The sequence below is a fragment of the Melanotaenia boesemani genome, chromosome 18, assembly GCF_017639745.1.
Source record: "Melanotaenia boesemani isolate fMelBoe1 chromosome 18, fMelBoe1.pri, whole genome shotgun sequence".
NCBI lineage: Eukaryota > Metazoa > Chordata > Actinopteri > Atheriniformes > Melanotaeniidae > Melanotaenia > Melanotaenia boesemani.
In genome coordinates, this window is record NC_055699.1 from 30568543 (window position 1) to 30629490 (window position 60948).

At 42.3% G+C, this 60948-nt stretch overlaps 3 protein-coding genes across 6 annotated transcripts; 2 read left to right on the top strand and 1 right to left on the bottom strand.

The window, feature by feature from the left end:
- Positions 1-3186: 3186 nt before the first annotated feature.
- On the bottom strand, positions 3187-31384 carry sycp2l (synaptonemal complex protein 2-like). Of its 4 annotated transcripts, none has more exons than XM_041968183.1 (25): positions 31322-31384; positions 30321-30440; positions 29442-29555; positions 28530-28634; positions 19964-19988; positions 19486-19565; positions 19044-19132; positions 18901-18935; positions 16713-16852; positions 16585-16637; positions 16462-16507; positions 16306-16398; positions 12235-12307; positions 10923-11050; positions 10650-10773; positions 10360-10409; positions 10228-10294; positions 8177-8295; positions 8068-8101; positions 5222-5296; positions 4952-5130; positions 4752-4848; positions 4438-4537; positions 4186-4244; positions 3187-3553 (listed from the first exon to the last, which is right to left on the bottom strand). In XM_041968183.1, the coding sequence occupies exons 1-23, from the start codon at positions 31349-31351 to the stop codon at positions 4491-4493; spliced, it is 1923 nt and encodes a 640-aa protein (XP_041824117.1). In that variant the 5' UTR covers positions 31352-31384; the 3' UTR covers positions 3187-3553; positions 4186-4244; positions 4438-4490. The 4 variants fall into 4 exon arrangements, with proteins under 4 accessions (XP_041824117.1, XP_041824116.1, XP_041824118.1 ...); XM_041968182.1 differs by having other exon boundaries at positions 3188-3553; positions 16710-16852; XM_041968184.1 differs by lacking the exon at positions 31322-31384 and adding an exon at positions 31207-31245 and having other exon boundaries at positions 3188-3553; positions 16710-16852.
- Positions 23348-26496, top strand: LOC121628819 (tripartite motif-containing protein 16-like). The gene has a single exon (XM_041968181.1). It carries the CDS (start codon positions 23401-23403, stop codon positions 25534-25536), a length of 2136 nt encoding a protein of 711 aa, XP_041824115.1. The 5' UTR covers positions 23348-23400; the 3' UTR covers positions 25537-26496.
- Positions 31385-36936: 5552 nt separating the features above from the next.
- gcm2 (glial cells missing transcription factor 2) lies at positions 36937-52669 on the top strand. The gene is made up of 8 exons (XM_041968200.1): positions 36937-37350; positions 44162-44225; positions 47443-47631; positions 47708-47820; positions 49121-49246; positions 49332-49585; positions 49921-50158; positions 51383-52669. Exons 1-8 carry the CDS (start codon positions 37258-37260, stop codon positions 51695-51697), a joined length of 1392 nt encoding a protein of 463 aa, XP_041824134.1. The 5' UTR covers positions 36937-37257; the 3' UTR covers positions 51698-52669.
- Positions 52670-60948: the final 8279 nt, after the last annotated feature.

Genomic DNA, 60948 nt, shown 5'->3' on the forward strand with positions numbered 1-60948 from the left:
AGGGCTGTGGTCCTGCAGGTTTTCAATGTTTCCTGCTCCAACACACCTGACTTAAATTAACGAGTCATTGTGCAGAACTTCATAGGCTGTTGAATCCATTTAATTTGAGTCAGGTGTGATCAAGATCAGGATCAGTGGAGCTGTTGTCAGCTTCACTGGAAAGTTCACATTTGAAACTCTCCCAGTTTTTTTTTGGTTGATGGAAAACCAGAGATACAGCATGATGTTTGAATTTGATCATATAAAATATTTATCTGAGTATAAAACTAGGACAGACAGGTGTAGGCCTGTTGTCATTTTACTAAACAGAAAAAAGTGGTGTTTAATAGTTTTATCATGATAGTATTTTTTTCTGTTCAGATATGATCACTTGTGTGTTTATGGGCCCAGGATGTTTATACAAAAGGATAAAGGGACAGAATAATTATCAGATCATATATATTTGAGGTTGTTTTGGGGGATAAAAAGTTATCAAATGCAGCTATTTTTAATATGGTGTATAAGGGCAAAATAAAAGTATTCAAACAGCCAAACTAGTCTCAGCGCCTCGGGGTCACAGGACTTAACTGAGGTGCTGAAAAAGTCTAAACATCAATTCTGGCAATCAATTCCTTCTACGATGATAGCTACTCCACTATAAATACTTTATCTGGACCTAACCTGCTGAGGGAAAGGGATAGATATTTGATGGTGGTATTTGGAGAACTTGATATTTATTTTAAGGTGGCACTTAATGAAGCATTTTTGAACCTCTGCTTTAGGTAATAACATTAGACAGCATGTTGTAATGTTCATTTCTACACAGATGATACTCAGATATACTTTGAAGCCTGATAAAACTAATCAGTTGTTCAGATTACAAAGATGTCTTAAAGACATAAAGACCTGGATTATTCTGAATTTACTCCTTCTAAACTGAGACAGACTGAGGTTGTTGTGTTTGCATTCGAGAACCTCAGACTGTCTAGCTATGGAATTACTCTGGATGGTATTAATTTGGCTTTCAGTACTACAATGAGGAAACTGGGAGTTATTCTGGACCAGGGTCTTTCCCTTGACTCACATATATAACCAGGTTTCTGGACCTCCTTCTTCCACCCTACGTAATATTTCCAGAATGAGGAGCATCCTGTCTCGGAGTGATGCAGAAAAACTGGTCCATGGATGTGTTACTTCCAGATTAGACAACGTAATTCCTTATTACTGTTATAAAAAGTCTCCATCTGATCCAAAATACTAAAGCAAGGGTTCTGATGAGAATTATTATCAGAGATCCCATTTCTCCAGTTTTATCTTCTCTTCATTAGCTCCCTGTTAAATCCAGAATGGAATAAAAAATTTCCTCTTACACAGAAATCTCTTTATGACCAAGATCCATTGGATCTTAAAGATCTCAGAGTTTCAGAATTTTCCAACAGGAATTTACTCTCAGACTGCAGGTTTACAGGTGGTTCCCTAGAGGCTCTAACAGTGGAATGGGAGGCAGAATCTTCAGTTATCAGACCCCTGTGGAGCTGGTTCCCAGTTCAGTGTCAGGAAGCAGAATCCTCTTTACCTTTCAGATCAGGCTTCAACCTTCCTTTCTGATAAATGTTAGTTAGGTCTGGCTTGGTGACCCTTTTCCATCCCTTGTGCTGGCGAACAACACAGGACTGCCAGGGTGATACCCCTCTAGAGACACGACATCCTTATATTTCTATTCAGTCAAATGATAGTTATTTAACCACCAACAAACAAAAAACCTTGGTAGTGTGGACTGGGATTAGTTTTTGATGAACATTGGCAGGAATCCGCTCTGACGGTCATTCACAAAACCTCTATCTGTTTGACCTCGATTCAACGTCAAGGCTAGCGCAGATTTCCCCAAATTCAGTAGATGTTTCTGACAGATGTGAAGGTTTATCCTGCAATCTTATGCATAATTATCTCTAGAGAAGTTCTTGGAAAATTTATTTCAACACCATGTCCAAGGTCCTCTTAAAAACTAGTGACATTTCACCACACACTGTATAAATTTATATATACAATGTGTATATATATACACACACACACACACAAACACGTTGCCTGGTGCAGCTCAGGATGGAAAATTGACTCAAAGATATGATTGTTATAATTTAACTGATTACGTCTGAAGTGACTTGAGATGAATTTGTTGTGAAGCTGATAAAGCTGAAATTAGACAAAAAAAAGTTAACTGAGGAGTTAAGGGATCTTTTTAACATCTCTGCTCTGGTTCTTTTCTTTTCTTTTTCTCATGAAATGACTGAATCCAATCCAGTTCTGTCCCAGTTAACTGACCTGCAGCTGCTGGTGATAACTGTCCTGTCACGTCTCTGCCGGTCCAGATCAGTCCACCTTCCTGATGTCCAACATCCACCAAAATAAAATAAGAGTTTTAGCTGCTCCTCGATCCGCCAGTCAGCATTCCCTTCTGTGTTTTAATCCAGTCCAGGTCTGGTTCAGGAACAGAGCCAGAGCTCCAGCTCACAGGCTTCTGTTGTTGAGGAGTGAAACACCTGAGCAGATCCATCTCCCCTACCTGTCCGCCCCTCCCTCGGCCCCTAACAGCTCATTAGCCGTCTTCCTCTCCTCGTTCTTTGGGGGATTTTGTGTTTTTTCCTCTTGTCGTCACTTTGCTGCCTGACAACCAGCAATCGGATTCACAAACAAACTGGTTTCCTCTTGGTTTCAGCCCAGACGCTGCTGGGCCAGAACTGGTTTAGTACCAGCATTTGAAACCAACAGAAACAGGTTTATTTCCCATGAAGATGTTTCAGAGACATGGATCTGTCCCGTCTCCACACTCAGTGCAGGCGTTTCTTTAGTGAGGGAAATTTGACCTGTCATAGATGGCTGTGGATCTGCAGCAGGTCAGCTATAAGAACGTCAGAACATCAGTGGAAATGTCCCACAGTTCCGAACCTCACCAATGTGACCCTGTTCTGGAAAGTTTGGTCCTTAATACTGAATGTTCGCCATGATTCTGGATGAAGCAGGTGTGTAAAACAGATGACAAACGAATCAGAACTGAATGGACAGATTGCCTGTTGATAAAGATCATTTCTCTTTTCATCATCATCTCTCAATGTTACAATTTATTATGTACTGCTGTGATAACCAGGATCAATAAAGAAATAATGTTTTTCTGCATTAAAATGCAGAAAACAAACATGGACTGATTTTAAATCCCTATTCACCAATAATAATAATAATAATAATAATAATAATCCATTCTGGTTCAAGTTTCTGACTTTCTTTTCGTCACAGCTCTTTACTGCTGGATGGCTTTGTCTCCATCTAGTGGCTACCTCAACTTACTGCATCCTGTCGCATTGTCACCATGGTAACCAGATGAGGCAGTTACAACAAAAGATGGAGTCACTTTCTGTCTTTAATATTTTGGGTTCTGAAACTTTTCTGGTGAGACAAAGAACTGAAAACAGAAATCAGTGAAATCTATCATGGTCCTGGTACAGATAGTCCACTCCTGCAGGTTTGGACCAGTTCTTCACCTCTTCATTGGCTGGGTGGATGTCTCAAAGACTTTAGCCTGTAGGGAGAAAAAGAAAAACAAATCTTAAAGGTCTGCACAAGTACAGCCTGGATCCTGAAGGTCTAAACATATTAGACTGGATCCTGAAGGTCTAAACATATCAGACTGGATCCTGAAGGTCTAAACATATCAGACCGGATCCTGAAGGTCTAAACATATCAGACTGGATCCTGAAGGTCTAAACATATCAGACCGGATCCTGAAGGTCTAAACATATCAGACCGGATCCTGAAGGTCTAAACATATCAGACCGGATCCTGAAGGTCTAAACATATCAGACCGGATCCTGAAGGTCTAAACATATCAGACCGGATCCTGAAGGTCCTAAACATATCAGACCGGATCCTGAAGGTCTAAACATATCAGACCGGATCCTGAAGGTCTAAACATATCAGACCGGATCCTGAAGGTCTAAACATATCAGACCGGATCCTGAAGGTCTAAACATATCAGACCGGATCCTGAAGGTCTAAACATATCAGACCGGATCCTGAAGGTCTAAACATATCAGACCGGATCCTGAAGGTCTAAACATATCAGACCGGATCCTGAAGGTCTAAACATATCAGACTGGATCCTGAAGGTCTAAACATGGGAGAATTAACAGGTGTTAGGCAGATCAGACTGACTTCTGCAGATGTTCTTCACAGAAGGAGCCAAATCTCTGCATCTCGGACTGGAAGAAGTTCTGTAAAACAAACGGGGACACAGTCAGTCCTGGTTTAGATCTGAAATCCAAACCTGGTTTTGTAGACTCAGAATGTTCTAAATAAATATTCTACAGATGTTTTCTTAAGCATCCTGCAGATGTTCTCTTTCATCACACAGATAAGAGGTTCTCCTGCTTCTGTTCTATGATACTGACTAGAAGATGTCGGTACCAGAATCTGAGTGTTTATGGTGTTCAGGTTCGCTGAGTTTTCTTCCAGCTGCTTCAGCTGATCAGTGACGCTGTTTTCAAACTGCTGCAGCAAAAACAACCTGCGAACAAACAAACAATTTCACCCTTTCTGGTTATTCTGCTCTGCAGCAGCATTATGTCTATGTATACGAAGGAGGTACCTGTGTGTGGACAGGTGTATGAAGGTGGGTGGTACCTGTGTGTGGACAGGTGGGTGGTACCTGTGTTTATGGAAGGTGTGTGAGGGTGGGTGGTACCTGTGTGTGTGGACAGGTGTGTGAATTTGGAGGGTACCTGTGTTGATGGACAGCTGTGAAACAGTGAGGAGACGTGTTGCCAACATTTTTTTTACAGACAGAAGAACCTCAGCTTCGACTTCCTTCCAACAACTCTGAAATCATGATTATTTTTTTATTTTGAGATGTTAGAAACAACTATAAGCCAATAAGCCCCGCCCCTGTTCGCCACGTCTTTGACCATGAGTGGTTACAAACCGTGAAGTGCTCCTCCAGCTGTCCTTTGAAGGCTTTCAAGGAGGCTGTAATGTCAGATGTCAAGTGTGATTCCGGGTCCGCCCCCTGCTCCGTCATAGGCTGCACCTTTTTAACTGACCACACCTCCTCAGTGAACAGACCCTCCACCGGAATTGGCCCCGCCCCTTCAGGTGAGTGTTCTACGACCAGATGAGCATGAGTAAAATAAATAAATAAAAAAGAGCACACACATGTACACAAACATTAAATCTGACCAGGTTACAGAAATACTTGTCAGTGCTGAGGTAGACTCCTCCATCTTCCTCTTCTGGGGCGGTTCACTCCTGGTCTGGTCTGACAGATATCCTGGTCACAATTCAGAAACAAATGTTCAGTTCATCCGGGACCATTTTTGATTAGACTGCTTCTTTAATCCAACATGTAAATGCTCATACAGTTTACAGTGTATTGCATAGTGGATTTTAGGAAGTCTACAGAAGGCTTTGAGCCTGAACAAGGTTGTCCGTCTCTACTGCCAGCTTTCAAAATCCTGTTACAGTAACTTATAAAACGTCTGAGAACTCATTGGTGTACTCCAAATAACACATTTTTTTTTAAGTTTTTGCCAGAGAGAGAGAGAAAAAAAACTTCTTGTACTTTTAAAAGCTCTCAGAACATGACCCTTTCTGGTTGACTGAATGGAAACCTACTTTAGCCCAACCATACGTCTACTGAACCGACCACAGAACCGACCAACAAAATGCTGCTGGTTGACCTTCAACAACCACTGATTGGGGCCAGACTGGTGACCAGCATAAGGAAGAGGTACCAGGCGGTCGTAGCTGAGTATGGATCAAACATTCATGTTCAGTGAAACATTATAGTAGGTGGAGGTCAGACGAGGTCATTGGTGCAGATTGGCTGTTTCCATCATTCAGCCAAAATGGGCGACTACACATCAACCTCCATCACCCGAGCTCCATGGCTGTGTCTGCGTTTGCTGCACTCTGTTCTCTTATGACTGTACACCTGTCCACTCATTTAATACCATAATCAAGTTTGTTGATGACATCACCATTATTGGACAACTCTGTACTGTCCCAACATGTTCTATATGGTTCCACATGGCTCTATACTCCCATTTACTGCTATATACTGCCTTCATGAATCCATACAGTTCTATTCTGCTCCAAACTACCCCTAAGCTGCTCTAAACTTTTCTATACTCTCCCTATTCTGCCCTATTTTCCCTATACTGCTGTATACACTGTCCTAGACTTTATTTTGTTTGTACTCTTATCCTGCTCTATACTGTACTATAGTTACATAGTACAGTACTATACTATATAATGTACTATACTGTTAAAATTAGAATATCATGAAAAAGTTGATTTATTTCAGTAATTCCATTGAAAAAGTGAAACTTGTATAATGTAGACACTCATTCCTCACAGACTGACATATTTCAAATATTTATTTCTTTTAATTATTTATTTCAGTTATTTTAAATTTCTTTTAAAAAACACATTTATGTGTTTTGAGTTAATTATCTGGTTAGAGTGTGGCACCAGAGTGTGAACCTTTCCACAATATTCACATTTTCTGAGATACTCAGTTTGGGGTTTTCATTGGTTGTCAGTTACAATCATCAAAATGAAAAGAAATAAGTATTTGAAATATGTTAGTATGTAAGAAATGAATGTCTACATTATACAAGTTTCACTTTTTGAATGTAATTACTGAAATAAATCAACTTTTTCATGATATTCTAATTTTATGACGAGCACCTGTATATAGTTATACTGCTGTATAAGTCCCTTATCTGGTATTTACTGTACTATACATGTATATTGTTCTTTATACTATTTACTGCCCAAAGTTTCTATACTGCCTTATTTTCTCCTGATGGGAAAATCTCGTATTGATGATATTGTGACTCTCTGTAAGGGAAACAGATGAATTGTTGGTATAAGTTTCTGTCTTCCTTTAAAGTGAGAACAGCTGCAAAAGCCCATTAAAAGACCTTTTTACACTCCAGCTGGATCCGTCATCATAAAACCTCACTCTAGGGGTCCTACACCAGGGGCTGAGATAACAGTGATCCTAGATGGGAACAGGGTTTTTATAAGGAATTGTTCTCAGCTAAATGGCAGTTTAACGTTTGTCCGTCGTCCAGTGTCTTCAAACGCTTTGTGTTGACTGTGTGTGAGCTCCTGCAATTGTTGTAAACAGCTGTTCTATACTGTTTTATACTCCTCTAAATGGATTTATTCTGTTGTATACTGTTCCATACTACCCTAATCTATTCTATACTCTTCTATACTATATCAAAACGCTGTATGCTGTTCTTTACTTTCCTGTACTTTTTAATACTCATTTACTGCCTAAACTGTGTTATACTGACCTATACTATCTCATACTGCCTGTTCCACACCAATCTATGCAGCTCTGTACTTTGAAACGTACTATAGTCACTTATTCTGTCTCACACTGTATAACACGAGATGAGTTTAGATGAAATCACAAAAAATTTATTTATCATTTGGGTGTTTTATTCTCATGGAACCAGTGTTTTAGGAGCCTGAAAACACACAGTACCATTTCATTAATAAGACATGTCTGAAAAATGCCACCGTGCAGATGATTAGTCCTTATTTTGGTTTAAAATATTAAGGCGATATGTCAGTAATTACCTTCACTTTGGTTTTATCAAAGGAAAGAAGTCAGCCAGAATAGAAGCAGCTAATGAAAGCTTCCCTTCGGGGATTCCCTCGTTCTGGTGGGCAATGACAGTGAGACCTGGATGGGCGTGATTGGGAGGAACGGCCCCCCTGATCTGAAGCTGAGTGGTGTTTTGTTTTTAGACTTCATACGCTATATACTTTTCCATACTGTCCTATGTTGACCTACACTTTCCCATACTCATTTATATATTGTATTACATCGTTTTATAATATTCTATACTGCTGCTACTCACTGTACTTTGTCTTTAGAGTCAATCATTGTGAGTGTCAGTATGTATATGTGTAGACAGAAATGTTTTTAGAATTTCTTCAGTGTTTTCTTGTATAATGTTTCACTCGTACAGTGTAATCGTCAACACAGAGAGGAATAATCGATGAAGGAACAGGTGAAACCTGAATCTGATGCTTTCCTCTTCATCTGCACTTCCTGGAAACACAAACAGAGAACAGATTTTAAAAAAAAGGAAACAGTTTGTGTTGATGAAGTGAGGGGGAAATGTACCTGTTTTGAAGCAGAGCCGGTTCCTCCACCAGTCTCCACTGTCTCCTCCTCTGAGACTTGTGGCTCCACCCCCTTTAGAACACCTAACACAGGTTGGACTCCCTCTGATAGGTGGCTATCTGAGATGTTTACATCATCCATTAAATCAGACGGTAGCTCTAAACCAGCTAAATCCAAACAGACAGGACTTAGGTTCTGATTTGTAAACAGGGAACATCAACATTAAGCCTGTTTGTTTAAGAACTGTTTATGGTCAGTTTACAGCCTGTTGTTTACAGCCCATAGTTTAAACTGTATGGTCTACAGCCTGTTGTTTACAGCCCATAGTTTAAACTGTATGGTCTACAGCCTGTTGTTTACAGCCCATAGTTTAAACTGTATGGTCTACAGCCTGTTGTTTACAGCCCATAGTTTAAACTGTATGGTCTACAGCCTGTTGTTTACAGCCCATAGTTTAAACTGTATGGTCTACAGCCTGTTGTTTACAGCCCATAGTTTAAACTGTATGGTCTACAGCCTGTTGTTGACAGCAGTGTTTCTCAATCCTGGGGCTTATTGCACAAAAGTAGGATTTAGACATCCAGGAAGAATAACTACGCTGAGCTCATCCAATCCAAAACAATGCCATCCAGAAATAACTGGTTACACAAAGCGCAAGCCAGGATGAGCAGAAACGGATTTACCAAGTCCGGTGAAACTTATCTTGGATAAGTGTGGTTTCACAGCTTCCTCAATAGACCCTCGCATCTATTACAGAATCACTGATCTACCATGGCAACGACAGCGGCCATCTTAGATCACGCTGCCGCCATGGCTATCAAACCGAGAGAAAGCATAGCAAAGTGTTGCAGACCACCTAAATAAGTAAGCAGTGGACAAATACACACTCACTACTACACATTTACTACTCAGCTGAAACCATGAACTACAATCCACACAGTAACAAACCTTTCTGAAACCGCAGCTGTCCTCTGATTACGAATCCTTTGAAACTGCAGGTGAAACTGATCTGATCTGAGTGAAATGATGTAAATGTGTGTCTGCCTATTAAAGCCATATCAGATTTATCTCCTCTGGGGGTGCAACTTTAACAAGTTATTTACTATTAACTGATTACAAACAAACTACTTGTTTACGGTTGGGTGCACTGTGAGCTGGGTGTTGGTCGAAGGGACCGTGGGGGTCTGATCTATGGCTGCAGATGCTAGCTCTGGAACCACCGTCCTCGAGAAGGGCTGGACCCGCTTCCATTCTGGAGTTGCTGCCAGTGAGAGGCGCTGAGCAGGTGTGGGCATGCTCATTGCCCCTTGACTTGGTGACTGTATGCTGGGGTTTAGCCCAGTGAACGAAAGGGTAGCCTCCCTCCGCCCTTCAGGTTGGGGGACGGGTCCTGACTGTTGTTTGTGCTTATACACCAAACAGCAGTTCAGAGTACCCACCCTTTTTGGAGTCCTTGGAAGGGGTGTTGGAGAGCACTCCTTCCGGGGACTCCCTCGTTCTGCTGGGGGACTTCAATGCTCGCGTGGGCAATGACAGTGAGACATGGAGGGACGTGATTGGGAGGAACGGCCCCCCTAACCTAAATCCGAGTGGTTGAACGCGATACAGTGTAGCCGCCAGTAGAAGAAATATTGGTTTCCATTTGTGGTGACTGCTGAATAAATCCTGGATCTAAGCCTGGTCTGGAGCAGGCTGGCTCCACGGAATAAATCTCTATGGTAACTTATGTCATAACACATCCCACTGTCCCCTCCTGCTTTTGTGCAATTGGATCACAAATAAGTTGATCCAGGATTACCAACATATCCTGACTTAATCCCTCATCCTGGTCCTCCGGATCCACTGCCCTGCCTATTATAGATGTCTCCAGCCCACCTGACTCAGATCAATCGCTTACTGCTCATTAAAGTTCACTAGAAGCTTCTTAATGAGCCATTCTTTTCAGTGAGGTGTGTTAAAGTACAGAAACATCGAAACCATGCAGGGGCAATGGACCAGGGTTGACAAACACTGGTTTACTTCTTGTGCATGTAAACAACCTGGTGACTCACAGTTATACGTGGGGGTCGAGGTTCTGATCTGGTCAAATAGGATCTCTGCTCTGTTTCTGGCTGCAGGCTGAAAGAACAAATCATCAGAATATGTAAACGTAAACATCGTGTTTTACTTGTTTGCATCCTCACCTCGGACAGACAGGAGTCTTCTTCACTGCTTGGAGACGACAGAGGTAAAACTAGAGACACATGAGATGCTGATGAAAATACCCGAGATGATGCTACTGTGCAGCTCAGAAACCCTCAGATCAACCCCAAGTCAGCTCTAAACGTTCTATAGTTTCTTCACTATTCACTTGTCATCATTTCATCTCCTTCCAGCCATGTTACGTTGAACATGTCAGAAGAAATAAAGTTCATGGTTGAGTTTCAGACATGACAGGTGTGTGTTAGATGATGATGCTAAACAGCTGACTCACTCTTTAGCTGATTCTTGCTTGGTGGTTTCTTGCGGCTGTAAAATCGAATGCTGCGTTGGGCTGTGGACGTGGACGCCTGGACTGTACCATCCGTGTCTGCTGGATGGGTGGAGCTCTGCACTTTCTACAAACAGTCAGTTCTCCACATTAACCAACCTCTAAACCAGTAGCGCCCACAGAACCAGCAGCAGGTCTGAGCAACGTTTTCACTCTGAGCCTCAAACATGTTGAAAAACAAACAGCAGACAGGTGTGTGTGGACTTGGACAAGTACCTTGAAGACCCTCCCAACAGCCTCCTCCAGCTCTTTGTATTGTTCACAGGTGAAGCTCAGCTGGACCGTCTGTCCTCTGTGGTTGTGGTGTATGACGGGATTGTTCAGCCTGACAGTAAAGACCACCTCTGGTGCAATGCATCATGGGAAAACACAAAGATAAACAGGACCGCTGTGGTGGAGCCAGGTAGTCAAACAGTAACCACACTGCCCCCATCAGGCCGCACTGTGAATTGCAATGCTGCCACCAGTCATTACAGACAGTAGGAGGTATCTGATACCTCCTACTGTCTGTAATGAGCTGAAACATGAGCTGGAAATTAAATAATTCTTTTATGGGTTTTCCTTTTGTATAATCTTCAATTTACCACCCTCTGGTGAGCTTCGTGGCCAAACGTCCACACACAGAAAACTGCTGTAAGATCACTAAACATTTATATGTTTCTGTTTTTCATAATTAAACAACTTCAAACCTGCTAAAAATGTCCAAACATTCAACCTTTTTTAGCTTTTCAACCCTTTAAATACCAGTCTAAACATTTGAATTATTGCATTACTTTTGTTTTGTCTCACTCATTCTTGAGAACTGGGACAAAACATGTTCTACAAAATAAACCCAAGTTTATATAATAAAATCAATAAATCAATCATGACTGACATGCTTAAAAGTGGTTTTACTTTTTCTTGAGTTTGTGTTGTTTATATAATGAAGGGACTTCTACTCTACACGTGTTTGTTGTTTATTACATGAAATTATTTTTAAGATATCAAAATTAAAATCAGAATTTAGAAATGAAAATATTTGAAAACTTGAGTTTTCAGAACGCTGTGAGATCAAAATATAATTTTGCATATTGTGTTTTATTATATATCAGAATTAAAAAACCCCAATTATAACACACGTCAGAACTTCAGGCTCTTGATGGGCTAGAAAAATTTAAATTTGTCTGACGGAGCTGACACAAATCAGGTTCAAATGGGATAAAGGTACATTAAAAAAAGTAAATATCTGGAACCTGTTCCTTTACATGGTGAAGTAGCAAAGACTTTTCTCCATGAATATATAACTCTAAAGGAGAAAGTGATAATTTTGGTAAAATGATTTTTCAAACGTCTTTTGTCCCAGTTCTCAGGAATGAGTGCTCTGTTGATGAGCTGTGCTGCAATTAGAAATGTACACAACTCCAAACAGTATCTCAGATTTTATTTTTCTCTACTTGACTGTAAATCCCCTAAACCCCTTCCTGCAGGAGAACCCAGCTCTGCTTTGTTCCATAGTGATGATGATGATGGTTAAAGTGGCTGTTCCTACCGTCATGTTTAAGCTGTAGAGAATAATGAGCCACTTCTTCTTTCAGTATGTGGACTGACCCCCAGAGAAACCCCTGAAACCAACATGAACATTACTGGGGGTAAATACTGGTTGGAAGAAAGCCTGAATATTTCCTCACTTTTCTTCCACATGAATCTGAACTTGAAGTATTGTTAATACAAATATTTGGTGTGAATATTTGCTTCTGATGAAGGTTTTTCTTCCTGGTTCTGTTTCTGGTGGAGGTTTTCCTCTCCTCTCTTAGGTTTCAGGGCTCCAGACTTACTATTTTTTACGAGGAGCACAGCAGCCCCTAACCTAAATTTTTAGGAGCACAAGCAGAAAATTTAGGGGCGCACACTGAACGCCTTGCACAGCAAAAATGGACATTTCCTCTCATTTTCGCTGTATTAGTGATAAATACTTATAAAATAAAATAAAAAATAAAATAAAATTCAGAAATAACAATACTTACAATTCACATTTTTTTTGCAGTTGACATAAATAAAAAAACACAAAACCCATCTTACTGGCCGCACGAATACAAAACAAGTAGACATAGAAGTTGTCAGATCAAATCAGATTTGATGATTTGATTTTATTTTCACTTTGTAGTGGAAGCAGAACGACAACTATGTCCCCATCATCCCCCACAGGACCTGGTACGACTGGTCCATGTAGTTCCTGGTAATAAACAGCTTCAGGGACTGATGCTCCTCCAGCCGCTGTTCCCACTCCTCAGTAAGAACAGCAGCTATTGGCTGTCCTAAAAGTCGCTAATTAGCATCATCAGCCTGGTACATACATTTAATGGATGCTGCCATAAAGAGGGATGTCATGGGAAAGACAATAATTGATAAAAATGACAACCTAAAATGTTCAGAACAGCAAATAAATAAAATAAATTAAAATATATAAAATAAAATACATAAATAAAATAAAATAAAAATTCTATCAATATTTTCTTTATTTTTTAGTTCTGTTTTTTAAGTGTATTTTGTTTTTTAATTGTGAGTCTGGAACATGTCACAACACCTAACTTTTTAAATATTTCCTCCACACTCTTCATTAACAGACGTTACTGTGACGGTAAACCAGCAGCAGCTTCTACGTTTCATTTCCAGCCTGGTCATGAAACAGAGCTGAACATCGTCTGAATGCAGCTGCTGCTGCTCCGAGAAGACCAAGCCTCGTATGCTGGGGCGCCGAAAAGGGGGGGGTAAAGGGGAAGGATTCATGGGGCCCATGAGTGACAGGGGGCCCAGAAGGGCCCTCAATGCAATTGTAATACTGACAAAATTATCTGATACTTAATGATAAACTTACAATCATGCAAACAATTGAGTCACAATGCAACGGTATCACTAAGTTTTTTTTGTTTTGGAAACATTTCTGAACATTCTCTATATTTCCCTTAAATGGTTCAGTCCACCTGCTCCTTCAGCTGCGAAGCAGCAACAGACAGACAGCGAGTGGATGCGAAGACGGCAACATGCTTCAAAAGTCAGGAAGCTTAAAACGAAAAGACAAAAAATCTGAGGCTGGAGAGAGAACAGAGGGATGGACAGTACGTCACCCACTTCTTCCAGAGGCGAGGTGGTCGGTTAGCTCGTCTGATGGAAAGTTGTGGAACAGCTTGTTGTCTCTTCTAAACTTTGTCCATATAAGCTAGCTCACTTTACTCCATATTAGCTCATATTTCTGAATAAAACTCTGGATTTTATTTAATTTCACTGTTGTTTTAATCAAATAAGCAAGGCAGGCAAACGATTAGCAAGCTGCTCTGCTAAAACATCAAGCATGTCTGAACAGACACGAGAGCAGCCGAAGCAGATGCTGCCTGACCCCTCCTCCCCTCCCTGCCCACCTGAACATGTCCAGGTGACCCCTGAGGAAGGAGGTGAGCAGCTAAGTGTTGAATTAATTGATTATTGTGGAGAAAAAACATATAATAGAAAAAAAGTTCGGAATTATTAATATTAAATAAAAATAGTTTGCATTTATTTTCTAGGTTTTCTAGGTCAGGTCAGTAGTTTGGACTCATCCTCCTGCTTTGCAGTAGGAACAGAGACATTTCTAGTGCAGCAGACTGGGTGACTGCTTTCAGTCCAATCAGAGAAATATTTACATTTTCTAGATATCAGAAGATTAACTAGCAACAACCATATACCATCATATATGTTTCCCCACTAATCTAAAGCTTCACCTGTGCGTCTACAGATCTGGAGATAAGTTAGACTTCATGGGTTGCTACATGAGGAGACGATGACGTGGAGGATTAGTAGTCAGATCAGTTTCCCTTCACGTTGTTGGTGAAATCACTGAAAGCACCTTTAAGTAAAACAAATAGTGGGAGGCCACCAGAAATAATGATTGTGATTTTGTTACACATGACATTACATGATTGGAGATACTATATGATAGAACAGCTGATAGAACAGAAAGCTGGACTTCAGGACTTGATAAGTGGTTTTCCAGGGAGAAAACTCCACGTTGGGCTCTTGGTTAAAAAGGCTGAGCAATGAGATTGCAAGAGCTTGACTCAGCAATAGTGCACCTTTACCTCTCCTTGATATCTTATTACACAAAGTTCTACCTTTTAAAATATAATTATTTAATTTTAAAGATGCTTCCAGCTGTTGTTCGGCTGTAAATCTCCACAGAGGTTTGCTTGTGACCGTTTTACATTCAGTTCATATAAAACAATAAATCATGTGAGGTCCTGCTAGTTTTTGTTTATGAGCCTACCTAATTTATTTTACCATTGGCTTCTGATTTAATGATGATAATTTCGCCAATACAATAAATCATAAAAAACGAGCGGTCATTTTGTTTTTGATGGTGTTTTAGCTGAGATTTGATTTGTTTCTCCACAGATGATTAATGCATTTCATTTTCATGGAAAAGGTTATTTTGTATTTAAGTTTTGTATTTGTAATTTGTTTTGTAATTATCATGAGATAATTAATTAAGTATTTAAAAAAAGAGAGATGGGTTTTTAAATATAAAGTATCCGTCTTGCAGCAAATAGTTGAATCTAAATTAACTTCATTGTATTTTTAGTGCTTCCTCTACCAACTAGCCTGTCATGTTTTTCTTTTAATTTCTTTTAATTTAATTTATTTTAATGCTATTTTGATGGTCAAAATAGCATTAAAATTGCCAATTGGATGTAGGGGGGGGCCCACTGAGTTTCTTTTCATGGGGCCCAAAATCTCTAGCAGTGCCCCTGCTCGTATGAGAGGGTCTACACAGCACCGCTCCTCGTTGGGAAGATAAACTCCCTTCATTCACCTCCGTCTCCAAAAGTCTCCAATAACACCAGAAAAACTCGCTAGAGGGTCTGAAAACTCGCTAAATACAGCCACAAAGTCGCTACGCTGAGGAATAATAAATTCCCCCAAGACCCGCCTCTTTTCACACATTAGCCAATCACAGTGCTCGTTCATTCCTGCTCGCATGCAGATTGGCTGTCGTCTTCTTCGTTGGTGTTCGCCTCCTTTTCTCGTATTGAAGTAAGTTTGAGTCGGCAAACCAGCAGCTAATTTGCGCATTGCTGTGGACTACTGGGCTGAAGAGGGGAGCAGAAGTTTGTTATTAACTAAATAAATTAAATTATAACTACTACAAGAAAAAGACCGGCTAATGTATCGTCCCGGTTGTAGAATAGATGAAAAATTCACTCGCACTATCTCACATTTTAGTCACAAAATGCGACCATTTGGTCGCAGTCTGGAGCCCTGGGTTATAATTTTCTGAATTGGTTTATATGAATGGATGTATTTTAAGTTGGACTAATGTGAATTTCACTGAACTGGACTGAACTGGATTTTGTCATTGAAGAGCTCAGGGATGACTATGATGTGAACTGGAACAATATATTTAAAACTGAATTGAAGGCTCCACCATGCAATTGTGTGGTTACATTTTTGTGTTTAAATCAGATTTAGATGGATACATGGAACATGCTTTTTATTTGGTTCAGTAAGTAGAACTTAAAGTGTGACAGTGAAATCTGTGTGTAGGACAATGGTACTGCTAGTCCTACAGTAGTACTACAGTGGTACACACCTGAGGATCATCAATGAAGAAGCTCACACATTCGGAGCCCACGTTAAAATCAACCCAGAATTCGTCCAGCTTGTCGTCTTGTGGCCGAAACAGCTGCACAAAGAACATGACGTTAACAGTTCTGGATTTTAAATAAAGCAACAAGTTGTGCTGTACCTGAGTGGAGTTAAGAAAGGCTCGCATGCAGGGGAAGGTGTAGACCCTGCCAGACAAAACACGGGAAATAATGAACCCGTATAATGGTACCTGTCAGATTTGCTCTGGTTTAAGGCTGTTTACCTCTTGTGGTCTCCATGGTAACGGTTAACAAAGTTTAGGAAACGCCTGCAGTCCTGGAGGAAGAGACAGATGGTAAGGGCAGACCAGGTAAGACAAGAGTTCAGAGAAACAGGTGAGTCACTCACCACCTCAAAGTCTGCGTCTCTGATGTCACAGAAGGCATTGCTGATGTCATGGCTGGAGAACCACTGATTGGCTCTCTGCTTGCGGTCTCTGCGTGGAGTCAGACGACACAGAGCCTCTGATAGGCTGACCTGCAGCTCGTAGTCTGAAACAGAGAACCACAGACATGACCGGTCTGGTCCACGTCTGTTTACTGTCATCTTGGAAAATGGCTGTTCCATCAGGGAAGAAGGAATAACCTGCTCATTCAGTATATTCAGATGTCAGCTGACCTCATTCTGGACTAAATCTGGACTCTTCAGACCACATGACCTTGCATTGCTCCAGAGTCCAGTCTTTATGGTCTCTAGTAAACTGAAGCCTTTTTCTCCAGTTAGCCTCACTGATTAGTGGTTTTCTTGTGGATCACAGATCACATCAAACCATGTCGGATCAGACTGAACCAGGCCAGGCCAGACTGAACAAAGTCAGACCATGTTGGACCAGACCGAATAAGGTCAGACCAGATCCGACCATGTTGGACCAAATCGAACCGGGTCAGACCAGAATGAACAAAGTCAGACCAGGTTGGATCAGATCAGACCGGCTTGGACCAGACTGAACCAGATCAGACCATGTTGGACCAGATCGAATAAGGTCAGACCAGATCGGACCAGATCAGACCAGGTCAAACTCGACTGAACTAGGTCAGACCAGATTGAACCAAGTCAGACCACATTGAACCAGGTCGGACCAGACTGAACCAGGTCGGACCAGACTGAACTAGGTCGGACCAGACTGAACCAGGTTGTCCAGAATTAACAAAGTCAGACCAGGTTGGATCAGATTGGACCAGCTTGGACCAAATTGAACCAGATCAGACCATGTTGGACCAGACCGAATAAGGTCAGACCAGATTGGACCAGGTTGAACCAGATCAGACCAGGTCAAACTCGAATGAACTAGGTCAGACCACATTGAACCAGGTCGGACCAGACTGAACCAGGGCGGACCAGGTCAGACTAGATTGAACCAGGGTCTATGGGTCCTCCTCAATGTTTCCCAATCAATGAACACCAATGGAGACATTGGATGGAGGCGCTGGTTCCTCTCCCTCATCATCTCTTTAAAGCTGAGTACAAAAATAAAGATTATCGGGTTGTTTTTGTCCCAGTTTTTCCTCTTCCCGACTGAGGACGCTAAACACTCAATTATCTTAAGTCTTATAAGATCTTCCTATGAAAGGATCATTTGGTCTGTGGTGCGTTAAGAGTGAATTTGTTCTGACAATCGACTCCGAATTATTGAATTACTTTTGTTTAGTCTCACCCATTCTTGAGAACTGGGACAAAACATGTCCTACATAATAACCCAAGTTTATATAATCAATAAATCAATCATGATTGACATACTTTAAAAGTAAAATTGGAAGGAACTGTGTATACCTTTGTTTTTCTTTCAAGTTCCAAGTATTGACCACTTTTAAAAAATCTTTAATAACTCAAAAATTGTACATACATACAGACACATCAAATTAAAAAGAAAAGTTGTAGTTATATAAATTGATTAATAAAGTGAGCATGAAACAATATTTTGAATTAAATTCTGCCTATCAAAGTCTTGTCCTCAGTTTATATCAACTCCGTCAGATTTTTTCGTAAACTTTATTAAATGAGACAAGAGCATGAGAAGCTATATCACTGAGGACCACTTTTATTTCCCTGGCTGTACTGAATGCAACACTACCACATACACTTTGGTGAATTTAAAACTTTTTTAAATTTTAGACAAGCAGTGTCAAAATTCCCACGGTCACAGCTGGATTATGTCAACACCTTTTTAAACAACTTTTTTTTAAAACAACAATCGGCTCCGAAATGGGTCGTGGCCAACTGGAATTATTGAACATGTTCAATATTTACGAGCAAAAATCTTCACGCGTGAGGAAAGCCGACGACTCCTGAGTCGTGACTGTGTGGATTGTGATGGGGAACAAAATGCAGCCAATCAGAGAGCGAGCTGACTGGGAAAGGAAACTAAAAGACAGCACAGCAACAGTCCCAAAGCTTAATGGGATCACTGGTCACACAGCTGAGAGGAGGTCCTCCCTCCAACAAAAATAATCTTTTAAACAAATATGAACAATAACATTAATCCCCAACAGCAGTATGGTCATAAGCAGACTGAGGCAGAGAAACATTCAGATGAACTCACCTCCAACTGTGAGAACGGCTGCTGCCACCTGATACCTGTTAAGACAGGTAAAAACACAGGACTCAGTTCTGATCCATCCCAGTGTGTACCAGAGCACATTAAGGTGTTACAGTCCCAGGGTCTAGAGTATTATGGTGTCTTACAGTATCTGGATCTGGTTCTGGTTGTTCTGGATCAGTCTCCTCTGGTCCCGGCTCAGAGACTCCAGGATGCTGTTGAAGGTTCGGATCGCCTGAAACAAGAAAAATGGCTTCAGATTCACAGAAAGTTACAGGATACGAAGGATAGCACACCAGAGACCAGTGCAGACCACAAGAAACCAGTGTATACTACCAGAGACCAGTGCAGACCACAAGAAACCAGTGTATACTACCAGAGACCAGTGCAGACCACCAGAGAATATCAGACCACCAGAGACCAGTGCAGACCACCAGAGAATATCAGACCACCAGAGACCAGTGCAGACCACCAGAGAATATCAGACCACCAGAGACCAGTGTTGATCTGTACCAGAGACCAGGGATCAGTACAGACCACCTGAGACCAGTGAAACTCAGGAAATGATTCAGTGTCGTGGTTTCTTACCTCCAGTCTCAGAGAGAAGTAAATGTTAGTCTGTAGAGTGAACTGAGCCAACTGAAGCAGGACCACAGACAGCTGACTGACTGAGGGACAAATGGAACAAACAGGACAGATGGGACAAACGGGTCATATGGGACAAACGGGTCAGATGAGACAAACGGGGAAAAATGGAACAAACAGGACAGATGGGACAAACAGGTCAGATGGGACAAACGGGTCAGATGAGACAAACGGGGAAAAATGGAACAAACAGGACAGATGGGACAAACAGGTCAGATGGGACAAACGGGTCAGATGAGACAAACGGGTCGGATGGGACAAACGGGGAAAAATGGAACAAACAGGACAGATGGGACAAACGGGTCAGATGGGACAAACGGGTCGGATGGGACAAACAGGTCAGATGGACAGATGGGACAAATGAAAATGAGAAAGAGAGAGCAAACAGTCTGACAATGAAAAACACAAAGAAGAAACCAACCTGGAAGAGAAGCTTGACCCAGGATCTGAAAACACAGAGACTGAATCAGATTCACATGAAACACAGATATCAGTCATCAGTCAGTTATCAGTTATCAATCAGTTATCTGTCAGGTATCAGTGATGGATGAGTGAAGCAGCAGATGATCCAAAGTGATCCAATCTGTAGTTTAAACTCATTGTTCTGCCTGCTCATGTTTTTGTTGTTGTGATTCATGTTTTTTCCAGCTTGTCTGTCTCTTTGTGGAGCATTCTCAGTGACATCAAACTGTTTGTTTATGTCGCCATGTTGGGTGGCAACAAGCGAGCTGGGACCCGCTCCCATTGACTATTAACTGTTCCTCATCATGGATGGCACTAGTGGACTTTACAATTTCCAAACCAGTCAAACAGGGATATTTAGAAAAACATGCGCTTCTTGGTGCTGAAAATCCGTCTGACTTCTGGTTTAAAAAAAACTCCAAAACATCCAGCTGATGGAGACATTGCTACTCGATTTACCTTACCTTGACATTTACAGCTACCTGGTCAATGAACAGTCACACTTCACAGGCATAATTAAAAGCATACAAGTCAGATTAGAGGCTTATAAATATTTCATGGCAGGATGGGAATCAGACCTTCAGCTAAGGAAAGTTCCCCAGCAGATAGTAGAAACCAGCAGATGCAGATAACGTTAACGCAATGTGAAGATTAGAGATGTCCCGGTGAGATATTTAGGAGTTAACATTTCTAACAATTACTGGAGGGAAACATTGCTGTTTAAAGACTGTGTGGTTTATTGAGACCAAAAAGGAAGATCCATGCCCAGCTTTTCATCAACACTTTAAATCTGCCGTCACCGTGGTGATCCGTGGTGGAGGTTGGATTAGTGGAACATCCACCTGTCACCTTGGTGATCCATATTGGAAGTTGGATAGTGGAACATCCACCAGTCACCGTGGTGATCCGTGGTGATCCGTGGTGGAGGTTGGATTAGTGGAACATCCAACCGTCACCTTGGTGATCCATATTGGAGGTTGGATTAGTGGAACATCCACCTGTCACCTTGGTGATCCATATTGGAGGTTGGATTAGTGGAACATCCACCCGTCACCTTGGTGATCCATATTGGAAGTTGGATAGTGGAACATCCACCAGTCACCGTGGTGATCCGTGGTGGAGGTTGGGTTAGTGGAACATCCACCCGTCACCTTGGTGATCCATATTGGAGGTTGGATTAGTGGAACATCCACCCGTCACCTTGGTGATCCATATTGGAGGTTGGATTAGTGGAACATCCACCCGTCACCTTGGTGATCCATATTGGAGGTTGGATTAGTGGAACATCCACCCGTCACCGTGGTGATCCATGGTGGAGGTTGGATTAGTGGAACATCCACCCGTTACCTTGGGGATCCATATTGGAGGTTGGATTAGTGGAACATCCACCCGTCACCGTGGTGATCCATACTGGAGGTTGGATTAGTGGAACATCCACCCGTCACCGTGGTGATCCATACTGGAGGTTGGATTAGTGGAACATCCACCCGTCACCGTGGTGATCCATACTGGAGGTTGGATTAGTGGAACATCCACCAGTCACCGTGGTGATCCATGGTGGAGGTTGGATTATTGGAACATCCACCCGTCACAGTGGTGATCCACATTGGAGGTTGGATTAGTGGAACATCCACCCGTCACCGTGGTGATCCACATTGGAGGTTGGATTAGTGGAACATCCACCCGTCACCGTGGTGATCCACATTGGAGGTTGGATTAGTGGAACATCCACCCGTCACCGTGGTGATCCACATTGGAGGTTGGATTAGTGGAATACCTATCCAGTTTCACCGCAGTTGCATTTCCATTGGGAGAAACTGGAGATTTTGTTCACTTGCTGTTTCACATAAAACATGACTTACCCATGAACTTTTTATCTGACCATCCTCACAGTTACACATTTTTGTATTTCTTGTTGCATGAAATAGAATCTGTTCAAGAATTAAACGAATGAACGAGACCGTTTTTACAAACTTTAATGCAATTTACTTCTTTTTTTGTTTGCTGTCATCATTCAAATGCTTCCAGATCATCCTTTTTCCTTCTTTACTCAGGCAAACACAAAGATGGATGGGACTGATGCTGGGTGAGGGCCGAGGCTCTTGTGAGTACTTTTGGATGGGAAAGGGGCCTGCAGCAGCACCAGCCACTCATTGAGAAGAGTAAAGAATACCTGTTTTAATTTCAGTTTCTAAAACCTCCAATAAGTCCAGAAAAAGTTCAATCAATCAAACTTGATTTGAATAGCACTTTACAACAGCAACAGCTGAACCAAAGTGCTTTTTAACGTGAAATAATAAGAGAATAAAAACAACTAAAAACAGGTTAACAATAACAGTTGCTAGATTTGTTACTTGATTACTCTGTGCTGGGGATAAGTCTGGAACCTCTGGAGCTGATTGTCCAGGAAAGAATGCTACAGAAGCTGCTGAACATGGACAATTTTTCACATCCTCTACACAACACAGTGAAGAAACAACAAAGTGTGTTTAGTGTGAGGATGTGTGTTTAGAAGATCGATGCAAGACCGAAAGAGATTTTTTTATATATATATATATATATATATATATATATATATATATATATAAATTTTTCTGTTTCAACTTAAAAAGGCAAATTAATATATTATATAGAAATTTGTTATATATATATATATATATATATATATATATCTATGTACTTATTATGATCTTCTGGAACTTAGCTCCAAAGGTTTTTCTCTAAATGGACCTCTTTAGATTTTAGTTGAATACCCCTGCTGTAGACGGTTGGAGCTTCCAACTCATCACCAGACCAGGAAGTGTCTGGTCCTGTGGGTCAGCAGCTCAGACATGTTCAGGATGATGACTGGATGCTGCCCAGCTCTCATGACTGGTCACCTCCTCCGTCAGCAGGATCTCTGCTCAGGCTTCCACAGATCTCTCACGGTTTAAATGTGAAACTAAACTATACCATTCTTTAAAAACATCTCTTTATCATAAGTCTAAGGACTTCCTGATGGACCACATTCCAATCTTCATGTTGAATCTTTTTAAATAGGATTCTGAGAGAAGGAATGAAGATAAACTCATCGCTCTGCCAACTCCTTTCTGTTAACACATGGTTGTGTTTACAGATCTCACTCGAGCATGAAAGCATCTCTGTACGTATCAGATATGAAGGCGAGGTGTTGGTCAAGGTAAACAGGCCAGGAATCAGACACGAAGGCAAGGTTTGAGTCGGGGTTAAACAGACTGCAACGCTCCTCTCTGAGGAATGAAGTTTAACCTGACTACTCCTCCTCCTGCTGACGTCTCAGTCCTCAGATTTCCTGCCGTCTCTCTCAGATCTGACACAAAGAAGCTGCCGCTGTTGCAGGCCAACACGCTTACTGAAGCTCAGATTAAATCTCCTGAAATGGCTCATCTGGGACTTAGTCTGGATGAAGACAAGCTGAGTTGCTCCATCTGTCTGGACCTGCTGAAGGATCCGGTCACCATTCCCTGTGGACACAGCTACTGCATGGGCTGCATTAAAAATCACTGGAATGCGGAGGATCCAAAGAGCATTTACAGCTGCCCTCAGTGCAGAAAGGCCTTCATACCGAAGCCGATCCTGGGGAAAAACACCATGTTGTCAGAGCTGGTGGAGGAGATGAAAAAGAGTGGTCTTCAAACTGCTCCTCAGCCTCAGAGCTTTGCTAGACCTGGAGATGTGGCCTGTGATTTCTGCACAGGAGTAAAGCTGAAAGCCACCAAGTCCTGTCTCCAGTGTCTGGCCTCCTACTGCCAGCTCCACCTGCAGCCTCACTACGACTCGCCCACTTTCCAGACACACAAGCTGGTCGAAGTCTCGGCAAAAATCCAGGAGAACATTTGCCCCCGTCACAACAAGGTGAAGGAAATTTTCTGCCGCAGTGACCAGCAGTCCATCTGCTATCTTTGCTCCATGGAGGCACATAAAGGCCACGACACCGTCTCTGCAGCAGCAGAACGGGCCAACAGGCAGAGGGAGCTTGGCCCGAGTCGGCTAAAGATCCAGCAGAGAATCCAGGACAGAGAGAAGGATGTGAAGCTGCTGCAGACAGAGGTGGAGAACATTAACAGCTCTGTTGATGAAGCAGCGAGGGAAAGCCAGACCACTTTCAGTCATCTCATCCAGCTCCTGGAGAAAAGAAGCTCTGAGGTTCAGCAGCAGATCCAGTCCCAGCAGGAGACTGAAATGGGTCGGGTCCAAGAGCTTCAGGACAAGCTGCAGCAGGAGATCACCGAGCTGAGGAAGAAAGATGCAGAGCTGGAGCAGCTCTCACGCTCAGAGGACCACTGCCAGTTTCTGCTGAGGTTCCCCTCGCTGTCGGCCCTCAGCCCGACCACAGACACAGTCAGCAACAAGGTCCGACCTCTGAGATACTTCGAGGAGCTGATGACGGCTGTGTCAGAACTCACAGAAAACCTGCAGGACATCCTGAGCCAGGACTGGACCCAAGTCTCAGAGGCTGAACTGGATGCTTTACTCTCACCAACAGAACCAGAGCCCAGACCATCACTACTGGCAGAACCAGAGCCCAGACCATCACTACGGGCAGAACCAGAGCCCAGACCATCACTACAGGCAGAACCAGAGCCCAGATCCTCACCACATCCTTCACTGACACGGGCAGAATCAGAGCACAAACCATTACCCCGTCCGTCACTGACACGGGCTGAATCAGAGCACAAACCATTACCCCGTCCGTCACTGACACGGGCTGAATCAGAGCACAAACCATTACCCCGTCCGTCACTGACACGGGCTGAATCAGAGCCCATAACATCGCCGCGGGCTTTGCTAACACGGGCTGAATCCAAGGTACCAGAAGAACCAGTTTACCTGACACCAGATGAAGCTGAGACTTTACAACCACAACCAATTTACATGACAGTGGAGGAGTCCGGGGTTCTTCCATCACAACCAGTTTATCATAACTCACAACAATCTGGGAGTGCGTCTCCACCAGTTTCCCTGACCCCTGATGAGTGCAAGGCCCGAGTAGCTTTCCTGCAGTATTCCTGTCAAATCACGCTGGATCCAAACACGGTGAACAGGCTGCTGGTCTTGTCCGGAGACAACCGGAGAGTGAGCCGGGCCAAGAGGAGGCAGTGGTACTTCAACCATCCTGACAGATTCAGCGACCGCCTTCAGGTTCTGAGCAGAGAAAGTCTGACGGGGCGCTGCTACTGGGAAGTGGAGTGGACCGGGATCGTCTCCATTGCCGTCACTTACAAGAATATCAGCAGAACGGGAATGATCAGTGGATTTGGAGACAACAACAAGTCGTGGGCGTTATATTGTCACAACAATAAATTCATCCACAACGGCGTGAGCACGGTTCTATCGGGTCCTCAGTCCTCCAGGGTAGGGGTGTACCTGGACCACCGGGGAGGTGTTCTGTCCTTCTACAGTGTCTCTGAAACCATGACGCTCCTCCAAATGATCCAGACCACATTCACTCAGCCCTTACACGTTGGACTGTGTGTTGGTTCAGGATCAGCAGAGTTACTTCAGCTTCTGTAGACACAAGAGTCCACCTGAGTCCAGACCTGCTCCAGAGACTCTGGTATTTGACGTCAACATGAACGTCTAAACTCTATGAAGTTTTAGGACCCCATCTTCATGGATTTTGACTTTTGTTCCCCTATTGGACCGAGTTCTGAGTAGTCTGGAGACCGGACCAACTCCGAGTCTTTGTCAACAAACTGGTCCTGAGCCGATCTCAGTGGTGGACATCCCACGAGTATCACTCTGTTTCCATGAAGGAATCCAAAGTTTCTGTCACTTCGCACAACATCCTGCCAGCATCTTTTCTCCAGATAGAGTCTGGAGTCAGACTGCTGTGTAGATCTAAACCTTCTAGATTGAGATCTGGAGTCTTTAGATCTAAATTTTCTTCTTTTAGTGGATAAATCCGGTTTAACCGTCTGTGGTTGGTCCTGCTGACCAACTTCCTGTTTGTAAAAACCCGAATCATGATGTAAACCTTGATTATTAATACTGACAAGGGTAGTAGGGTTGAAATGATTATTTACACTTACTGAAACGTAGAAATAGCTGGTGATTGTTAACATGTGAAAAACATGTAGATTGTTTTACTGCTACTAATAATAAAAAATGATCGTTCTGCATCAGTCACTGCTCAGTCAGAAAGTTGTTCATTAATGGGATTGTTAGTGTGGTGTTGAGGGTTCTGGTGGAAAACACGTCTTGTCTAAAAGACACAAAGTTGATGTTCTGACAGGTTGGGACCAAAACCAGGCAAAATCGGTGGACGGGCATTACCCATCAAGAATCAGAAGCAAAGGTTGGTGCTGCTCTCTCAGATCAACTAAGAGATCAAGCCTGAGGATGCTACAAGTCAGAGATCCAGCACTGATCCAGAAAAGATCTAAATGATCAATATTGTTGCTTGAGTTACTCCTCTGTGTAAAAAAAAACTGTTTCCATTCAATGTGGATGTTTCCGTCTAGAAGAACTGAATAAAAATATTGTTAAAATTCAAATGTTGTGATTTTTTTGATTCAGGTCTGGAAGGTTCTCTCTTAAAGGTTCTGCTGGTTCTGTGGTCCGAACAGTTCTACACAGGCAGTTTTTCGTTTCAGGTCTGGAAGGCTCTCTGTTAAAGGTTCTGCTGGTTCTGTGGTCCGAACAGTTCTACACAGGTAGTTTTTCGTTTCAGGTCTGGGAGGCTCTCTGTTAAAGGTTCTGCTGGTTCTGTGGTCCGAACAGTTCTACACAGGTAGTTTTTCGTTTCAGGTCTGGGAGGCTCTCTGTTAAAGGTTCTGCTGGTTCTGTGGTCCGAACAGTTCTACACAGGTAATTTTTCGTTTCAGGTCTGGAAGGCTCTCTGTTAAAGGTTCTGCTGGTTCTGCTGGTTCTGTGGTCTGAACAGTTCTACACAGGTAGTTTTTCGTTTCAGGTCTGGGAGGCTCTCTGTTAAAGGTTCTGCTGGTTCTGTGGTCCGAACAGTTGTACACAGGCAGTTTTTCGTTTCAGGTCTAGAAGGCTCTCTGTTAAAGGTTCTGCTGGTTCTGTGGTCCGAACAGTTCTACACAGGTAATTTTTCGTTTCAGGTCTGGAAGGCTCTCTGTTAAAGGTTCTGCTGGTTCTGTGGTCTGAACAGTTCTACACAGGTAATTTTTCGTTTCAGGTCTGGGAGGCTCTCTGTTAAAGGTTCTGCTGGTTCTGTGGTCCGAACAGTTCTACACAGGCAGTTTTTCGTTTCAGGTCTGGAAGGCTCTCTGTTAAAGGTTCTGCTGGTTCTGTGGTCCGAACAGTTCTACACTGGCAGTTTTTCGTTTCAGGTCTGGAAGGCTCTCTGTTAAAGGTTCTGCTGGTTCTGTGGTCCGAACAGTTCTACACAGGTAATTTTTCGTTACAGGTCTGGGAGGCTCTCTGTTAAAGGTTCTGCTGGTTTTGTGGTCCGAACAGTTCTACACTGGCAGTTTTTCGTTTCAGGCCTGGAAGGCTCTCTGTTAAAGGTTCTGTGAACTGCTGCAGATCAATTTATTTCAACCAGAAACCATCTTCCAAGATCCGGTGACGTTATTGATCTTCATTCTATTTTCTGCTATTAAAAAATCTCACATCAAATAATTCTCAGAAATGTTTTTGACATTTGAAGTTTACCTTTAATATTTAGCATATACAGCATGCACATGTGGCGTAGCCGTGGTGTTCTCCGTGATTTTGGGGGAACCTGGCTTCTGTTCCTATCCACACTTTCAGGTTTCTCACCAGTAAACACGTTTAAAACACGACAGGAAATGAGTCGTCGTTGCGTCAATTTATAAACTACTGATCATTAAATGTTCATGCAGACATTTTCCAGCGGAGGGATTCAAACCTGCGAGTCTGCAAACTGTCGGCTGCAACTTCACCATTTTACTGAAAATCTGTTAAACATTTATTCTGACATTTCCAGCGGGGACCACATTCTCTCAGTTTATCTGTTGGATCAACATGAAGAGAAGAACTAGAAAATAATCTACCAACACACATCAAGTTAAATCTTTCTTCACTCCGGAGAGAAACAGATGATCTGATAACTGAGACCAACATGGAAAACAACAATATTCCAATCGATAAGGTTTAAAGTAATCTCCAGCATCTGGTGGGCTTTTCTTTATTTATTAAATAATTAATTAAAAATAATAATTCAACAATAGCTCACATCTTTGCAGGAATTTGAACTGAACAACTTGTTTCCAGGGCAACTGGTGTGGACAGATCCAGCTTTCTAAAAGGGACAAACTCCAGATTTTCTCCACCCATCTGTGGAAAAATCTGGATTTCTAAAAAAATTCCTCTTAGTCAGGAAGCAGCTATCCATCCACGATGGGAGGAGTTCATCTACTCACAGCCAGGCCAACATGTCTGAAGCTCATTGGCCCGCTGAGTCACATGACCACACCTTACCTGGAGTCACCAGATGATGGCTCCTGATTGGCTGAGCACACCTGTGAGAGTAAAATGTGTCAGCTGCAGACTTCAGTTCCCAGCAACCTGCTCACCAGGAAGTAGTCAAAGAACTCCTCAGAAAGGCTGAGCAGGGGGGCGGAGCCTCTGTGAAGGTCAGAGGTCAGCAGGTCACGAACGGCTTCGAACCACGCCACCACCTGAAAAATAAACAAAACCACTCCACATAAACAATAAACAACCTGACAAACAAAAACATTATATCTCAACACAGAACACACACATAACGATGCTGTACCGCAACCGATCTAGAATCTAGTCCTCCGAGCCGGAAATTTCACGTGATCGAACAAAAACGAACCATGTCAACAACCGGAAAACATCTCCGAGCATGGCAGAGGACATACATGATGAAGTAATGCTGGTGGGCTTGCAACCACAATTAATAGAGAAAAAAAAAACAACAGACTCTAGGCAGCGTGAACACAGACTTTATATCCTTCCTTGCTCCCCAGTCAGCTCGCTCTCTGATTGGCTACGATCCGTTCCCACCATCCACACTGTCACAACTCGTCGGCTTTCCAGACATATGAAGATTTTTGGTCGTAAATATTGAACTCGTTCAATACTTCTTATTGTCGGCCCCCATGATGGTTTTATAGGAAAATCTCATAAAACTCAAGATAATCGGGCGTTTGCTGTCTTTGGTCGGGAAGAGGCAAAATCGAGACAAAAACAGCCCGATAATCTTTACGTGTACGCAGCTTCATGTTATGATGGAACCGGAGAGACTGCAGCAGCGTGTTCTGATGGAACCTGATAATCCACTCCAATGACGTAACACGGAACTGGACGGACCCCTCTGATGAGTTCTCATGGAACTGGACGAAGACCAGACCATGATGACAGTTTCCATCTTTCTTTATCACCATAGGGGTGTTTAAACATTTCACTGAACATCAGATCAAACAATCACACTGATAGATTTCTGATAGATTTCTGATTACTTTAGCTGTCAGTCCGTTGCTGATGAGCATCTGAAGGTCTGCTCTGTTCTCCGACACAATCCCCAAAGACTTCAGCACAACTAGAACAGTGCTGGGACCGGATCCACACAGGTTCTGAAACAACAAAGCAGATCTGCACAGGTTCGAGGCTCTCCATCACCATGGTAACTGGTGCAGCTCTGGAAGAGGTTCTGGTTCTGATAAAATCCATATGGGAAGTTGTAAATGTGTTCAGACCAGAACCAAGACCATGAATCTCTCTGGAACTCTGGAACAGAAGTCAGACCTGAGTGCACTCGGACAGAGAAGGAGGTTCTGACTGAGGGAGCTGGGTCTGGAAGAGACCTGGATGGTGGTGATGAGGGCTGGGTGTCACGTTACCGTGGAAATATACTAGAGATCGGTCCAGCAGGACTCCACTTCACCTGGATCTCTTCAGAACCAGTCCAGAACCAGTCAAGTCCCAGAGTTGTATGACCGAACCACCTCAGAACCAGTCCAGAACTGGTCCAGTCACAGGGCTGTATGATCAGATTACCTGAGAACCAGTCCAGAACTGGACCCGTCACAGAGTTGTGTGACCAGACCACCTCAAAACCAGTCCAGAACTGGTCCAGTCCCAGAGTTCTGTGACCAGACTACCTCAGAACCAGTCCAGAACTGGTTCAGTCCCATAGCTGTGTGACCAGACAACCTCAAAACCAGTCCAAAACTGGTCCAGTCCCAGAGTTCTGTGACCAGACCACCTCAGAACCAGTCCAGACCTGGTCCAGTCCCATAGCTCTGTGACCAGACCACCTCAGAACCAGGCCAGAAGCAGTTCTTTCATGTTATCTGCTGTGTAACACCTGCAGAAATGTGGTGGTTCTGTCCCGTTACCGTGGTAACCAACTGGTCCAGTCTGGTGAGGGTGAAGCTGCTCAGTCCTTCATAACGAAGCAGAGAAACCAGGCGAGGAGCATCTCCATGAAGAAGACAGTCGTTCACCTGAACCTCAAACTGGAACACAAGAAGAAGAAACAGCTTGACTGCAGCACAGTTCACCTGACTCTGATGTCATCCACACCCATCCGATCGGTGCGACACGTCAATGCTTCCACCATCTTGGTCCTGGATTAAATATTAAACATTTGCAAAACTATTTAAGCTGATCATATTTTTATATTTCTGCTGAAAAGAGTTATAAACTGTAATGTAATCAATAATCACTGATAGATGTTTATTGGGATTAAAGTAAGTTAAATACATAATGGGGGTGGGGGGGACTGTCAAAGGGAAAGGTAAGACCAGGTGTTAAAAGTACATGTGGTACTGGTTTAAAAGGTGCCCGTATAAAGTAGTAAAACCTAATTTGCATTGATAGCAGAAGAAAAATGGCTCAGAATGTAGATTTTACACATATATGAAACATCATAAACTAACATAAAATGACCACTTATTAAAAGGTTTTTAAGACATGCATCACACCAGAGAAATGTTTTTAACAGACTTGATCACGCAGATGATGACCTTCCTTCAAATCCATCTGCTGGAGATGTGTTGGGCAGGCTGAACAGAACCTACCAGGCTGCACATGTTTAGTATTAATAGATGAGCCAGGAACAGAAAATCATAGATTACTGTTTAGTCTAGGTTAACATAGCCAGCCAAACTAGTAAACCAGCCTCTTGGATTACCTCTGGAGTCCAGAGGATGTAAAGTTAATTATACTGGAGCTCAGGCACGTTAAAATATAAAACAACTGATTATTGATCATTCTACTGACGTCATGATAACTGATCAATTCCATGTGTCCGCTTCAGTTCCGTCTGATCCACAAATAGATCAGTCAGTAACTGACGCCCTGGTCCACGTTGTTTAAATGTAAACATCTTATTTACCATGGCGCGTGTCTCCTCTTCGCACAGCATTCCTCAGCGTGTCGGGAGTGCGCACAGCTGCAGCTCATTAACTCATTAGCCTCGTGGCCGCGCAGCAGGGAAGAGACAAAATAGTTCCGGCCACGCGGAGGAATATACCTTTTATAGTGACGTCATGGCCACACGTGAACTTCAGATAGACTCCGGACCACCAGTAAAATAAATAAGTTCCTTCACCGAGTTGTAAAACATATCAAGGAAGGATGGAGACGTTGTTCCGGAGAACCGGACTTCACTGACTGCAATAAATACCACAGAGTCATCAGTCTGATCAGTTCCACTAAAAATATTGATCATATCAATTTCTGATAGAAAATCTGACTTTATCATCGATGCTGGGGATTAAACAAGGAAACACGACAGATCGGGACCCTTGTTTATAAACCTGCTTCCTCCCAGATCAGTTTTCCCTCAGGTCTTTCTCCCTGATGCACCACACCTGAGAGCAGCATGCAGCAGCAGAGGTCTTTGTGTGGTGGAATCTAACACTCAAAACGCTGCATAGTGGCTTCAACAAAGCAGTGAGGATGCAAGGTATGCTTAAGCAGCAGCAGTATGTCCTTTATGAATTGGCATGTTGCTGTTTATTGGGTTCTTATAATAAATTGTTTTAAACAGTTTCAGTCACCTCCTGTGGGGACCTGTGCTTTGACCAGGTATATTTCCCTTTTCTTTAACATGTCTGGACAATTTAAGTTTTATTTTATGTTAATTGTTTTTTCTTTGCGACTCTGTTATTAGGATCAGCATCAGGATGCTAACTACTGTTTTTCCCACTTATTCTCTGTATTCATTCAATTGATCCATTGGATGGACCACTTTTGGTTGTTGTTTCGACATTGAACTGATGTAAAGGGAGGGGGTCTCTTTGTGTTTTGTTGTGTTTTAAGGATTATTTGTTTTAATTTCATGCATGCGAATATGGTTTGTAACTCTGCCCTGACCGAGCCTCTCCAAACATAGTATTGTCTTATTTTGGTTGTTTTGTTTGGTCCATTTCTTTGGTCTAGAATTTCAGTACAGAAATGCTGTTCACCCTTTTGTTTAATATGTCTCCACCATCCAGACATTACAGTGTTTTAAAGGATTTTATTTTGTTTTATAAATTGTTCTTTTATATGTCTCTCCTATAGAAAGGAACCAGATGAGGTGGCTCGGGCATCTGGTTAGGATGCCTCCTGGACGCCTCCCTGGTGAGGTGTTCCGGGCACGTCCCACCAGAAAGAGGCCCTGGGGAAGACCCAGGACACGCTGGAGGGACTACATCTCTCGGCTGGCCTGGGAACGCTTCGGGATCCCTCCGGATGAGCTGGTGAATGTGGCCGGGGAGAGGGAAGTCTGGGTTTCGCTTAGGCAGCTGCCCCTGCGACCTGACTCCGGATAGGCGCAGAAAATGGATGGATGGATGGAATTGTTCTTTTAAATATAGTGGTCTCTTGTTCCAGTTTATTCTGGTGTTTTCCTGGAAAAATAGCACTTGGTCACATGTAGTTATTTTATCAATTTGTGTTTGTCTCATAATTTTGTCCTATTCAATATATGTTATGCATCTTTTAAACTTCTGGTTTTATCTTTATTGTGTTTAGGTTTAGGTTAAGTTGATCTTTCTAATAACTTTTAAAGATTGTAACTCCAGCGTTTTCTTCAAGGGAATTCCCCACAGGAGGCTTTGCCTGCAGAGTGGCTGTTGCAGGGTTTCCCCTTTTCGAATGGCTGGAGGTCCTGCACTGCAGCCCTATAGCTGTGGTGGGGACCATAGCCAAACGTGATCAGGGAGGTTCCCGTGATGGTGCTTGCAGTGGTCATGGGTGGGTGGGCTCTGGGTGTGGATGGATCCCCAAAATTTTTTTAAATAAAAACATCTGATTAAGAGACAAAAAGAAATAGGGTTATAGAGTTCTCGTTGGGTTGGAACAGAGAGTAAGGGAAGGGGGGTGAGGGGTGGGTTGGGGGGGTTACTTGTGTTCTCGTGTGTGACTATAAAAGAGAAACTAGAATTTCAATTTCATTATCCATATATTTTTATTATGTAAAACTTTGTGTTGCTTTTTGGCATGAAAAACCTCTAAATTTGATTTTGATGTCCCTGAACGCAGCAGAAAGTTGGTGTGGACGTGGGATGAATTGGTGTCCCTGAATGCAGCAGAAAGTCGGTGTGGACGTGGGATGAACTGGTGTCCCTGAATGCAGCAGAAAGTCGGTGTGGACTCGGGATGAATTGGTGTCCCTGAATGCAGCAGAAAGTCGGTGTGGACGTGGGACGAACTGGTGTCCCTGAACGCAGCAGAAAGTTGGTTTGGACGTGGGACGAACTGGTGTCCCTGAACGCAGCACAAAGTTGGTTTGGACGTGGGACGAACTGGTGTCCCTGAATGCAGCACAAAGTTGGTTTGGACGTGGGACGAACTGGTGTCCCTGAACGCAGCACAAAGTTGGTTTGGACGTGGGACGAACTGGTGTCCCTGAACGCAGCAGAAAGTTGGTTTGGATGTGGGACGAACTGGTGTCCCTGAACGCAGTACAAAGGGGGTTTGGACGTGGGACGAACTGGTGTCCCTGAACGCAGCACAAAGTTGGTTTGGACGTGGGACGAACTGGTGTCCATGAACGCAGCACAAAGTTGGTTTGGACGTGGGACGAACTGGTGTCCATGAACGCAGCACAAAGTTGGTTTGGACGTGGGACGAACTGGTGTCCTTGAACGCAGCACAAAGTTGGTTTGGACGTGGTTTTAGCTTAAATAAAGTCAGACCACCGATCGATCTGTTGCGCTGCAGCAGCTGCCTGGATAACTGGTTTCAAACAGGGTTGAGCAAGAACTGGTGAGCAGTTACATGACACCAACGTAAATTACAAATCCTTCATCTTCATCATTCTAACAGCTAAACTGGATGTTTATGTCTAGAACATGTCGTCTGGAGAGTGAAACTCTGGTGGAAGGTGGATTATTGCTAATGAGGTCATAAGGAGACCAGAAGATGTTTTTCTGAGAACTGGTTTCCTCCCAGCTAGAGATCTGGAGCCAGAGATCATGAAGGGGACATGAGATGATGGTTTCCGATATTTTAGTTATGATTGGAAAATAGCCATGACATTAGTTTAATTTCCCACCTCTTACCGAAATGATTAGAAACTTTTGTGTCATTTGAATTATGATCAAAAAAATAAAAAATACCTTCAAAATGTAATTAAACTTTAACTTAGCTCCCAAAGTAAAAGTGTAAAGATTCATGTGATGAATTCCCTCTAATTTGCTGTTAATAGAAGTAAACATCATTGTAGGAAATGCTCCTTATTTACACTGATTCAACTGAATTAATTTTATTCAACATTTTGCCCTCAGACATTAATCAGATGAATTTAAGACTGGTATGAACAACTAGATTAAAGTGAAATGCGATTCAGTTAATCTGGTCTATTAAAACCAAAGTTCTGTTTTATAAAGATGCTGTTTGATTCGGATTCATGTAAACAGGAGGCTAGCAAGGTTTAAAAGTAGCTACAGTATGAAAACTAGATCCTGAAACCAGTCTGATTTCTGCAGCTCCACCACTGGATCCAGACCAGTTCCTCCTGAAGTCCACCTTCTGGTGTGATTCCATGGTAGTTACCAGTGAGCAGCCAGCAGATGGCGTCCTGGATCCCTGATCCAGCTCAGACCTGGATGTTTACCTGTAGGTCACATCTGGACCTCCCATCACTGGACCAAAGCAGCTTGGGTTTGGTTTTTATTATTAAGTCTACACACCAAAAAACCACCAACCAGGCCAGAAATCTGGGTCTAGTGATGGACTCTGACCTAAACTTTGGAAAAAAAAACATGAAGGGAACCACAAAATCAGCCTACTATCAGCTTAAGATCATATCAAGGGTAAAAGATGTGATGTCTCAGCAGGACCTGGAAAAACTAGTCCAGCTTCCATCTTTAGTTGGTTTGATTATTGTAACAGTGTTTTTACAGGTTCTACCTAAAACATCAGTCAGACACCTGCAGCTGATCCAGAACTCTGCTGCTCCAGTCCTCACTAAGACCAAGAAAGTGGACCACATCAGTCCAGCTCTGAGGTCTTTACACTGGCTGCTGGTCCGTCAGAGAATAGACTTTAAAGTTCTGCTGCTGGTCTAGAAAGATCTGAATGGTTTAGGACCAAAATACATCAGAGACCTCTTGACCCAGAACCTTCCAGAACCCTTAAATCATCTGGATCCAGTTTCAGAGTCAGAACCAGACATGGAGAAGCTGCATGCAGCTTCTATGCTCCACATGTCTGGAACAAACTCCCAGAAAGCCTCAGATCAGCTGAAACACTCAGTTTATTTAAATCCAGGTTAAAGACCCACCTGTTCTCTGCTGCATTTCACTAGTTTTTATTTAGAAGTCAAAATCTACATCTGGTTCTTTTACGATGAAATCTTAACTTTACTTCTTTATCTGAGCTTTTTCTTTCTGTTTTTATCAATTATCAATCAATTTAATCTTTGTCTAATGACTTGTATTTTTTTCTGCACCCTGCTTTGATGTTTTTGTTTTATGTAAAGAACTTTGAATTGTCTGAAATGAGCTATACAAATTTGCCTTATTAATAATAATAGAAATTAAAGAAAATAAAAGTAGAAAAAGCTCAAATAAGATAAAATGCAATAAGAAAAGTTCCAGTTTGAGGAATTAACAGCTGTTTTGAAAAACATAAAAATAAGTAAATATTCTTTTTCCAAAAGTATTTTCATATTTTCTTTGTCAGCCAGCAGGAAACAGAAATAAAATGTCCAGTCGTGGTCGAGAACTTCTTTCTGAAAGATGTTTAGTTCTTCATCTTCACTTTCCCCCGTTTTTAATCTTTAACCAAGATGCTCCACTTTGAATCGGGTTAATGGATTCCAGCTTCCACATGGACTCAGGCAGCAGTTTTCTCCCATGATGCATCTCTCTCCTCAGCAGCAGGTTTCTCTGGGTAAGTGGACCTGGGGTCTGGAACAGGACCAGGGTGTACGGTGATACCAGGGTCTCTGGATAAGTCCAGGTGGGTTCTAGCTGTGAAACCTCAACAGAAGGCTGGACCAATGGGAGCTCAGAGAGGTCATGACACGTGACATTAAACATGGCCCCACATTCAGGGCCGGGCCAGAACCAGAACACAGACTGGAACTAAACCTGGTTCTTGACCTCCAATCAGACACGTGGACCGGTCCAACAGCATCTCTGATTGATGACCTATGAGTTTGTTTGTTTAGGGACAAACACTAGGTGTTTACACAACACACACACACACACACACACACACACACACACACACACACACACACACACACACACACACACACACACACACATCTGACTACTAGGTGAGTTTCTGTAAATCAGCAGGTTCTAACTCGTTCTGACTTTTTTAATTTAATGTTTTTATTTACTCATATTTATAAATGTATTTTTGCATTTTTAATTTAATTGTAAACATGTTTAATATTGAATTCTATTTTAAGTATTTTAAAACTATATTTATTTTGTTTTTATATTATTGTAAATGACTTAGAATTCCCCTCCTCACCGCCCTCTTCCTCTTCCTCCTCCTCCTCGCGAGCCTGTGACGGTCTCACCTGTTCTCTCAGTCCTACTTGAGTCCCAGCGGAGCTGCACGCGCCGTTCGCAGGAGCCGCGCGCGGATTTTAATGTTTGATTGAAGAAATTATGAAAGTTTGTTTCTAAAAAGTTTCACAGACAAAATTTACTTCTGGTTCCTGTTCAGTCTGAGCCGAACCAGGACCCGGAGGAGCGAGATCAGAGCCAGCAGGAGGACTGAAGACGGGCCAGAAACAGGACCAGGACCAGCACCAAGACCAGGAGCAAACACAGGATCAGGATCAGGATCAGAACCAGGACCAGGACTAGGATCAGGAGCATGTCCCGGGCGGAGGAGCGCGAGGAGTCGGACTGTGTGTGTTCGGTTGGGATGAAGTTAACGTGGGACATCAACGACCCCAAACTGCCGCAGGTAACACCGATCAGAACCGATCAGACTGAGCGAGGCCGCGGACTGGGTCACCGGACCGTTAGATCCGGATCTTTGCTGACCTGAGATCTGAGCAATAAATCTCTGACGTCATATATTCAATCTTAATAGTTCCGTTTCACTTTCTTAATTAAAAGAAAGCTGAGGAGATCCAGATCTTTTCACCTGATTTATTTCATGTTGATCACTCGGACAAACTGCCGCCGCTCGCGAGCTCGTTTTGGAATAAAACCATCAGTTTTCATCCGAATGTAAAATGAAAGAAAATCCCATTTTTTTAAATATTAAAAAAGAAGTGAGAGGACAGAAGAATAAAAATGTAGAATTATTAAATTTATTCTGAATAATTAGTTGAAAATAATTCTAAACATTTTGGTGGAAAGTGATTTAAACATCTGGGGAAAAAACAAAAATGAAAGAAAATGGACCATGAAAGATTCAAGTAGGACAACTTTACTCATAATGAATTAATAAATTTCAGAAAATATTTTTAAAAATTCCTGATTCACCGTTTAGTGAGCAGATCTTTCATACTGGAGTTAATTTGATGATAAGTGTTTAAAAATAACCTTCCTGAGCTGTTTGTCTCATCACTGTTTGAGGTTGTGACCATTATTATTATTATTATTATTATTATTATTACTACTACTACTACAGGGAAAATGAATTTAAAGAAACATTTTCTGTCTTTTTCTGAGGACTGAACTCGTTCAACTGGGTGAAAGTTTAACGGAGTTCCGGTTCTTTTATTTCTATCCATTTATTCTGTTTCATTTTATTTTTAAACAACTAAACAAAAAGGCAGAAATGATGTATATTAATATTATTTATAATTTCTAATATTAAAATAATCCTTAAACAAACGTGAGCGCGCCTGTTGGAGGCAGAAACCTTCCGCCTGTTGCGATCAGGTCTCCGCGTGTAAACATCTCTGGATTTGCTAGAGAGCAGCGGTCGCGTGTCGTTGCGCGAGGAGCAGTTTGGGGGTTAAGTGCCTTGCTCAGGGGTTCGCAGCCAGTCCGGGGACCTGGGCCCCCCAAGTCCACCTCTCTGCTAGTCCTCAATGAGTGCGAGGATGAGGAGGAGATGCAGGAAAAAAAACAGTCTGCAGATTAAAATCAATCATTCTGATTGAATAAAAAAATTCCCCTGATCGATGAACTGATCGGTGATCGATCAGGTGGAGCTCCGATGTCTTTCAGTGACTCACTTTGTTTGTTTGTTTACAATAAATGAAGATTAAGTCATTTGCTTTGATGTCATTTTGTGTGACACCTGAAAACCCGTCCGGACCAACAGAACTGCGCCTCGCGGCGGCTCCACATTCTAGACAGCGGCTCGTTCTAATGGCGCGTGCACACACACACACACACACACACACACACACACACACACACACACACACACACACACACACACACACACACACACGTGGACCGGTTCAGCCGGTTGCCAACAGAGAACCCGTCCGGCTCCAGAACGGAACCGTCGGACGGGTTCTCAGCTGGCAACCGGCTTTTCAAACTGGGTCCCAGTCCAGGATTTAGAAAATGCTTTAATAAATAGAACACCTGAATAGAATAAAATAATAAATATAAAATTAAAATGACTGTCTGCAGCTCTGCTCGGAGGCCCACACTGTGTCACCTCTGCTACCACTGGGACCTGGAACCCGGTTCCTCCAGGTCCAAGTCTGCTAGCACTGGGACCTGGTCTATTAAAACCAAAGTTACGTTTTATAAACTTTAAAGAGAACCTGACTAAGCTGGTGTTTGATACACCTCCACAACAACAACAACAACAACAACAACAATAAATCTGCTTCATTAACTGAGAAATTAGTTTTATCACATTTAAATTAGGATTTGGGGAAATTAAATTATATGTGAAATACTAATAATTCTGTGAAGTTTAATATGTATTATTTTTCACTAAAATATAAAATCTGAATCTTTTGTGTTTCGTTATTCATTCTTTTATTGTCATTCAGGTAAATTCCATCAGAGACGCGGAGTGAAATGATGGCGCACCTGATTAAAAACACCTGAGATAAAATAATGATAAAATTCTGCAGCGAAATGATGCGTGTGCGCGCATATTCCCAGTCTTCTGTTTAAAAGACGAAAGAAACTGTTCCTGAACCTCGCAGACCAGGGGGTCCCTAGAGACCTTCACTGTTCTCTCCAGTCCCTCACAGGAGGCAGCGAGACCCCAAAGATGCTTCGAGCCGCGGTCCTTCCAGTCAGAGCAGCTGTGTGAGGACCGATGCTGGAAGATCAGGCGCTCGTGAGCCTTCTTGGTGATGGAGGAGGTGTGTAGAGACCAGATGAGGTTTTCTGTCACCGCCCAGGAATTAGTTTTTTTCGATTTTTTTCGACCCGTGGGTCCCGCATAATCCCGCAAAATATGCAGCTGAAGGCTAATTTTATTTGGCCCTAAAATGTAGAACTGGCAATTGGCAGCAACACACGACGTACACACCCTGCACCCGCGCGCTGCACTATTTCTACAGCAAAGCCTGATGCAAAGCACATGTAGTCGATCTGCGGCTGTTCACAGTCCAAACCACCTTATTTACATAAATCCCACTAAACTGCTACAAGTGGAAAAAAATTAAAACTGACTGGATTGTAAAAACTATTTACAGAAGGTATTTATTTTTTAAACTTGTCATAAAACATAAAAATAAATAAATGATGCACCTCTGAGGTTTTAATGCAAAGTTCTAAATAAAAGAAAGTATGCCAATAAATAATGCTGATCATGTTTTTATAATAATTATAGTTTAAAAAGAACTAAAGAACTCCTGTATATTCCCGAAATAAGCATGAAAACACACTTAAATAAAGCCCATAAACTCCTAATAGGCTAATTCTGAAATGGTACGTAGCCAATTTTCGGTAGAAAAACAGAAGTGGAACGTGCCATGCACGTAGCAGCGTCCATAGCAACCACTGTAATAATAATAAAAAAAGTCATCATTGTCACCGTTTAACTGTTTGACATTCGTAATACGGAGAATCTGAGGTGTGCCGGTGGACAGGTATCCAGTCAGAGTCCCATAAGCTGAGTGTGTGTTGTGTAAATCAGGAGCCCATTCAGTGTCATATAGCTGCTGTTTTTACCATCATTAGAAATAAACAAGTAAATTGATAATAGGAAGAAAAATCTTTTCAAGTCACGTAAATGAAACCATCCAAGAGTCAGTGGGTTTTATTCATGATCTGATGACACACACACACACACACACACACACACACACACACACACACACACACACACACACACACACACACACACACACACAGTTATTTAGAATATTAGGTTATTTAATTAGAGAACAAATCTTTCCTAAAGTACCATAGATAATTCAGAAGAATTATTATACAAATATTAAAACATGTTTTCTGTCTTTTTGACGGAGCCGGAAACGTCCTGCAGACATCAGAAAGAAACAGAAAGAAGCGTTTTTTAATTTTGTTGCACTTTTGTTACAATGACAGTAGAGTTTTATTCTATTCTTTCAGAGACTCTGAATTTCATAGAAATATGTACGAATATCCCTGCACTGCTCTTCGTAGGAAATCATACGAGCCATTTATGAGAGCAGGCTGCATGCAGAACGCTCGGAACCAACTGAAAGCAGGCCGGACAGCAGCTCTGTGGTTAACCCACCTTTATCTGCTGGCTTCAGGTTGGAGTCCAGATCTGCAGCTGCTTTTCACACTTTTTATTTTATTTATTCAACATCTTACCAGATGAAACATTAAGAACAAATTCTTATTCACCATGCAGCTGTAGGACAGAACTAATGTAAATTTCCATGATAAATTAAATCATATTAAAAGTGTATCAAGCTGTAGCAAAACATTTACAGGCATCAATAAAAATGTCATTTAGAAGGTGTTTAAAAGTTTAACTTTCCAGGTTCATGATGAATTCAGGGTTGGGACTGACTCGATGTCACTGATGTATTTCTGAGGGATTTGAACTCTTTTCTTTTATTACTTGTTTTTCCTTCTGGATGTTTCCTAACTTCTGCCTGGAAGATATAAATGTTTTCAAGGTGTGGCTGTCTCAGTTTTCTTGGATTTTGGGTGTTTGTCCCATTGTTTGACGGTTGTGTGAGGGTTGTGTGAGTTGTGCGAGGATTGTGTGAGGGTTGCGCGAGGGTAGTGTGAAGGTTGTGTGAGGGTTGTGAGTTATGTGAGGGTTGTGTGAAGGTTGTGTGAGGGTTGTGAGACGATTGTGTGTGGGTTGTTAGAGGGTTGTGTTAAATTTGTGTGGAGGTTGTGCGAAGGTTGTGTTTAGGTTTTGTGATGATTGTGTGGGGGTTGTGCGAGGGTCGCGTGAAGGTTGTGTGAGGGTTGTGAGTTGTGTGAGACGGTCGTGCGAAGTTTGTGTGAAGTTTGTGTGAGAGTTGTGTGAGAGTTGTGTGAAGGTTGTGTGAAGGTTGTGTGAAGGTTGTGTGAGGGTTGTGTGAGGGTTGTGTGAAGGGTGTGTGTTTTGCTGACTGTAAGTTGTTGCTCAAACAGACAAACTGGTGTCTATTTTTTTTGTTTCTGCTGAAACCAAATCGGAAACGAATGATTAGCAGCTGATCTGGAGTCAGCTGTAACGCTGATGGTGTGACAGTGGTTGTTTCTGAACCGTCGGCTGGTTTCAGGTCTCACATCTGAAGGAAACCTCTGACTTTGTCTGAATGCATGAAGGAGGAGGAGCTGAGCTCTGATTCCTCAGCAGGTAAATATGACCTGATCATAAACTGGAACGGGAATGAGGTCTAAAAGATGATGACTAGAACACAGAACATGGAGATCCAGATAATACCAGAGAACCAGAGAACCAGAGAACAGAACCAGATCTAAAATCAGAGTCAGTTTGAATCTTTAACAGAAATCCTCAGAAATGCTTTTCAGCTTCTTCTTCGTTGTTTCTAGAAACCAGAACCACATCCAGAATCTTCTGCTGGACCTGATGGATAGATTCATGTTTTCATCAGCTTCTTTTAATGAACTGATGATCCTGATTTTGTTTTCCACTGGTTTTCTACTTTCTCTGAATCTTTTCCAAACATTCTGCCCTGTAGATGCTGAAAGACTAAAGTTCTTTGCAATCTGTCATTGAGAAATATTTGTTGAACTTTTTCATTATTCTCTGATGGAGTTGGGACCAAAGTGGCAAACCCATCTTTGTTGGAAAGACTGAATCTTTGGTGCATGCTTTTTTATACCCAATCCTGGCACCCCTACCTGTTGACAGATAATCTGTTTGGAGAATCTTCCAGAATCATGTAACTGGATAATTATTTGGCTCTGGATCAAATCTAAGTGGGTGTGTTGCTGCAGCAGATATAAATTTAGAATCCCAGTGAAGAATCAGACTTCTTTGTTATTGTTTCTGTTGAAAAAAATGTTCAATAAACTAATCACAGATTTGACTTCTTGTTGCTGTTTAGAAAACTTCCAACTTTTTTTGAGGCTTGAACATAACCAACCATTCAGAGGTGGACTTGCTGGGGTGTTTTGAATCTTTGTCCTGCTGCAGAACCCAAATTTGTTTCAGCTTGAGGTCATGTGCAGATGCCCGGACATTCTCCTTCAGTATTGTTTGGTAGAAGCAGAATTCATGCTTCCATTTATCACAGCAAGTCTTCCTGAAGCAGCAAAACAACCCCAGACCACCACACTACCACCACCGTATCTTACTGTTGGTATGATGTTCTCTAGTGGGACACACACCTTCCAAAAAGTTCAACTTTTGTCTCGTCAGTCTACAGAGTATCTTCCCAAAAGTCTTGGGGGTCATCAATTTATTTTCTGGCCAAATTGAGACGAGCCTTAGTGTTTTTGGTTTTCATCCTGGAACTCTGCCATGCAGGCCATTTTTATCCAGCATCTTTCATATGGTGGAGCCATGAACACTGACCTTAACTGAGGCAGTGAGGCCTGCAGGTCTTTGGATGTTGTTGTGAGGTCTCCTGTGACCTCTTGGATGAGCCGTTGCTGCGCTCTTGGGTAATTTTGGTCGGTCGGCCACTTCTGGGAAGGTTCATCATTGTTCCATGTTTTTGCCATTTGTGGATAATGCTCACTGTGGTTCACTGGAGTCCCAAAGCTTTACAAATGGCTTTATAACCTTTTCCAGACTGAGATCACAGTTACTTTCTTTCTTATTTGTTCCCGAATTTCTTTGGATATTGGCATGATGTCTGGCTTTTGAGGATCTTTTGGTCTACTTCGCTTTGTCAGGCAGGTCCTATTTAAGGTATTTCCTGATTGAGAACAGGTGAGGCAATAAGCAGGCCTGGGTGTGGTTAGAGAAACTGAGCTCAGGTGAGAGGTTTGGATTTTTTTTCTCTGTTAATAAATACCTTACTTTAAAAACTACATATTTATATTTATTGTCTTTGACTAATATTTAAAATTGTTTGATGATCTGAAACATTTAAGTGTGACAAACGTGCAAAAAAAAAAAAAAAAAAAAAAAAAAAGAAATCATGAAGCGGGGAAACACTTTTTCACACCACCGTCTGATCATGAGCTCAGCCTGTAGAACTGGGTTTTCTGTACTGTCTCCATGTAGTCATATAATATCATGATGGAAGCATGCACAATGTGAAAAGTGTCAGTACGGGATCAGAACCCGGAAGTCCGTGACTTCTTCTGACAATCTAACAGAAACTTTGCTCCAGTAACAAATCTACATTCTCTCCATTAAAACATAGAATCTGACCAACTATCTGTTTGTCCATCCATCTGTCTCTGTGTCTGTCCATCTGTCCCTCTTCTAGGACCTGAAGCAGTTTGACCCATTCCAGGAGTGGACAGACGGTTACGTCCGCTACATCTACAGCGGTGAGAAACATCTCCATTCACCTCAGTTCACCTTTCTTCCTTCCTCAGGTTGTGGAAAAACTGATATGATCAGATGTTCTGATGTCAGGATGATAATGGATTTAAATTGTGGGTCATGATGAGCACAGATGTTTCATTAAGCCTTTTATTTTTACCATCTCTCTCCTTGTATGGTGCTGTTTCTGTGGCATTGACCAAAAGAGGCTGTTACCATGGTAACGATGAAGGCAGATTGAAGAGTAGTCTGTATAAAAAAAAAAAAAAAAGAAAACAAAAAACAAACTGCTGAATAACCTTATTAAAAAGTAAAAATGTCTCCAGAAGACATGTCATGAGTTTCCACCTCCGTGATGACATCACAGATTTCAGGTTGTGGGCAGCCATGTTTCCATTTTAACATGACTATCAGCAAAGCAAACTGTTGTGGCCATTTTTGTTGAATAATAAACCTTATCTAAATTCTAAACACGCTTACAACACAATTCCAGTGGTGCAGGCTTTATGCTCATGTTTATGTATTTTAGCTATCCGTCTGGTGTTTAGTGGTGTTCAGACTCTCCTACCTGTGAAGTTAATTATTTCAAACTGGAAGGATGAAGGATAACTTGTTTGGTAGCCAAATGTCAGGTGGTGTGACAAGAGGTAAAATTTTTTAAACACTTTGTGTTGAAAGTATTTTAGTTTTACTTTGTTTTAAAGTCGATCTAAAATTCTAATCTGGGCAAACAACAGAAGTCCTTCCCCCATCGCTGAGGTGGCATTTCTGACGCTGTTTTTCCACAAATGCTGTGGCCTGCCTCCATGACCAAGAAAACACTGGATTTTATTCCCAATAACAAAAACACAGTAAATATTGGTGAATATTTGCCAATCTGACACTAAATTGTATATATCCATGTAGCGTTATTTGCTCTTATCGGGGCAAGGCTGCAACCAGAAAATAAAAATCATTCAGTCAGTAACAAAAACAAATCATTTGACGGTGTCCTGCAGTCTAAACCAGTGATAGCTATGCTATGCCAAAAATCCGGCTAAACGAAAAATTTAAAAACTTTGCAAAAGTTTGAATGAGCTTTATCAACTTTTGAAAACGTATTATAACCAGATTAGTGTTTTATTTTCCAGTGTGGATTGTCAGTTATTAAAATCAGCTTCTGTCAGATGAATCATAATGTACATCGATGATCTGATGTCTTATATGAAAACAGACTGACTTTGACCTCCAGGTAACTTACACATATCAATAACTGTAGACCACTGTCTAGCTCATCAGTCCAGATTTCCATGATGCTGTCCATGTCAGCAGATATGAAGTAATAAGAACTGGCCATCTCAGTGCGATATAAGCCATAAAGTATGGGATTATATCACCTTGATGTACGGCTGACGTAACAGATGTGCTCATTAAGAATATTTTTTACATTCAGAATATGTGTTTTCATGCACGCTGATCAGAACAACAACCAGTATAGACCTGTCTGGATCAGAATGAAGTTTTGATTGGAATGAGTGTGGCTGGATCAGAATCACCTGATTGGAATGTTTACATGAAGCATTGTTTTCCGATCAGGATTTTCATCCCAATGTTGGTGTCCATGTGAACACGGCAGATGGCAGACATCATGGCAGTCCGATATCTGTGAGATCTCTAATTTCCAGAAAGTTGGGACGTTCTGTAAATCTGAACAAAATGAAAACTAAAAGACCTTCAAATCACATGAGCCAATATTTTATTCACAACAGAACAGGAATTACATAACACACATCTAAACCGAGAATTTTGCTATTTAATGCACAAAATTAGCTGTTTTCAGAAGTGATGCTTGCTGAAGAATAATTGGCACGGGGCAACATATGGCTGAAAAAGCACGAAAGTTAAAAATGGTTCAACTGGGCGAACATCTAGCAAGTAACTATGTTAACTGATGTCAGGTCTGTAACACGATTAGTTATAAAAGTGCGAATAGATTGTGTAATACTTCAAATACTTAACATCAAATTGCAAAAGCTTTGCAATTCTCACCATCTACAGTGCATAACATTATCAAAAAAAAGAAAAACCTGGAGACCTGTCTGTGCATAAGGGGCAAGACCGAAGACCTTTATTGGGTGGCCATTGTTAGTGCCTTCAGACGACACAGCATCCTTCATCTGCACAATTGTCACTGACATTAATAACTGGTCCCACGAATACTTCCAGAGACCACTATCAGTTAACACAATCCGGCGTGCCATCTGCAGATGCCAACTAAAGCACTATCATGCAAAACGGAAGCCATATTTCAAACATGGTCCGAAGCACCATTTTGTCCAGTGGGCTGAGACTCATTTGAATTGGACTGTTTAATTAAGGGGAAAGTGTTCTACAATCATCCGAGTCCGAGTTTGACGTTCTCGTTAGTAATCATGGATGCTGCACCATCCGAGCTAAAGAGGAGGGAGACTTTCCAGCTTGTTACCAGTGTTCAATTCAAAAGTCTGCATCTTGGGGGGGGGGGGGGCGCATAAGCACATACGGTATGGGCAGCTTACATGTTCTGAAAGGAACGATGAATGCTAATAAGTATATAAAGGTTTTAGAGCAACATCTGCTCCCATCCAGACAGAAGTCCGGTGTTCTCTCTCTCAGGGAAGGCTTTTCAAATTTTAGCAAGACAATGCTAAATCACATACTGCATCCATCACAACAACATGGCTTTACAAGAGAAGAGTCTGGCTGCTGAACTGCCATGCCTGCAGTCCAGACCTTTCAACAACAGAAACATTTGGTGCATCATTAAACAAAAAAATAAGACGACTCAGCAGAACTCAGCAGCTGGAAACCCATATAAAGCAAGAATGAAGCTGAATTTGAACACCAAAACCCCAGAAACGTATAACCTGGATGCCTGGACGTCTTCAATCTGTTCTAAAACAAAAGTAGATGCTACACCACGGCAAACATGCCCTGTGCCAAACAATTTGAGACCTGCATCAAGCGTTAGATTTGACACGATAAAATAATAAAATTTCTCAGGTTAGACATCTGTTATGTATGTTCTGTTGTGAATAAAGTATTAGCTTGTGATTTGAAGATCGTTTATTTTTCATTTAGTTCAGAGTTAAAAAAACGTCCCAGGGGTTGTAGGATATCAGCCATTTTCCTTGTGAGGTGTTCAGGGACAGGTGAATCTGAGCATGCTCAGAGGCTGAACCTGAGTGTTTGTGTTTTGTGCAGCCGAAGATAAGAATGCTCAGCGGCACCTGTCTGGCTGGGCCATGAGAAACACCAACAACCACAACTGTCAGATCCTGAAGAAGTCTTGTTTGGGCGTGGTGGTCTGTTCTCGAGGCTGCACTCTGCTGGACGGATCCAGACTGCAGCTGCGCCCCGCCATCTGTGACAAAGCTCGGCAGAAACAACAGAGTAAGATTAGCCTAGGGCAGACCTGGTTCCTGTGTCTTCAGTCCATGTTTATCTGACCAGGGTATCTGTGTTTTAGAGAAGCTGTGTCCTTGCTGCAACGCCGCCCTGGAGCTGCTGCCGTGTCGTGGCCACAGTGGGTACCCTGTCACCAACTTCTGGAGAGTGGATGGAAAAGCCATCTTCTTCCAGGTGACACCTTCATCCTCTCAGACTGTTAACACACACTGCAGTACTTAAACAAATTACCAGAAAACCAGTCTGATCATCTCTGATCCCAGTCTGGAATGGGACTAAACCACTAGGGGAGGATAACAGAAATTTGGGGCGCACTCACGGCAGCCTTTTTGATTTGAATCCTTGTCTGTTTGCTAGGAAAATCTGCTTTGTTTGGAGTATTGTGAATCGTCAAGTAAAGTCTGATTTGAATCAAAGAAGTGGACTCGCCTGCAAACGCAGGTCTCTGTCTGCTTCAAGTCGACCAAATGTAGGAAGCAAACTACAAAACAAAGTGCATTGTGGGTTCAGTGCACAACATCGTAAAACACAATCAAAACATACACACATGTAGGACGATAGGCAGCTCTGGAGCTTTTGCAGTCAGATGTGGAAAAATACAGCAAAAGGTCTGATAGAAATCTAATCAACCCAAGACCGCTAGATCTGATGCAGCTCCATGTTTTACTCTGATGGAAACACAAGTTTTTCTGCATTAAACAATAGATGAACCAGTTTTCTTCTTCATTGTGTGTCTTGTTGTCTCCCTCAGTAATTATAGGTGCAGTGCCACCTCTGGCGGAGAGTGGAACACATTATTTACAAGGTCTGATTCGTTTGAGTAGTGCAGCAGGACCATAATCCCATTTTGAAAGAAAGTTGCTACCATCACCTGAACCCACTCTAAAGTATCCTGGTGAGAATGCACCATTACAATTTGGCCTCTGCAGACCTACACCAGATCCTGTGTAAACAACATAACCTGGTCTAGATTCTGGCTTTATACAAAGACTCAGGTCTGAACCAGAATTGGATTATCGTGAGAAATCGATGTTTTAGCAGGTGGAAAGTGGACAGAAAAGCAAACATGCACTTCTTGAAGTTTTTATAGTTTATTATACAAAACCAAGCGGTGATGTGTAGGTGTTTGGCTGTGTAGTTCCATGATAGGGACAGGTGGGTCAGCGACAGGGCAGGATAGCAGGTGAGCAGGCAGGAATGAGCTGGAGCTCCGGAACAACTGGTTGGCAATAAGGATTACTGAGCGGGGAGGGAAAGAGCAGATAAGTATTCAGAACATTATACATTGAGAGGCCTGATGCTACCACGGGAGTGAGAGCAACGATCTGGCAGAGACTGGTGATCAGACTAGACACACACACACACACGTCAGAATCGGCAGACCCATGACAGATTTTAATGCGATCCTGAACCCTAGACCGGTTCTTGTTGTTGATCTTGAGCCTGCTGGTTTAACTTTACTGTTGTCCTTCAGGCTAAGGGGGTCCACGATCATCCAAGACCAGAATCCAAATCTGAAACTGAGGCCAGGAGAAGTTCAGTAAAGAGACGGGTCAGCTCACCACCATTCACGCCCAAGAGACGACTCATTGAGCCTCAGGTGGACTCCAGCAAACCAAGACTGCAGACATGTAGTCATGTGTGTTGTTGTTTGTTTACTATTTTGTTGTTGTTTACTGTTGTAGGCACTGGGACCCGCCCTTCTCTGTGTGGAGCCAGCAGACAGAATCTCCTTCATTGAACCCAACTTCCCACAGCACTACCCAGCATTCCAAAGCCCAGAGCCATACTACAACTCCCATAATGCACTAGGAGAGGCCCCGCCCACACTTCAGAAACCAGCCAATCCCAGGCTTTACATGAGCCGGCCCAGTTATGACTTCCAAGGATACCTGACCTCACCCTCATATCCTGTGACCTCTGACTTCTGTGACCCGAGGTCAGCCTCACACACACCCACACACCATTACACACGTGTGTAAACAGGTCCATACTGGATCCTGGGAGTGTAAATCCTAAACCAGATTCTGATCCAGTCAAGTTCACTTCCTCAAACTCTTTGGAGGATTACTCCAGACCTTTACAGTATCAGCAAATTCAAACCAGATCATCTTGCTTATGAACTTCCATGTGCAGTGAAACCAAGATCTTGATACTTAAGAGTAAACCAGTTATTGAAAGCAAACCGTCAACAGGTCCAAACCAGATTATGACTGTACTAAACATTTCCTCATGGTCTCTGCACTTATAAACCAGCTTTTGTTTTATTTGCAGGGTTGCACCCGTCCTGGGTTCCTCATCAACTCCGTCTTCATCATCAGCTCCTCTCTCCTCCTCTTCCTCCTTCGACCATCAGACAAAAGCCCCTCCAGCTTGGAAGGACCTACTAAAGACTTCAGCCCCCTATAGTGACAACCACCATTACTACAGCACCGAGTACCCCTGTCGTTACTCTAGCAACCCTCCAGGGTCACCCACACCACTGCAGACCATCATCACCACAACAACCAAGGTGAGTCAGATTCATAAAATTGGCCTTTATAATAGTTTATACAAGTCAGGTATTCCACTTCCTTATAGAAGTCAGATGTTCCCCTTTATTATGACCCCCAGGAGTCCGGTGTTCCACTTTTTTACGGTCCCCAGTAGTCTGGTGTTTCACTTCTTTATGACTCCCAGGAGTCCAGTGTTCCACTTCTTTATGACTCCCAGGAGTCCGTTGTTCCACTTCTATATGGTCCCCAGTAGTCAGGGTCCACTTCTTTATGGCTCTGTCCGAATGTGCACGTTACTCCCTACATAATACCCTAAATAGGGGCCACACCATTTTGTCTGAGTGTCCGAATGTCCAGAGAGAAAAAAGCAGGGCACTCAAAATTACCCACAATGCATCTTGAAAAGTAGTGTGCATCGATGGTCACTAGACGGGTCAATATAGAACACAATGCATTGTGGGCAGAAGCTCAACATGGTGCAAAGAGGCGAAAAAACATTTTTTTAAATAGATATACAACAAAGAATAAAATACAACATAAGGAATAAAAATAAAAATATGTACACACAACTTTGGATTGGATTTGTAATGACATCTTGACGCTGTTGTAGTTGCCGTGGTGATGGCTGATAGTCACGTGGTTACGGCAAGAAAAAAATAGGCAGTTTCGTGTCCGAATTGCCAAGAGAATGAGTGCACTATGTAGTGTGCTATATAGTGCAGCCCTATGTAGTGAACGAGGGGTTAGGGAGTAGGGGAGTCCAGTGTTCCACTTCTTTACGATCTCCAGGACTCCGGTGTTCCATTTTTCTATGGTTCCCAGGAGTTAGTTGTTTCATTTTTTTATGGTTCCCAGGAATCAGATGTTCCACCTCTTTATGACCCCCTGGTGTCAAGTGTTCCACTTCGTTACAGTCCCCAGCAGTCAGGTGTTCCACTTCTTTATGGTTCTCAGTAGTCAGGTGTTCCACTTCGTTACAGTCCCCAGCAGTCAGGTGTTCCACTTTTTTATGGTTCCAGGAACATCAAAGACGTTGTGTTGTTTTGTAGTCTTCATGACTGAGGTGACTTTCATTAGATCAGCAGTTGTAACCTCCTGCAGTTGTTGTTAATAGTAAATATACTTCTGTTGTTGCTGTAAACTAAGTATTTGTTTCTGAAAGTGAAACCTGGATGAGTACAGTGACGATAATTATGATGTGGGGAATAAACCATTCCTGTGTTTCTCGTTTTCCTCTTTAGGTGTCCTACCAACCCTGTCCAAAGCCATCTGCTGCCTTGCCTTCATACCAGTCTTGTCCCAAAACTCCAGCCGGCCTCCCATCCTACCAGCCCTGTGCTCCTGCCAAACCCCCGGGCCTTCCTGGCTGTTCCTCTCTGCTGGATGACACCTCCTCTTCCTCATACTCCACGGAGGTGAAAGTGACAGAGGAGCCGGGTGGCGTCATCAAGTCTTTGTCATTCCAGCCGGAACCTCTGCAGACCAAAACAGAGCGGGCTGATGGCTATGATTACCACTACACATATCCAAACACATACCGCTATGATGACTACTGATGTAGCACAAACTATGACATTGTTACTATGGCAACTATTGTGAGAACAAGTACTGATACAGCTGCCACTGTCAAAAAAGAGACTTTAACCACCCACCGACTGCTGAGCGCTGTACAGAACTGGTACACGTGGACCATTCTGGATCCAAGTGAACAAGAAGCCTCAAACTTTGGTCTATGAGAAACTCTCCAGAGAAACTTACCGAGCAAGTCTCCAAAGGAGAAAGCTTCAGCTCTGAAAATCCTCACTCAGGACAAGAGACAAAACGAACAAATTCAACGCAGACACAATGTCTCATGGAGACCCAGATTCTGGTGCACCTGGACACACTGGAGCTTTCAGTAACATCTTAAGGGTTGGTCAGTCCTTGGAGAGTTAATGGGAGACAATGTGACAATCATTAAAATTTGCTGTTTGTTTTGTATCAAGGCCTTGGGTAATGACTGATGTTTTATAGACACCATCAACAAAACAATGTTGGGCTCTGCAGCCCTTACCTGCGTCTCTGAGTTCAGTTCTGGATGATTAACAGGCCTGAAACTATGGGGTACAGGGGCTCTTCAAGGGTCCCTAAAACTGAGGCATGTTGAGATGTGACTGAAAGCTCCCATAAAGCCACACACAACTTTGGCTTCTGTGGTAGGACAAACCTTCAGGTTTACTTTTATGGTCTTCAGAGATGAATAGAACCTGAATGGACTTCAGAGAAAACTGTTTTAATAAAAATTAGGTTCATCTTAGAGACTGAACTTCATTTCAGATCTGAGTTAAGAGCTTCTGTAAAGCTGATGTAAATGAACACGTGGCATCATCAAATAATCACCACAACACAAGTGTTCAGATTATTTGATGAACCTACAGCACGAACCAGACCATCTGTGTTTCTGAGGTGAGGAAAATGTTGACTGAAGAGATCTGTGAGATGATGTTTGTGTCTTAGTGGCAGTTTCACATTAAACCAGCTGCTGTTCACACTCTGACTTCATTTCATTCTGAATGCATAGCATTCACCAGAAGCAGGCCTTGTTTCCACATTTTAGGATTAATAGGTCAAGTTTACCTTCATGACAACTGTTAAGGTTGTGAATTTTTTTCTAACTCATCCGTTTAGATGCTATTTAATCTTGAAATTTGGCATAGTTAGGGGCGTGTCCTTTTGATTGACAGGTGTCCAATATCCACGGAAAGAAGGGGGAATGTAGCACAAACACAGTTTTTAGCTGGCGTGTCTTGGCTTTGGCCCGCCTACCTCCGTTAGCTGGTTAGCTACTGTTGCTCGGGGTTAGCTCAGTTAACTCTTAGCTACAGGCAGCTCGGAGTTTGATGGTTGTCAATCATCCACCCCCACCTTCACAGTCCCCCTTCTCAGCTTGACCTCTTTGCCCATCATGGATTTTCCGAGGCTAACGTGTCGTTACCAAGATGGCGATGGTGGGAATGCCCAACTAGCTTCACTTGTGCTCTTCAGAAACTTACGGGTGACATCACGGAGGCTCTGTCCATCTTTTATATACAGTCTATGGTCCCGACCTGCACCCCTTGGTGAAACGAGGCTTTACTCATCAGCTGAACCCACAACAGAGGACTCAACAAAGACACTTCTTCCTCCCAAACATGCAGGCTAAAACCCTCATGTTTGAAGAAAATGTGACCTCTAGTGGTCATGAAAGCAACTTCATGTAATGGTTTCATCAAAAAGAGGAAATATTTTAGCATTACCCATGATTGTTTTCAAACCCCAAACAAACTGAACTCAATCAAGAAGTAACCTGTTGTGTTTACTTGTAACCAAGGAAACAAGAAACGTGTCTTTGAAAAGATGACGTTAATCCATAAAAAGAGTATTTAAGACTTAACCACAACTTTTTTTCTGACCAGGTGTATTGTTAAGTCCGGTTAATTGCGTGTCTTGTTGATTGAGTGTAATTCAGAAGTGAAAAACCAGCTGTCATATTAAATACACTGATGTTTGACAGTGCTTCCTGTTATCACAGCATTTAGTTATGACGTGGAAACGTTCATATATATCGTATTTCCCTCCTGCTGCCTGTAGGTGGTGTAGTTTGCTGGATGCTCTGATGGGTTATCTTTAATGGTTTTAACAAACTTAAGAGATCTGTCTAATTGGAAAATGATGAAATGGGATCCAATACAACCAGAACCTTTCATTTACTCCTTTACTCATTCAGCTTAAAAAGCATAAAGAAAAGACTGGGAGGAAAAATGAAGGATTTATATTTTTCTTTTAATCAAGTCTAACATTTCAACAATGAAAGTATTAAATGTTATCAGAAGTTCTTTAAATGGACGCCACTTATTCAGACAACAAGTCCACTGCCAGTTTATCTTGTTTTTCCATAAACAAAGCAAGGCCAAATTATTGAAGATGTTCGTTTTTTCAAATAAGCTAAATCTCTTTGTATTGCACCTTTAAACCTAAAAAGGTTTTAGATGTTTCATTTCATCTATAAACTAGAACATTTCTGAAGAAATTTTGATGGGTGCCAAAGCAGCTGTTGCCCGCTCACATATACATACATGTATTATGAAGGCAGCCATGCCACAACGAAGACGCTAAATGATTGGTACAATGATGGAGCCAGGTCTAATGAGTGTGAAGGATGGGCTGCAGACAGACATTGATATGTAGACACACCTATAGTATGATGTATAGAGTGTGTGTGAGAGAGAGAATGAGAGAAGAGGCACGTCTGTATATAGACACTGAATGACAGCACCGAATCACTGATGTCCATTAAAAACCAATAAAAATTGTGGACTGTTAATTAAGTGCATTCTGTTGAATCACTGAAGGAAGTGTGTGTGTGATTCCAGTTTTACACACATAACTGGCCCTGACCTGCTAGTTAATGTTGCTACAGGGACATTTTGTAACAGACTCAGAGCTCCCAGATGAGGGAGTGCTGAAAGAACCCCTCGAACAACCAAGAGCTGTTTGCAAACGAAAAGTCATATTAAAACAATTTTTGAACTATAAGCACCACAAGAGTTGGAGGAACGTATGCGTGTAATTTCTTAAATTTACACTAATTTAAACAGAATTTAAATGGTGGCAAGTTAAAAACACATGAGAATTGCATTTTGTTGTGAGAATCCAGGTTTGTTTTGAATGGAGATTAATGGGAGAAAAAGTCAACTTTCTGATGTTTGACCAATTTTCTAACCTCCGTATCCTTACCAACTCACTGATGGACATGGGTCCAAGTTGACCTGATGCGGGTTTAAAGTTATCTGGCCCAGTTTGAGGTTCTCATTTCCAACCCATTCATACATTTCCATTCATGACCCAAATGGAACCATGGATTGGTGTCAACCATGTGGCCGACCACAGTGGAACCGGGAACCAATACGGAGTCCATCCCCAATTCTACATGGAACTAGAGTTCAGTACGCTGACCGCCCAAACACTCAGGTTGGTTCTGACCCAACAGTGACTCAAAAGCTGAGCTGCCGAGCTGATGTTAGATGTGGACACCAGACCTCAGACTGAGAACACCTCAGCAGAAGATCAAAGAGCTGCTGTTTGGACTTGGGATGCTTTCTGTCTGAGTAATAAATGTTGTTATGACAGGAACGTGTCCCAACATGACTCACTCTGCTGTCCTCACACTGAACCTGCAAACACTTTAGAATCCTCCTGGTTGTCCTCCTCATCCTGCTTCTCACCCTCTTTCACCACCTTCCATTAAAATAACTCCTAGCTCTCTCCTACTCTTATTTGTTATCCTCCCTCAGTTTACACCAAAACATGCATTTTAGCATTTAATGACGAGTTATGCGGGATCTGCTACATGAGGTTGAGGTGGGACACCTGTGGTGTGTCAGGAATAGGAAGGAAGAGGAGATGCGTGGATGGGAGAGAGATGGGGATGTGCATGAGAGGATAAGGCAGACGATGGAAGAGGAAAGGCTGAATGGATGATTGACGAGAACAAGGGTAGGTAAGTGTGGGGAACCAGACCTCTGGTGGTCATGGGTGGAAAGATCATATCCATGATGGTGATGTTTTCATATCCTGATCTTTTTCTGATTTCTGTCTAAGCCCAGCCAGGAATGCTGTTTCTGATGGTATGTCGGTTGCTCTCCATCTTTTCTAATTAGCACTGAACCTGCTCTCTTTCCTCCTGATGATGTGTGTTAAAGGACAGACCTGAACATCTGACATGAGGATGGAGTTTGGAGGTGCGTGAACAGAGATGGAGGACTTTCTTCTGTTAAGGGTTCTGTGTTCGCAGAAGGCCTCCTGTAAAACACATCCAAACCAACTATGAGAAAGACAAGAAACACATTGTCTCTGTCACGCAGACGCAGTCTGAACTGGTCACTACCGAACTTCTCATGTAAACACATATGGGCTCCTCAGAGGATGGCCTATGAGCACACGTATGTATGGAGGGCCAAAACTGTCATAATCGAAAATAAATAAATAAATGAGGAAATAAATAATTAAATGTGTCATTTTTTATATTGCTTTTTATTAGTTTATCCATTTATTCGTCTATTTTATTTTGCCAACTTTATTTTTATTCCCATATTTTTATTTATTTCCACCGCAATTTATTATTTTTGCACTTGGTTTTTGTTTTCACATTTATTTATTTTGTTTACCTATGTCCATTTTATTTATGCATTAATTTTTATCTTCCTACATTATCACTTTTTTGCTAAATCACATTTTTACTTTTCCTCACGTGTTATTGCCTCGAGTGTATGCTAACGAGGTGGGCATTTCTAACCTCTGTGTCAACCAATCAGCTCTCAGGCTCTGCTCTGTGTCCTTGTGTAAACGTGCCCCCTGCTACTGCTTTTATTATGGTTTATAAATGTTGTTACTGCTTTAAGAATGGTGACTTATGTTTAGTTTGAATAAACAGGTATTCAAAATTGTCTGTAGGAGAAAAAGAAACATACAGAACAGAAACAGAAAAAGAAAGCGCCGGAAGTATCCTAGAATTCCGCTAACTTGATGCATTTGGTGCAACATGTTACTTTACGGTGATAAAGTTCTGTAAGTTTTGTTGTTTCGTGGCAAGTTTACACAAGGACACAGAGCATGAGAGCTGATTGGTTGACACGGAGGTTAGACAAGCCCACCTCATTAGCATACACTCAAGGAAAAGTGTATGCTAATGAGGTGGGTAAAGTAAAAATGTGGAGGAGTGAGGAAAAGTAAATGTGTGATTTAGAAACAGTGGAAATGTAGAAAGGTAAAAATAAATGCATAAATAAAATTAATGGATGAAGAATAAAAAAATGGGCATGGGATAAAAATAATAAATTGCTGTGGAAATAAATGAAAATATGGGAATAAAAATAAAGTTGGCAAAATAAAATAGATGAATAAATGGATAAACAAATAAAAAATATAAAAAATGACACATAGTTATTTTTTTTATTTCCTCATTTATTTAATTTTATTATGACAGTTTTTGCCCTCCATACATATGATACGAGACAGACATGTATGACTGGAACTAGTTTATAAATGCCTTAATGGTTCTGGCCCTTTATGACGGCAGGCTGCTCTCTCCCGATTGGCCCATGTTTGCCGTGTGCATGAAGGATGTCTGGAAGCTGCAGCCTGTCAGCCAACGCTTCACCTGCCCCTCACCTGTAAACCAGCTGAACTGAGTGCAGATAATCCTGAGCTGTGTAATTCTATCTTTTCACCAACAATCACCTCATCCTGTCTTATCCTCTTATCTCCTGCTTCTTCTTTCCTGCTGATCTCCATCGCTGCTCATTCACACGCAAATCATTTCATCCCTTGGCCTCTTCTTCTTCTTTTGCGCTAAATAAATCACCCCGTCTGCTGACATGAGATACCTTTCCAAACAAGGACCCATCTGCCCTCCCCTCCCATCCATCCGCTCCCTCTACTCTGATGTGGCTCTGCACTAATGGATGTTTTCAATGTGATGCTACATGGTTGTGATTCACGGCAGGCATGAGGAGGGAGGGTGAAGAGAGACTTCTATTAAAAACAAGAAGAAGCTGTAGTACATGTACAGACTGATGTTTGACTTCACAGCACACTGAAACCTGAGTCCCCTACAGTAAGAAGAACTGTCCCTTTTGGGCCACAGCTCATTTTCTAATGGACCAGGAGTCCAGGACCTGTGGCTTAGATCAATGAAACTGATCAATGAAAACAGTGCTAAGTCAATGATCGCCATGGTTTAGAGGCTCCTGGAGAGACCATTTGTGATGAGGCTTTGGCCAACAGTAGATGGATCCACTGAAGGTCCAGATGTGTCTCTCAGCTCTTGATTCAGGTCTTTGCTGGATTTGTTCTTATTTCTTTAGGACATCGCTTTCAGATTCAGTTCATCTTCTGTAGATATTATTTTTCAGTCCTGACTCTTCTTTGGTTCATCCCTTGAGTTAGGAGCCTTTTTTTCTGCCTGAATGATTCAGAGCTGAGTTCATCTGAAGATGACTGTTTACAGGACTGGACTGCAGATGATCATGTACCAGGACTGGAGTGAAAATGTTTAGGTACCAGGCCTTGATTCTGTCCTATTTTACAGTCATTTAGCAGCCACTTTTCTCTAAAGCGCTTAACATCTGAAGGTGGTTGGGCAGAAGCGTTAAGCATCTAGCCTAAGGACCTAACTGGAAGGTATTGATATTCGTCCAATGTGGGATTTGAACTCTGGTCTCCTGCATGGAAGACAGATGTCCTGCCAACTATAGCTGGGTACACACATAAAGATTAAATGGGAGATTTTGTCCTGATTTAGTCTTTTTTTGATTAAGGATGGCAAACGCTCGATTATCTTAAAAATTCCATATTATACATTTTTTCCAACAATTTCATATGGGTTTTATATTTCCAACAACATTGTTTGCAAAGTGTTTTACCCCAAATTCAGCCTTGGTCCTTAATTTCAGCCATTTCAAATGTGTTTTCTAACGAGAACGGGCTGTTTTTGTGTCTGAAGCTTTAAATGTTCATGAGTGATGCCTGTCTACGTCCCTCTCTGGGAGAGGATCTGGGGTCAATGCCAGTATCCACTACTGGGGGAGTGTTTTTTTCTCTGACTCACCCGTTTGAGCACACATTTGCCAAAAAGGAAAGCAAAGAGCAAGCAAGTGAGAAAAGTGACTGAATTTTCTCATATTGGGTCTCATACACAGACTATAAGGACATATATTACTGTTATAAAACCTTTAGAAAGTTAATTTTGCATAATATGGGACCTCTAAGTCTTAGAAGATTTTCCTATAAAATTATTATTTGTGTGTTAAGAGTGAATTCATCCCGACAATTGGCTCTGAAGCGGGTTGTGACTGGCAATCGGATTTATTAAACATGTTCAATATTTAGGACCAAAAGTCTTCACATGTCAGAAAAGCCAATGACTGCTGAGTTGTGACAGTGGAATGTGACGTGGAATGCAGCCAATCAGAAAGTGAGCTGACTGGGGAGTAAGAAGGATATAAAGTCTGTGTTCACCCTGCCACCAGTCTGTTATTTTTTTCTGTTCTTGATTTTTCTGTTCAGAATCAGAATTAGTTTTATTGCCATTGTCAGTGACGGTTTCACAGACTAGGATTTTTTCTTGGTGCAATGGTGCAACATGGAACATGGAACATAGACTAGTAAGGGGAAATAAAAAAGATAAGGGCATGCAGTAATAATAGTCACAAAACCACCATCATTACTTCATCATGTATCTCCTCTGCCATGCTGAGTGTTACCAGAAATTATTAAAAATTTATTCAGGAATCAGGAGTGACTATTAATTAACAGCAGAACACATTAAAAATCTTAAAAATATGAACAACTTGGACGTGTTTCTGTATATCTATTACCGGTGTCAAGCTGTGGAACAATATAAGTGAGCTACTCAAGCAAAGTCCAAATAACCAGTTCAAGAAACTGTACAAAAATATGTTTAGTGGGTAAAATAGAAAATGGTCATTAATGACTTTTGGTGATTATTATTCATTACTCTTTAATTTAAATGGCATGGGGATGAATTTCAAAGAAGCCTATGGCTATGTAAAAAAAAAAAAACCCACCTCATCTCCTCTGGGTGGAGTAGGTGGCTGTTCATCTCAAGCTCAGGTTCGCTACCAGAGTCCTGGGAGCTTGAGGGTCCTACTTCTCTTCTGGATGGAGATGTCTGGTGGTTCTCCAGGTATCTGATGGAGCCACTTCTCCAGTGTGGGGGGCACGACCCCCAGTGCTCCGATGACCCCAACTACAAATGTTGACGTCACCTTCCAGGCTTTCTCCAGCTCTTCCTTGAGTCCTTGGTATTTCTCCAGTTTCTCATGTTCCTTCTTCCTGATATTACCATAGTTTGGGATGGCTACATCGATCACAGCTTTCCCTTGCTGTTTGGCTATGATCACAAACTGTGGTTGGTTGGCCACCACTGTTTTGTTGGTCTGTATCTGGAAGTCCCACAGGATCTTGGCTCTCTCATTCTCCACCACACTGGGAGGTGTTTCCCACTGTGACCTTGGGGTCTTCAGTCCACATTCTACACAGATGTTTCTGTGCCGACTACTTGGTTATGGCATTCCATGTATTCTTCTTCTGCCAGCATCTTACACTTTGCTGATGGAGACTTGTGCAATTCGCTCGAAGTTGGCCACAAAGGTTGCCTGCCACAGCCTTATTGAGTTTGCAATGAAGCTGTTAGTGTTGTTAACCTTGTATAGCTGCAGGCATTCCAGGATCCATGTATGTGGCATTAAGTCATAGGCTTTCTGGTAATCAATCCAAGCAGTGAACAGGTTTGCCTGTCTGGTTTTGTTCTCTCTGGCGACAGTTCTTTTAATCAGCAGTTGGTGTTTTGCTCCTCTGGTAATTTTACCAATGCCTTTCTGTGCCTCCTCCTTAGCCACCACCTTACCGCGGTGGGGGAGTTTGCGTGTCCTGAAGATCCAAGGAGCTATGTTGTTGGGGGCTTTATGGCCCTGGTAGGGTCACCTATAGCAAACAGGTCTCTAGGGGAGGGAGCAGACAAAGCGTGGTGCAACAGACACCTATATTTATAGACAAATTAATGGATCCAGGTTTTCCTTGCTGGGAAGTGGGTCACTGGGACCCCCCCTGGATCCAGACCTGGAAGTGGGGCATGGAGTGCCTGGTGGCTGGGCCTTTTCCCAGGAGGCGCGGTTGGGCTCCAACCAAAAGCTCAGCGGTGGCTGAAGGCGGGGACTATGGCAGTCTGATCCTCGGCTGCAGAAGCGGACCCAAACGTGTTGTAATG

What these genes read in the sequence shown, in the direction of transcription:
- LOC121628819 (XM_041968181.1), top strand. Translation starts at nt 23,401, where the DNA reads ATGGCTCATCTGGGACTTAGTCTGGATGAAGACAAGCTGAGTTGCTCC.
- gcm2 (XM_041968200.1), top strand. Translation starts at nt 37,258, where the DNA reads ATGTCCCGGGCGGAGGAGCGCGAGGAGTCGGACTGTGTGTGTTCGGTT. An exon ending in GACGACTCATTGAGCCTCAG is followed by an intron (nt 49,247 to 49,331) that starts GTGGACTCCAGC and finishes TTACTGTTGTAG; the next exon opens with GCACTGGGACCCGCCCTTCT. An exon ending in TCTGACTTCTGTGACCCGAG is followed by an intron (nt 49,586 to 49,920) that starts GTCAGCCTCACA and finishes TTTTATTTGCAG; the next exon opens with GGTTGCACCCGTCCTGGGTT.
- sycp2l (XM_041968182.1), bottom strand. Translation starts at nt 31,351, where the DNA reads ATGCTGTGCGAAGAGGAGACACGCGCCATG. An exon ending in AAGAGGAGACACGCGCCATG is followed by an intron (nt 30,441 to 31,321) that starts GTAAATAAGATG and finishes CTTGTGTTCCAG; the next exon opens with TTTGAGGTTCAGGTGAACGA. An exon ending in CTCGACCCCCACGTATAACT is followed by an intron (nt 8,296 to 10,227) that starts GTGAGTCACCAG and finishes TAAACATCTCAG; the next exon opens with ATAGCCACCTATCAGAGGGA.